Source organism: Clinocottus analis, unplaced genomic scaffold (assembly GCF_023055335.1).
Source record: "Clinocottus analis isolate CAN_PGR_092001 unplaced genomic scaffold, fCliAna1.0.p SCAF_19, whole genome shotgun sequence".
Taxonomy (NCBI): Eukaryota; Metazoa; Chordata; class Actinopteri; order Perciformes; family Cottidae; genus Clinocottus; species Clinocottus analis.
The window spans coordinates 2,012,864-2,084,952 of NW_027175920.1; the positions used below are offsets into that span (position 1 = coordinate 2,012,864).

At 46.3% G+C, this 72,089-nt stretch overlaps 1 protein-coding gene across 1 annotated transcript; it reads right to left on the reverse strand.

The window, feature by feature from the left end:
* Window positions 1-15,605: 15,605 nt before the first annotated feature.
* On the reverse strand, window positions 15,606-43,740 carry LOC137789572 (heparan sulfate glucosamine 3-O-sulfotransferase 3A1-like). Its single transcript, XM_068583284.1, has 2 exons — window positions 42,882-43,740; window positions 15,606-16,304 (listed from the first exon to the last, which is right to left on the reverse strand). Exons 1-2 carry the CDS (start codon window positions 43,445-43,447, stop codon window positions 15,683-15,685), a joined length of 1,188 nt encoding a protein of 395 aa, XP_068439385.1. The 5' UTR covers window positions 43,448-43,740; the 3' UTR covers window positions 15,606-15,682.
* Window positions 43,741-72,089: the final 28,349 nt, after the last annotated feature.

The following is a 72,089-nucleotide window of genomic DNA, read 5'->3' on the forward strand; positions in this document are numbered from 1 at the left end:
ATGTTTAGCATTTCTTTTGGCCGCTAGCTGAACGACACAAGAGGAGACTTGCTCTGAAATCGGTGAAAAAGTTCCAGCACAAATGATTTAAAATGCATTTTTAAGGATAGTACAGTACGACGCTTTTAAAAGAGCAAAGGTGGATGTTTAATTTTTCAAGATATATATGTATTATTTCAATTTGTGTGCAGGATTTACTGAGTAGACACATCTAAAAACAAGCAGGGGTTTATTCTCTGGTAGCGAGGATCAATATGTCAGTTCTCTCACCACAACTCTTTTCTCAAAACTGTTGGGATTTGTTAAAGAAATACATTTAATGACATGCTGTTTTGTGTCCAATCTGGTCCCTGACACACCTCGCAAACCCAAGCTGTCAGGAGTAAAAACCCAGGGAGGTTTGTCTCTTTCTACCTTCCAGAGTCTGCGCTGTGGCCCCCCGGCAGTCGTTTTTTGTCTTATCGCTTTTCCACACAGTCCCCCTTCTGCAGCTTTGACAATTTTGAAACGCTGCTTTTGTTTTTCGTGGTACTCGGCAAAAGAGAGAGAATGAGAGGAAACGAGGCCTCAGAGGATCGCAGTACCATCAGCGTTAATGCAGGCGCTCTCCATCTGCTGTGGGAAGCTGCGGCGCATGCCAAGGAGCAACGACGTCAACGTGTGGCCGTGTTCATGTGTGTGTGTGTGTGTGTGTGTGCACGCGTGTAGGTATTATTGATACGAGCCGAGTGGATTCATGTCCCAAAAAAATTGAATCAAGGGGTGGGGCGTCGACAGCTTAAACTACCAGTCGGCACTTCGGTTAAGTACGCATGAGGAGCTCTTCCCCCGGTGCTGGTTTTTCCGTAAAAAAAAAAAGGTAATCTCCTCTTTTCTACACGTTGGACCTGTCATCGAGCTTCACTGCTACCGCTTAACTGATGCCAGCTTTGCTCCTCTGGTGTTGAGATTAAAGGAGGAGTGAGAGGAGCTAGATTAATTTGTGGCTAGAGACTAGAGAGGGAGGAAGGAAGCAAAGGAATCTGGGAAGAGAGGAAATGTAGATGACGGAGAGACGGCGAGGAAAAGGAACGTGACTTTACTTTATTATATTACAACATACCTTATTTAGCATTTACAGCCCGTATATATATACACACACTAAATGTATTGTTTAAAAACACACTTAATTGTAATTGTAAGATATATAAATGTAAAAAAAAAAGTTTATGTATTTGTCAACAATCAAAACTTCTCTTATGAAGAAAAACAGTTCATGAACGAGTAAAACTGTATAACAGCTGCAATACTTACTCATAAGTGAATACACACATGAACAAATACACTGAAAATGTAATGAAAACATATGAAGAAGACATGGAGCTCGGCGGTGTCGTCTTCATCAGCAGATGCTGAAACTGAGGACAGATCAGTATTTATGAATAAATACATATATGTGATTTATAAATATAATAAATGCATATAGAAGAAACATATTTCATGTCTTTAAACTTCATAGACAACCTGTGATGACTCATATGACGAGAGAATACTGCTTATCCATCACTACGCTTTGAGCCTAATGTATTAAAATCCCTATAGGCAGAAACTGTTCACCAGCACGTAGCTTATAGTCGTCTTTCTAATCCGCTTCATGAGAATAGTTTGACTTCTGCCGCAGGAGAGAATGTTAATGAAGCAACACCACCAACATCGTGTCCAATAGAAAGCTGCACTCAGCAGAGTAAAGATCACCTTCACCGCTTGATTGCGTTGATTAAAATGAATCCGACCCGCGTCGAGACACCGACGGGCCGCAAGACGTCGTGCAGCGCTCTTCGTTGAAACTCTAAAAACAATCAGCGCCGTGCGGAGGCAACGGGCTCAAAGTCAAATCCAATCGTGCCAAAAACAAAATGAAACTCACCACGCTGTCTGCCAGCGTTAGCGGCGGTTGAGTTGCGGCGATGAACTCATCAGCGTGTGTGTGTGTGTGTGTGTGTACTGTTGGTTCCCGTTAGCGGTTAGCTGTTAGCCAAACACACGATTCCAAAACACTAAAAGTGAGCAAACTGTTTTCCCTACACTCGAGTCTGTGGGCTCGACGACGGCACCCTCAGCTGTGTTGGCACTTAAGGCTCCTATTCAGTGGTTAGCGACTGCGGTTAGCATGCCACTCTTTCAATCAGAGGATAGATGGTTCGATCCCCGGCTCCACTAGTCCGTGTCCTTGAGCAAGACACTTAACCCCTGATTGGTCCTAATGTACGTCGCTTTGGATAAAAGCGTCAGCTAAATGTCATGAGTAAACAAGCAGTCAATGGCAATGTGAAACGTGTGAGTCACTGCAACCACAGCAGCTTCCTGAGCATGCAACCCAAATATTATGCTTTTTTTTTCTGCAGCAGATTGTGAGATTAGCCGTGGACAGACACTGAGGTGCACACTCGCTAACAGCAGCACGCACATATGAGTAAAAGAAGAGGAAGAAGTGCACGATTCAGTGTGATTGCAGTAAAGTATGCTAATAAAAGTGCTGAGAGTAGCACAAGCTTAATGTTAAACACCACATTAGCTTTGGGGACCCAACATGTGCTATAAAACAAGAGGCAGTCGCGCACATTAATATTTATGAGTCGGCACTAACGGCTCTGCTCTTTATCTCTGAGTATTTACTAAGTTTTCTGCTATTGATCGCGAGGAGAGCGCTATCTGCAGAGGCCGGAGCCGAGGGGTCGCGGTGACGGGTTCAGACCTGAGAGGTCACCGGTGACAAATTAGTCTGTTGACGGGTCAGCGCGAAGGGGTCGCGAGCCCGAGGGAGGAGGTCAGGGGTCAAGTTTGTACAGATATTAACTCACCGGGTTTCCGGCTACTGTCGGACGTCTTACGCAACGGAGAATAAAGTTTGCAGCCTCATACTTCTATGGGTTTTCCTCCACAGCACGCTTTTAGATTAGCATGGACCGCAGAGCAGCGCTATCAACGTTTATGAATACTTATTTTTAGCCATGCCGGCATCCAAATTAAAACGTCTGTCGCTTAAAACCCGTCAGCCTCAGAGGTACTTTGAGTTACTTGCGATTCGCAAACATCAGCATGCTAACACGCTAGGTGGCGAACATGTACGTATGAGCCGTGCATGCAACTCGATGAAGATGTGCACCGTTAAATACTTTTTTTTGTAATTATCCACTATGTTTACTCTCTATTACATCTGCTTTTTCATCATCTTCTGGCTCAACTCTCGTGTTCCTGCAAAAACACACACACACACACAGTGTTGTAACTCTTTGCTTGTCTTATTTTGTGAGATTGTAGTACAGTGTGTAAATTGGCCGCATAAATGTACCGCGCGGGGCACGCCGTGTGCAGATACTTTCTATCGCTCCATTACCTCCCTATTGATTGAAGGGTTGGACTTGATGTGTTAATCCGCTCTCCCTGGTGAAAGATTCCTGTCTATGGAGACACTAAACACACACACACACACACACACACACTCACACACACTCCCTCTCTCTCATGTGCAGAAAAAAAAAGAAAGTAATCAACTGAGAGTTCTACAAGGCTCCTCATTCACCTCGCAGTCTCCTGAAAGCCTTTGATCAAGAAGTGCTTAGGTTTCACATAAACGGTTGGATACCTTTCAGAGACCATGCTAAGCACACAGCTACTCGGGGGGATTTAGCCTACTTTAATGCCTGTTTTCAGAGCTTCTCGCTGGTATTTGAGCCAACGCGTTAGCCGAGGTGCACGGCGAGTTATGAACCGCCACACAAGTCGATACCGCGGAGGCCAATGTCATGAAATATCAGCTAAACCGCCGAAAAGGCTCTTCTTTGTTGCTCGACGACAAAAGCAGCAGGGCCTCCGAGTACCTTTTGTCAGCTCTTCTTGATGTTTTGGCTCTTTGCATTCAACACAATATAATATTATCTGAAACTAAGCAGCTCGCGGTGAGGCTGCATTCACCAGAAAAAGGGGGAAATAACATCTGTAAAATAGTTTAAACTGAGAAATAAGTCAGATCTGCATTTTGTTTTTCTTGATGGATTAAATACCGACAAAAATCCTGTGACAAATTCTCATATTTTTGCAATAACTGCGTCCCGCCTCTGCGCCGTCTTTCTGACTGACGGCACATCTTTGTTTGGCGACGCTCCCGAGACGCCCTCGAGTGAAACGAACCATTTAGAAATCTTATCAAATAAACATGTGCGCGCGTTTGTCGCCGTGTGTTCGTCTCTTTGTTGGGACACGACAGACACAATCCCCTCTCCGACGTCTCGATTGTAGACCTTGTGTTGTTTCTCTCAGAAACTCTTTGTCCCCATTTACACACGGGTTCATGAACGCGTCGTAGTTTACTCCCCTTAAAACAAATGCAATTCACAGTGTTCATGTTGACTCTTTTGTCTCTAGTCGACACACACACACACACACGCACACACAGTAGGACTTCACTTCCTATTTCTGTTGTTGACTTTGCTTTCCTTGACTCCTTGCCCCCTCGTTTCCTTCAGATGAACCCCTTACAGAAAGACAGTGTCACACTAACCTCTTGGCACAAAATGCACCGCTTCAACGTTTTTTTTTTTCCGGCACTATTGACACAAAAAGAAGAAGAAAAAAAGGGAAAAACACTCACACAGCACCGGCGCTGCCATGAATCAAAGCGCAGAGCAGCGAAAGGTTAAAAGCTCCTGGGGCCTGCAGACACATTTTTCAGGGGGGCGGGTAATAGGATCAGGGCTTCCATAACTCCCCAGAACAGCCGATCCTCCCTCGTTTCTGCCCGTTTAGCCTTCAAAGAGAAAGTTTGTGTGTCTGTGACGGCCGGTCAGGGGGTTAAGAGGAAAGTGCATTTTTTCGGTCACAAACTCAATTTCCTTGGTGAGCTGAAGAGGCCATGCTTTTAAAAAAAACCCGGAGCATAAAGCCTGTTTAATTTGTCCCACATACAGTATCCTCCTCAACCTCTCACTCGGGGTGCAGAGCGACGGAGCCGATGAAGCGGCAGCAAGAAGAATCCGTCCTTAAGTCTTGACCCTTTGTCACTGTAATAATAACGGCCTCTGTATTCTGCCATCCGTCTGCGTCTTCATGTTGTTATCGTAATGTGGAAAATTTGTCAGCAAAGGAAATGAGGCCAAACAAATTAACCTTGTTCCTCATTATTAGCAAGCCCAATCTGTTATTTTTACATGAAGGCTTTTAAACGGTTCCCATCCATGCGGGGCTTTATCCTACTTGCCCTACGCTGTCATACGAGGTTGAGAGGGAACCGAGAAAAGAACAAAAGCACAAGCAATTCAGATTAAGTCACATTTTGAGGTCCACCAGCGCACTCACAATACAGCTGGGATATTTATTAGCACTCATGTCGGTCTTTAACGATGCTTAACGGACAGAGTGACGGTTCAAAATACAGAAAGCTATCACATTGACTTTGGTGCACCGACTGCTTTCATATAAACCTCCTCTGTCAGGGTATGAAGTGCTATGGCGGGGCTTGTGTCGTGTTTTTCTTGTTAGCTGAGGGGTTGTAAGGCGTTCTGTGGGGTCCTATTGTGTTTCTAAGGGGATTCTGAGTGGATTTTAAGTGGATTCTAAAAGGTTCTAAGGGGATTCTGACAGGTTCTAAGGGGATTCTGAGGTGTTCTAAGGGGTTTCTGAGGGGTTTTAAGGGGATTCTTAGAGGTTTTAAGGGGATTCGTAGAGGTTTTAAGGGGTTTCTGAGGGGTTTTAAGGGGATTCTTAGAGGTTTTAAGTGGATTCGTAGAGGTTCTAAGGGGATTCTGACAGGTTCTAATTGGCTTTTGAGGGGTTTCTGAGGGGTTCTAAGTGGTTTCTTAGAGGTTCTTAGTGATTTTTGAGGGGTTCTAAGTGGATTCTTAGAGGTTCTTAATTGATTGTATTAGTTGGCTCTTCATAGACATTATTTGTGTCTTTGCGGCGAAAGTCTTTTGTCTCACATCTCGTATCTCGGCGGAGGTTGTGTAGTGTGTGTAGTACTTCATTGTTGCATCACATGCCTCGTGATTCTTGGTGCAGCACTACTTCTTTTTTTTTTACATTGTAAGGTTGGATTTTTCCAAGGCCTCTGTCCACATCTGAGGACGCATTTCACCCGTCGTTATTCTAAATATGCCCGCCGCATTCGACACTGTGTGTAATCCCGGGCTAAAAGTAACACGACTCACCGCGGCCTTTTGTGTCGCGTACACGCCTCCACAATGTCATCAATTATCACCGTGCCTTTCTGAGGCTGTACGCGCCCGAGCGGCTGGACGGCTCGTCCCGTGACTGCGGGCGAATACATTTTAGCCGTCGTCACTTGAGCGAGGCGGACGCCGTCCCCGATAATTAAAAACAGCTCCATTGTCGTCCGCGGGGGCCGGCGCTGCTGTTCCCGAGCCCGGGGATCAGGTGACGATAACAGGCCGAGTGTGGAGCCGAGCCCGGCGGGAGGTGACGAGGGGGCAGGGTCCCCCGAGGGTGACCTTCGAGGGCCGGGCCTCGCTCACCAGCTGCTGCCGCCTGAAACGGGACACCCGAGCCCCCTCTGCTGCCATCCACCTGGATCGCTTACCTGACACGCATGTACAGTAGACTGGGCTGCACACACACACACACACACACACATACAGATGCCACTGGTATCCCTCTCTCACTCTGACGGTACTGTATAGTCATGCAAGCATCGCTCTCTGTCGGGGGAATGTACACTGAGTCAAGACTGGAGGCTTAGGCTGTCCTTTTTGTTTAGGGTCTCGCATTCTTTGGCCACTTTGGAAAGTCCATTTGTCTCGCAGATAACTCTGCTGTGGACGGCCATGTGCCATGTGATCCATGACACATGGCTTGGGTCTGATGATGAGCCTCACCAGGGTGGCGTGAGACATGGAAGTTCATGCATCTTCTGTTTTTAAGACACCTGTTTGGAAAGATTAGGGGCTAAAGAATCAGAATCTGCAACAAAAATCAAAATAAAACAAAGTCCTGGCCTGTTAGGAAGGAGTTTCAGTCAAAAAACTGTGTCGATTGGTTCAAAAATGGGAAAATATTACGTATTTTATGCCAAAAGATTGTCTGAATGGGGCATGCTGGGACTTAAAACGCGTACAGTTTCCAAAAGGTTAAAAGGCTTCGCAGCATGACACCATTAATTAATCCAGCAAGTTGACAGCTGTATAATATCATAACCTTTGGTTGCTGTTCCAGAACGGATCACCAGACTTTGAAGTGTTTCTCTTTATTCATCTGTTTCCTGTCTGCTGTCCAGCCGGCGATGAATTCAGGACTCTCAAGTCAAAATACTGGTTTCTTAATAATTTGTTTCTGCGGTTGCCAAATCCCCTCCAAAAAAACCCGAATCAGGTGGCAGCACCAAATAACTGTGTTGACACTGGCAACAATGGAGGAAGCTGCGGTGCCAACTGCCCGCCGACTAAAATAGTACATTTGCAGCGTCAAATCCCTCGATGGTTTCCGACCAGTAAACAAGGCCAAATGTGTGCTGGAATGCACGACCAAACCAGATGTACCACCACTGGTACTGGTGCCCAATGTCATTCATAAAACACATTCTTACTCCAGTAAATACAGACGCGTGGTCAGTGGTACTACCCTTCAAACTACGACGCCGAAGAAAGTCTTTCATGCATGCTGTCCTTTCAAAATAAACTTCCAGTGTTTTACTTGGTTAAATTAAGGCAACAAAAGTGCTTTTTTAAGCTGATAGGAAAACATTGTGTTTGCGTTACTATGTTTGTTATTTAAATGACGCAAATGGCCTTAGATTAGTATGTTACGTACCAAAAGTACGTCAAGATAAGTCAACGTTGAACAGCAGTCAGTCAACTGGGTGAGAGTCTTGTTGTATGTGTTTGTATCTCAGTGTTGTTGCGCAGCCAGGATACCCCTTAAAATCTCACTTTCTTTGTCAAATAAAGGTTAAATGCCGCGTACCAGCATGACCCCGAGGCCCGCTGCGGAAAAAAAGAGAGCGCCGCGTTAAGAAAATGTCCTCAAAGTTTACGAGTGTTTCTTAAAGGCCAGGCGGCATCGCGGGCAGCGATACATCACACTCCAACATACCTCGCAGCAGTCGAGCGAACGGCGAGAAACACTTGACAGCGCGTGTAAATGATCCTCCGGACAACCTCGCTGATTGCCGCGGCATCCCCAGAAACAAATCCATCACCTGATTACACCCACGCCTCTGTGGCAACACACACTCCTTTGGAAAGCCAGCGAGAGAAACAAACTGCCATACCTGTCATATTCACGAGTGCGAGAGGCCTCTGTTTGGAGCTGGGCGCTCGGGGCATGCTTAACACGATGACCCCTCCGGCGCTCTCGTTTGTCAGAGCGAGACAAACATTAACCAAAACCGTGGGAGTGGGAGTGGAGGAAACCCCCACAGCCCCTCCAAAGTTGGTTGGAGTGACAGAACAGGGAGTGACGCTGGATAAACACACACAGTGTTTGCGTGTCATAAGGTGCTTAGTATTAACAACCCCCCGGTCCCAAAGCAGGTTGAAAAGCAACAGACTAAATCAAACTTCAGTGTAACCAAAAGGGGCAAATGGGCCTTAATTCTCTGCAGCGAAGACCAACAGCTTCGCCGCCATATTACGCCGCCTGAGAGGAAATATTGAATCTGTCTGCAGCACCTCGTAAAAAGTCTCTCCTCGAGGCGACGTCGTTGTCGTCGTCGCGTTTGGCTCCCTCCAGTAACACTTTGCATCCACGGCCTCGGGTGATAAATAATTACTCGTCGGAGAGTCTTGACTTTTTTCTTCGGCGGTGTTTGCATGCTGTCCCCTCGCTCAGCGCTGTGGCACTCTGACAGCGTCAATTATTAACAAGCTGCTTTTCTGCCTCAGTGTGTTCTCTCTCTCTCTCTCGCTCTTTCTGTGTGTGTGTGTGTGTGTGTGGATTCTTGTGTTGTTTCTGTGCGAATAATACCACAGGGGAAAAAAATAAACTTTAGCTTGCCCGCATGAATGTGGGTTGACAGATGATTGCACGCAAATCACTTGTGTTTGTGTTTGAGTTCATATCTTTGGGTCCGACTGTCAGCTGGTGTTTCTGAAGGAAAAGAAAGGTGATCCAAAGTGCAATAATGCAGCCTGTGTGTGTGTGTGTGTGTGTGTGTGTGTTTTGTGTGTGTGTTTTGTGTGTGTGTGTGTGTGTGTAAGGGCCTCTGAGCATTATGGCCAAATGTCTATAATGAGTGGGAGGTAAACAGGGGCGCGTTCTCATTTATTCATAAGGCAAACAGACTGTGTGCAGTGAATGGGAATAAGTGTGTGATGATTTATTTAAAGCTATTTGTTTCAGGCCACGCAGGCTAATTTCCCCCCTGAAAACAAACAGAACTTTTTACCCCAACTCTGCCCCTCTTCTCCTGTTTGTATTGTCTCAAAATAACACCCATATTTTAACATTAATGTACACAGTATGAAGGAATAATTGCTGCAAAATGACCCAGAAAAGCAGATAATGCAATAGCTTTTTTTTGTGCCGGGGGGGATTAGATATGATAGATTTAAAACAAAACATAAATAATAAATATGTAAATGTCGGTATAAATGAGGTCCTACTCCTTTTCTATAATTTAGATACCGTAAATGAATGAATTCAATGTTTATCACATATACACCTAAATAATCATCTTAATGCATAAAACAAAACAAAAGTTACCAGATCGTTCATCTCCCTGAATACTTAAACATTAATCAGCTTTTCCGTGTGTGTTTCTGTCAACTCAAAGCATTTCTCCGGCTTCATTGAGCGCTCTCGGCTGGATTTGACTTAATCTGACCGCCGATCATGTTACTGTTGTTACTGCGCATGAAGTTATGTGCTATTTTGTGACAAACAACAGTTTATCCAGCTCCCTGAATGTTCATGTGCGGAGTCTCCGCTGGTTGCCTTTCAAACTCGCTGTGACAGCCAGACTCTGGGAAGCCATCGCGCCTGGCTAGCGTTAGCTAGGAAATAGTTGAAGCACGTAATTCCCCAAAATGACACAGACTTTGAATTTAGCATGTGTTATTGTGTGTGCGGATGGACTAAATTAACAACATACATCACACTTATTAGTGCGCTTTGGAGGTTTCGTGTAGATGGATTGTTCTTAGCTAAGCTAGCTTTCCCCTTCCACCTGCGCCAATTCTAACTCTTTATGCTACGCTAAAGCTAATTGCCTCCTGGCTCTGTTTCTCAGACTTGAAAGCGCTGAGATTGGGAGCATTTCAATCGCTCCTCAATGGCTGTAGTCGAGCCGGCGGCTTGAAGACAACGCCGCTGACAGCGCTAACGGTTCAAACAACAGAAGAAAAGTGCCGACAGGGCTAATGTGTTTTACCTGAGGGGGGAAACCCGGAGGGTGGATGCTAACCGCTTATGGAGTTGCAGCCGTGAGCTATCGTGATATGATACCGTTTTCACAAACTGTTAAAAGTTCCTCGTGGCAGCGTTCAGTCAACAAATCAGCTAACTCTACCGCAGTATTCTAGTTTGATTTTGAAGTAGCCGGAGGCATATTTGAGCTTCTGTGAGTGAGCAAGCGCTGAACACATGGAGACGACTCCCTTGTAGACCCATAGATTTAACCGAGAAGCTAAGCGTTCGTGCGTGATCTTGTGACTAAAAGGTTCCAGTGCCGAGCGCTACGCTAACAGGGCTAACTTCCCCTCCCTCGGGCGCGCTCGGGGGCTCTGCCCTCTCAGACGATCCGGCCGTCTGGTTTTCGAGTTCTGTCACCCTGCTTTCCATCCGGGAGGAAGGAAAATTTGAGCTTAACACGAACACACATTTAGTCATGTGTCAGGATCGATTATCGGCCTTTTTAAAGGAGCCGGCAGCTCTTTTGAAGAAGGTTCTCCTCGGGTAGGGATGCGTGAAAACCTCCAAGTCAAAACACACATGTCTGGAAAGAGTCCCGCGCCCAGAGAGATCTTAATTGCGCATTTTTTTGTACGTCGTCTGCTGTTCGCCGCGCACAGAAGTGACAGTTCAAAGAGCAGCCCCTCCTCCCCCTCGCCTTATTACTCAAGGATGACTTTAAAAAAACAACATTTTCGCCGCAGCATGTACATTGTTTGTCGGCCGCAATTTGAATGTTCTGTCACAGTGGGGGAAATCCACAGTGTGGTTCAAAACCAAACTATCGAAAAATGAAAATAACAAGAAAGTTCTGTCCCCACTCGATGCATGCGATACTTTATGTCGAATGTATGTTTACGGCGAATGTACACATGTCACTTGGTTACGTCTGGCCACGGCGCAACGTTCTTGCTTTGATGTATCTTCACGATAGAAAAAGCCAACTCCAAAATGTGAACGCGCGACGCGATCGCTCGCCCCTTTTTCGGCGGTTTTGATCAGGGTTGTGCGACGCGCCCGCCGGAGGTATTCACTGAGACTTGGCCGCGGATTAAAGGCCCGTGTCCGTGTCCCTGTGGGTGGGCCGCGGCGCTCGCGTGTGTGTGAGGCCACGTCTGCATGCATCTGCACAAGTGTGTGCACTTAAGGGAGAAGATGCACCGAGGACTCACACACGCCGTCAACGCTGCCTTCTTCTTCTTCTCCTTCAAAGCAATCTCCGATCCCCTCGCGCCATTTTACACGGCCTATATGATGCTCGTGCCACGCCACACGTGAGCACACACACATGCTCTGGATCTTGTTTTTACAAAGCGCCGGCGGGTTGTTATTGCACAGCCCACCCGTCCCCTCGCCACGCTCCTTCAACGTCCGCGTGTGCAAAAAAACAGGCTCATGAGTTGCGTGTTTGGAGACGAGGGTCTGGATGAATGGAGGTTTTTGGTGGCTTACTTTAGAGTTAAAGGAGGGGGGAAGGGGTGCAAGCTAATTGTGCACAGGTGACTCCACACAGGTGCTTTGGCGTCTCTGTGTTTGTGAGGGAAGAAGCATTAACGGAGGGAAAAAGAAAAGCACATCAAAGAGGTTTTTGAAGCTACCAGAAATTCCTGTCTTTCGGCAGCAGCTCAAACCCGCCCTCCCCCCCAAAAAAATTAAAAAAACCCTGCGACATGCGGTCAGCTGTTTTTTCAACGGGCAGACTTGAAGTTTCCTCCCAAACCCTTCTGATATGGAGCCCAACGCTCCCCCGACAGGGTCGATCCGGCAGATGTGGCCCGTCCATTTTTCTCTTTTCGTACTCAGCCGCCCCTTCAGGGGATCGAGCGGGGAGAGGATGGAGACTGTTTATTACGGCGAGGAGCCGTCTCTAAAGACGCCGCCCTCCCCCTCCCCCTCCTCCTCCTCCTCCTCCCATCCTCCGCTGACCCACTCAAGAAGAATACACAAGCACATTGAACAAGCCAACAAATGGACGTCTCGGCCCTCCCCGTTCCCTTCTGCTCCCACGACGGGATCAGGCGATCGGCGTGAATCCGCTTTGGAAATTCGTCGACTTTTCAACAGGTTTCCTCCCCCCCCCCCACACCCTCACCTCCTCCCGCTCTGCTCCCGCCTGTCAGTGCAATTCCTCCCAATCCGTCAGCAGAAGTCTGAGCGAGGAGAAGAAGGGCCTTTCAGCCAAGCGAAAAAACAAACAGGTGCAGCGGGAGGAGGAAAGAAAAAGATGGAGACCGCCGGGTGGGGGAGAGAGGAGGAATGGCAGCCGGTCCCTTCGGGGCGCGAGCTGTGATTGATACGCTGCATCAACGCAGCGTCACATTAAGACTACAGTTATTCTGCACAGTCACGGAGGTGTTTGCTGTTTCAAGCCCTCACTTTTACCGTCATGATGGAGGAGGTGGAGAGGCCCAAGCAGAGCCGGATCGCCAGATTAATCAACACACTAAATATACACACAGTCTATACACACACACACAGTCTGCTTGTGTAGCTGCGCAACCAGATGTGTAAGTGCAGACTGTTTAAATAAAAGGGAACTTCACTGGGAATAAGACCATGTTTTGAACCACATTGACCCGTCCATTTTCTGTTTCCTTCCTCGTAATTATCTTTTTTCAACATGGAGCAAACCTCCATATTGTTCCACTTTGTTTAAATAAAACTTTATTGTAGGAAACTTCGAGTTCGATCAAGCCCTTTGTGACCAAACTGCTGCTGGTTTTCATATTTCTAATAAATAACACTTGAATGTGCATCACACTTAGTTTATACACCAGATGTCGACTGAATTAAGTGGAATTATCTTTGTCTTAACCAACATTTTAACACTCCTGCCTGTTCTGTTTGTTACATCTTAATATTAAACTTAAAGATTTATGTCTCACATTGTCATTGACATCTTTTAAGACTGCTTTTAAAACGTTTTTTCTTCATTTAAAGTAAATTGAAGAGCAGGCAGACACAGTGGTGATAGGTGGGAACGCCAATAAATACGGTAATATTCAACATTACACTGTTATTTTAATAGAAAATAAGTTTTCTCCAGCTGATGGGGTGATTTTACTTGCTTGTAATTTTGTTGAAAACATATTTTTGAACCCTGATATTTTAATAGATTAACAGCAGTGTCTCCCCAGCTTAAGTATGACAACATCTGCTTTGTTTGTTTCCCTTTCCTTGTCCTCTTTTACATGAAATGACACACACAAGCTGGAGGGAAGAGCTGCCTTTCTAGCCCAGAGGGAGAGCGCCACTCCAACTTTTGACATTGTCCCCCCTCCTCTTCCCGCTGCCAGGAAAGCTGGAAAAAGGCTTCCAGCTCGCGAGCATCTTTTCAAGTCCTCTGACACCGCGGACCCCCGCGGGCCGGACCGAGATAAGCAGAGACAATGTGTGAAGGTGTAACAGTGGAGATAGGGAAGGCAGCGAGGCAGCGAGGCTGCGAGGCAGCAGGAAGTCGAGCTTGTTAGCTGCGTGAGCGGCACTGTAATGAGTCCCTCATGCTGCCGATACGGTCTGTTATTACACTGTACGCACGCTTTGCAGCCATTTCCATGAAGAATATACATTTCAAGGCCAGTATGAAGAAAATATTTACGTATGGCTTTTTTTTTTTTATTCAAGAAGTGCCTTAAAAATTCCAACATCTTAAGAAAACAACAGTCAGAACAGCACAATTAGATTGGTAATATAACCCCCGCCGACCCAAAAGGAAATCTATATTAGCTTCTTCTCGGACGCTCACACCAAAACACAACATGGTTTGGAGTCTTTTGAGGCACATCTGCTTCCAGAAAAGTGGCTCACAATACAAAGTAGACAGAAATTAGGAACACAACTCGGCCATTGTTCTCAGGCTCCCCGGGTTTAAACACACTTCCACTCACACACACACACACTCACACACACACACACTCGCCCCGAGCCGAGGAAGGCCGGCGACATCAAGTGTATTCGATTCACGAGGAGGCATGTTGAGGAAATCTGAGTCACAGTTTGGGGGAAAAGGAGCCGCTGCTGCTTGAATAACAGCGAGCGCCGTCTTCAGCCCGTAAGGCGGGCGACCCTTTCAGGAAAAACTAACTCGCGGCTCCGGCACTAAAAGCCGAGCGGAGACGAGCGTTTTCCAAAAAAAACGGAGAGCAAATCAACAAAACGAATGAAAACGAAATTAAAATCGAGGATAACGTTGTTTTTAGTACGAAACAAAAACAGTAAAAGAAGAAAAATTAGAGCGCAAATAATCTCTGAGGAGTTATCCAACATACATACGTACTGCTTGTGTACTTCTCCAATAAATACATTTCAAAAATACATATATTTTTAATATTCTTTCTTTTTTTTTGCTAGAAAAAAATTTCAAATTTGAAAGCAGCTGTGTATGTTTAAAATATGGCATTAAAATGCTGCTTTTTTTATTATCAAAAGCCCCACAATGTGATTTCACCCATCTTCATAGAGAAGCACTGCATACAATGTTGGACAAAGTAAAAACTTTAGTGCGGGGAGACGTGACGCAGATCCTTCAACAACTCAACGTGTTTTTAGAAGGAAAATAGCTCCATGAAACATCTCCATGAAACATCTCCATGAAACATCTCCATGAAACATCTCCATGAAACATCTCCATGACTGAGGATGAGAGGCTCTGAGGAGGGAACGGGAACGGAGAAATATTGCATATGTGGGATCTCGTCCTCTCTTGTATTGCTTAAAGTTAGAGCTGAGGACGGAGTACCAGGAACACTGCTGAGGGGTTTAAAGTCATATTATTTTGAGGAAAATAGTTGTAATATTTCAAGAATTAAATCCCATATTTTGAGAAAATGGCAGATATTTTGGCAAATATATTTTAGGAATACTTCCTGTAACATTTTGGTTATGTTCTCGAATATATAATTATATATTATGTGAACTATGCTGTGAATTTAAAACTAAACCCTATTAAATATATTTTTAATCTTATATTTGACTAGAATAAAGTCATATTACAAGTATGAGGTAAGAATATTACTAATAAAAGAGAATAAGTTAGAACTTTTACACTAAAATGTTATGATTTCAAGAACAAAAATAACTACATATGCTTGATACAATTAGCATGTTTTAGCATGACTCCATAAATACTATAAATATTTTTGCTTGCCAAAACACGATTTTCACAAAATACTCTCCTTATTCCTCATACATGTTACCGCTGTAATATTAGCCATGTTTCTTGTAAGATGACTTTTTTAGGGGACCCCCCCCCTCCAGCGCTCCTAATACTCCGCTCCAGTATTTCTGACAGTGAAAAACACATTCAGTCGTCCCAGCCGAAGAAGCGTCCCGTCATCTGGTAGAACTTCATGTTGAAGGGCCTGTAGAAGTCCCGTAGCCGCTGCACCACCTCGGGGTGGATGTTGGGATGGGTCCGCCCTTTGGTTTTGCCCAGGCAGTGGGGCTTGCTGCTGCCCTCGGCCTTCTTGAGGCACGGGAAGCCCTTGGTCTGGTTGAAGTAAAAGTGTTTGTCCGTGATGATCCTCTTGAGCCCCAGGAAGTCCTGCACGCGGCCCAGCTCTCCGGCCGGGTCGCTGATCAGCCGCTCGCCGCTCACGAACAGGATCTGCTCGGCGGGGAAGTGCTGCAGCCAGTTGTCCAGGTGCTTGGCGTAGATGCCGATCTGGACGGCGCTCCACGAGGTGTCGATGAGCCCCGTAGTCCTGTTTTTGAAGGTCAGGCTCTCGAAAGAGGGAATGTCGGGCTTCTTGGACAGCGTCTGCGTGTAGTCCGAGATGGCCCTGGTGACGGGGTCCCGCACCACCACGATCAGCTTGGTGGCCCGCGACATGGCGGCGATCCGGGCCGGAGCCTCTCGGGTCACAAAGTAGCTGGGGGTTTTCTCCATGGTGATCTGGCCCTCCAGAGTCTTGGGCATCAGCTCCCTGAGAGGAGAGAGGAGGAAAAAAGGAAGTGAGACGTTTGTTTGACCTGCACTGAACTGTAGCAGTCGTTCCTGCCGCTCTTACTACAATAAACATCACGACCGGACAGCTACGTTTGAGTCCAATCAATCCAGAATAACACTGGGAACCGTGTGTTTGCAGTGGGGGTATTTATTTGATCTCCATCAGGTGTCTTTGAGCTCAATTGGCTGCCAAGAGGTGTGACCAAATGTTGATTTTGCAGTTTTTGGCATCCTTGTGGTGATGGCGTGCAGATGCTACATCAAGTGCTCCTTCACGGAGCCCGAGGGCTTGTGAAATCAAAGAGGACTCCCATGGGTCCATTTTGGAAAAAGGGCGTATTCTTCACCCTGGAAAAAGAAGACCGTCAGTCTCTGTACCGGCACGATGGCAGCGCCGCTCATAAAATATTGATATTTGAGCCGAAAGGCGCTCCCAGCATCATTTATCTCCTTCACTTGTTGCGACAAATGGTGCAGGGAGCATCAGGAAGGTGCTCCAGCGACGCCATCCCGCCTCTGGCGGAGAGGGAGAAATGTTCTTTGCGGTTTAACATTGTCCTCATTTGCAACACGATTTGCTGTTTGGAGATGTAATAAAAAGCTGCACACACACACACACACACACACACACACACACTCGCGCAGGTCATATATCGGTATTTTAAATGAGGTCACATCCTGATTTTTATATTTTATACTGCTGTGAAAACCTATCCTGTATTATCAGTCACATGTTTCATATTTTATGGCGCTTGAAAGCATCATAATATTACTCAATGGAACCTCCGTTAGCGTTAGCTCGTTTATTTAGCCAACGGCTAACGTTATCTGGCTCTCCCGTCGACCGTTTTTTGAGCATCATCAGCGGTAAAAATTAAAGTGATTAACCGAAGATGTGAAGCGCTGGTTTGAACACGCGCAGGAGACTCTTTTTTAAAAATAAAAACTGGATATCTGCCCGGCGCGTCCTCCTCGCTTCCTCCTTTGCTTCTGACCCAGCCGCCTTTCAGGACTGCGACCTTAAGCAAAGCGGGTAAAAGCAGCCCATGAATGATTAACGCGCCCTCCCTCCGCCATTTAGAGCCTCTGCAGAAAACAGCTTTAAAATTCACCAAAGTACAGAATGCAGGCGTTAATTATTCATCCGCTTGGCTGCTGCTGCTGCTTAAAGGCAAAAGGAGGGCTGGCTGGCGCTGACAAAGTGGCCCATGCTGCTCCCAGGGTGGACGCCGTTTGCCACCCGTGACAGAACTACTGAGGTCCCTCTTGAAAAAAAACACACAACAACACTTCAGTTTGTCGGTTCGCATGCAAGCACGAGGACGCGCTATCAAAGTACGGACGCTTCTTTCCTTTTACCGCCGAGCGTCTCTCTCTCTCTCTCTCTGATGTGACGGGCATCTTTTATTTTCCTGCCTTTGCAGAAGGAAGCTGGTAAACAATCATGCTCCGTTTAACATACACGGAGGGAGATGAGACAGAGGGCACGGAGATCTTTTTGCAAGAGGAAGAGCTTGAGACAAACGGATGAAAGACACCGGCTGTCAGGATGGACGTCCTCCAAAGTAAACCACAAAGTACAAGCTTTTAAATTGCCCTTGAGCATTTATTGGGGGGGTCTGACGCAGAGCAATTGTTGTCTTAAAACAAACAAACATCGACAAAATGAGAAGCAACCAATCATCCCTAAAACATCAGTGTTTTGTTGAGCCATCCAATCACCGTGTTGCTCTACACGGCGCTCATTATTCCTTTCTGACTCGCTAAAGATCTCTGTCACTTGACTAGAAGCGTTTGCTGGAACAAGACGTTGTCTTTTCCTCCTTCAAAACCCGGCGGCGACCTCCGGTTCGCGTTTTAAAATGTGCATTCTCTCAACTGACCAGCAGGGGGCGACTCGGTCGGCGAAAGAAGTCCGATTGTGTCGACGTCTATGAGAAAATGACTCTACTTCTCTCTTCATTTATTCCCTCTGCAAACATTGTGAACACGGGTTCATCGTCTCGATCGCTAGTTTCATGTCTTCTCAACACAACGATGATGTTCATTTTGTAAATTATGGTCCCTTTTTAAAGTAAAAGCACCGTATTCCAACATCCAAAACCCCAACGTTTCACTTCATTTGCTCTTCTTCAGGAGACGGTTATGACGGTGAAACCGCTGCTGCCGGCCGAGCTCCTCGTACGAAGTGAAACGGATCTAAAAGCCAGAAGTCGATACCTTCAGGGCAATGTCAGAACACATCCACGCTGCGCGTGGCTGAGTGGAGACGGATCACAGGGTCAGCACAAGGAGGATGAGGAGGGGGAGGAAGGACCGCAGGAAGCGGTCGATAAGTGCAAGAGCCGCAAACACAGGTGCACCGACGTCTCGCCATCCGCCGCAACGTTGACCATCGCCCGACCTCCAGAGTCCTCTCGGTGTCTGCGACCTCTCCTGCAGCCGTGTAAAGAGCGACGTGGACAAGGCTCCTTTCCTCTCGCATTAGCGCTGCCCCATCGCCCCCAGAGAGAGCCGGTATGATGCCGCTGTAAAACAAACCCAACGCCACCGGAGACTGTAGACGGCTGCTGAGCTGACGCGTCGATAACACTAAAAAAACATAGAGACCGATTATTGACAAAAGGGGGACGAGGGGGCCGGGGGTCTTCCCCGACGAGGTCAACGAGACGCTGATCTGGGATCCGCTCGGCTTGAGAGAGGAGTCGCTGCTTCGCGGTGCAAAAGAGAGCATTATTGTTTCATGACAGAGAAACGAGCCGGCGCTACAGGAAGCATCCATATTTGATGGCGTGCGTCGAGCTTGTTCTGCGGTCGATGCACTCACGCCAGCGGCGTGGAGGTGCCAGGGCGACTCAGGGGGGACTTTGGGGGGCGGTACAAAGACGATGGACACTTTTTTGGAAGTTCGAGCATGAAGAGCCTCGTGTATCCAGGCTGATGAACATTTTTATAGGATTTGGGAGAATTGTTTCAGTTCATCTGTGGAGACGGACGCTGATTAAATGAAATTTAGTTTGGTTTATGAGGCGAAATCAATCGAAACATTGATACATGCTGGCAAAAAGATGCAGCAAAGCGATCGACTCGTTCTTATTCTTCTTCTCCTCCAGAGTTTTGGTCAGCAGCTAATGTAGCCGCTAGCCTTTAACCCCTTCATCCCTTTTCAACGCTTCTCAGTGTCGGTACTTTAAATTCTGCAATAATACGCCTAAAAACCTGTAAACACACTTTGACGTGTGAGTGAGTGTCAAAACAATGTGTGTAAACAACAAGTCGACGTCGTCAAATTGTTCTTTTTATCCAACTGAAAGTCCAAAGTAAAGAAAATAAGCGATGTTTTCAGAGAAGTCCGCGTGGTTCCCGGTGTGTGTGACCCGAGTCCGTCCAATCAGGAGGTGTGTGTGTCGCGTTCGGGGGCCGCCACGTTCCCGTTTTCGTTGCAATTATCTTCTGGACCTCTGGATCAGGTCTCATTGTTCATAAATCAACTCACGCGTGTGGATTTTTTTTCGGTAGAAGCGGCTTGTTTTGGATCGGCTCCAACATTTAGAAAAGGGCCTCCCGAAAAAAAGAAAGAAGCTAAATCGAGGAATTCTAGTCAATTTGGGGCATTTCTTTCCAAACAAATCACATTGTTGATTCATTTTTTCCGTGACCACGACCGCACCAAAAGTTACTTGTGAACTTTCTAGGCTTTTCAGCTCGACAAAGAGAACAAGAAACTCTTTTTTTTTTTTTTTTTTAACAGATCGACAAGTGAGTGAACCCCACTGGGGGTTTTCTTTTCCATGCTGCAGGAGACGCATGCGGCGCGCTCTAATGAAACTTTATTGGCAGGGAAGGTGATGTAACAGATGACAAACTGTCCAAGCGCTTGATATTTACTGCAGCTCCAGATCCCCACCGCTTTGATGTCTTCATCGCGCCGCTAAAATACGACTCCCTGAGCACGCCGAGGCATGAAACGCAGGGCAGCGGGATCCACTCATGAAACAAGACACAGACCCCGAAAAAAAGACCCCGAAAAATAAGAAACACGGCACATGAACCGCCTTTAAATCAAAAAAACTTTGGCAGGCATTTAAAGTACTGCAGAGTGAGAATATATTTAGGGTGACGAAGAAGTTTAGAACATAACAAACAGTTTGTGTACATGACAGAACATAACACATGCTGTAATTGTACGTCATTCCTCTCATATGGAACTAACTAGCTGCAGGAAGGTGCCAGGTCTCATTCAGGCGGCTCCATTAAAACATAGAAGAAAAAAAATCCAATGTACACAGTAATGCGCAGTACATCACTCAATGTGTCCTTTGTGGGCTCGTCTATAAAGCGACCGCTTTGGAATAAAGCGGCCTGACGCATCGCTGCTTTCGTTTCCCCCTCGCTGAACCGACATTTTTTTTTTTTTTACTCCACTCTTGCCCTCGTGACTCATGTCTGCCGGCTGCCGCTCGGGCCAAGAAGTCTGAACGCGCCACAGAGTCGTATTTACTGTACGCATAATAGGACAACATGACATTTGAATTAGGGAGATGTAAAAAAATAAAATAAAAAAAAAAGTGAACGAGGGCCATTTCCTGGTTGTTCTTTTCGGAAAAAGCAGCTTGGATCCGAGCCAATGTCTGTCAATTGACGGGGGGGAATTGTAAAGACATGGAGGCAAGTGGGCATGAGTGCCGTCCACTTCTCCTCCCCCACAAGCCTTTGATTCATCCCTCCCTCCCTCCCCCTCTCCTCCCTGCCCTGGCAGGCATAACTACACTCCCCACAGTGTTCCCCTGCCACCACCACCAGATAATAATCTTGTAATTGGCTCAATATTTCTGCTGTTAGCAGGCGAAAAAAGGCGCCGCTCTCGGTGGCTCGGACTCACCCGATATTTTCCGGGTCGGCGGATGCTAGCGGAGGTCAAAGGGAGACGAGGAGGAAGAGGAGGAGGAGGAGGAGGAAGGGGGTTGATTTAGAGTGATGGCTGCCGCGCGGTGAGGCTTTTACTGCTTTACTGTGCAGCAACACCTGCCCGGCAGGCCGCAATCGCAGACCGCCGCTGCGCTAACAGCGCGCGACAGCAAACGACTCCGTGGAAAACACTAACGAGGGTAAAAAGGGTGAAATGTGGCTTCCATCCCTCATCTGAGATCCTATTCATAGCGCTGGGGCGACAGGTGTGCTCCCCCCTGGTCCCCCCCTCCGGATAATCGTCTCGTTTTATGACCCAGACGGTCTCTCAAGTCCTGCAGGATTAGCCAACCTGACCGTTTCTTTCCTCTCCACTGGATCCTCGTGTCCTCGCGGTGTCACTTTTGCCCGCTCACCTGCACTTTACGGCTCTAAACTCCATCTCCTGCAGAGTTAAGTACTCCTCCCACTCGTCTACACAGGATTACTGCACCGCTGCAGTAGGAGAGTATCTGGAGTTTCAGTCTTCGGGGGCAGATGGCGCAGGACTTTGTTGCTGCAGAACGAGACGAGTTGGGATTTCCGCTCCCTGGTTCAAATCATTGAAATTGAAATCAACTTGTTGTTGCCTTTGATTGAAATGAAAGTTTGCACGCTCTCAGCAGCGCTCGGTACGTGAGCAGAGGCCATTGTCTGAGAGGAAAACTCATGGGATTTCTCATGGGAGCCTCATTAGTTTTCATCATACTGATCAATTCTGACCAAGTTCTGACTTTTTCTTTACACAAAAGCGACGTATTAGGGCATAAGAGGGACGTTTCACATCAGATGTGGTGCAAATTGGTGCAACAACATAAAAAATGAACATAAAAGCATTGTCAAGGCAATATCTAACAAACCCAATCGTGTATTTTCCCCATACTTTCCTCCCAGCTTGTCTGTAGCTTTGTAGAGAAGCAATGGATACCATATTGTCCGACAACTAATTGGAGTGTTGCTTTGGAAAAAGGTTGACTCAATCTGTATTCGCTCAGCGTGAACACGAGCTCAGTCAACGTCATGCTGCTGAATTTTGGATTTTTGGTGTTCGACACGTACTCCCGAGCTAAAACGTCTCGTTTTAGTAATGGAGTCTGGTGCCTTCAGTTGCTCATCGAAAAAGTCTGTCTGACGGCAAGATAAAAGTATGTTTATCCGTCTAAAAAAAAAGGTATTCTATATCAGTATAAGTGTACGCTATATTTAGAATATTTTCATAGCTTTGTCTCGCGATCAGACAGCCGGCTTTGATCACTTTGTTATGCTCACTTCAGAGCAACCAGGCTCCATTGACAAAAACAGTCCTTTTACCTGGCAGGACACTGGAGATGCTGCATTGGTTAGTGAGGTGGAGTTTTTGGGGTTTGAATACAGGAAGCTAAATAAAAAAAGACAATGGACTTAATGGACACATTTCTGGATTCAAGAAACTAGTTTATTTTATCAGCAATTTGCACTTTGCGTTAAGTAGAAAATGTAAGCACGGTGCGCCACCGGAATAAAGAGCGAAATCAGAGTGGTGCATGGGAACTGTAGGGGGTAGGAAGCAATTTTGAGAGTCATATAATTACCAGATAAGAGAGTTATCTATTCCTGGAGAAAAAAAACAACAAGGGAGGACAGGGACGAGTGTTTTCCCCTGGGAAACGTGGTTTTGATAAAGGCTGAGCAGGAAAGGAAAAAGAAACCCCCGGACGACGCTGCGGACACTGCGAGATAACCGTGTCAAAAAACGTTGAAAATGTCAGCTTTTTTTAATAACAGGAAATTCGTTGTCAGATTGATGACTGGGTGTCCAATAAGATGAAATAGGGACGTGAACGGTTTCCAAAAAAAGCTCGCCTGGGCAAAGAGAGCAGGAAATTAGACCTGGAAACTTGTGGAACGCTAAACCTCAGCGTCGTTAATAAAACAACTTTGTTAAAAACTTCCCCCGTGGTAGTAAAAGACAAGTGGAGAACGCCCGCCGTCCTCCCTCAAACCGAGACGGAGGGGAATAAAATGACAGAGTAGTTTTGAGGGGGAAAAGTCACCGTTTCTCACTTAATCTTAAGATTTGGTCGCGGTGGCTTTTGAGCTGATAAAAGCGTTGGAACATAATGTTTATAAAATAGTGCTAGCTCGCCGCCGTCGTCGCTCATCACGGTCTGGAACATTTCTGTTTTTTCGTTCTCCCACAAACACTCAGATACCAGAGTCCTCATAAATAATGTGTGGAAAAATAAACAATCAGACCTGCATGCCATTTGTGTCTGAGTGCACTTGATTATAAACGGAGTACAATCATAATAGTGCATCGCACGCTGTAGTAAAATGTTCTTTTCTTTTCATTGTGCAAATAAATCTCCCTGATGGACACACTGAGCATCGAGTTTTCCCTCCTTTTATCCTCCTTTTCCATGCACCGGCGATCCGATTGAGTAAAACATTTATGGAGTTATCTTTGCAGCGTGTCCTTCTAAATGTATCAGCGGTATTTTTAACACAAGTTTTCCCCCCTTTTGGTTTTTGAGTGGACGACCCCGGTTCATTGCATTAGGGTGGGAAGAAAAAATAAGCTTTATCTTTACGGCAACTTGTGAATTATTCACCCTCTCTAAACCGTGGCGGGGGAGGGGGGGAAGAAAGGAGGGAGGGAAGGAGGGAGGGAAGGAGGGAAGGAGGCTTCAGGAAGCATCCAAGACGTCTGACGGCCTTTGCAGATCCAGACTTCATACCAGCAGAGAGGAACAAGAGGGGGAGATGGGCGAGAGCGAAAGAAAGACCGAAAATAGAAGAATAATATTCATAACAAGTGTATAGTCTTCCTCCTCTTCGCCACACTGCAGCTTTTAAAGCATATTTGTGTTTGATTAGCGCTGATCTTTGTGCATAGACAAAAAAATAATGAACTCTTTTAAGATCTGGTGGCGGCGTGAGATGATAAGTTAAGGAATCACCGACGCTATTGCAATTCATCCAGAGTCCAGATGCACTAATACAGATGCTAATATTGGATACAGGTCAGTGAAAAAGCCCACGTGGTGCATCCCTACCGTCGCTTCCTCTTAGGTTGCGCTATATTTAAAATGCCAGACAGATCTAACCGCCATGTGTCGTAGGTAAAACTCTCCTGTACGTACGCGCACTTTCATGCATTTACTCTCTGCGGTTGAGTCTATTTAGGTCTCCTGGAGCCTGAAGATGTTTATTTTTTCCTCTCAGTTTTTCAGCTCAGATCAAGTCACAACGTAGCGCTAATCACCTGTGAGCATCGTCGGGCGATACAGTGATTTTTAGTGCATTTTTTGCACGTGTGGCCCAGAGAAACTGTTCTATTTCACACCTCCTCAGGTGCTTCGAGCAATTGAATTTTAATCTGCTCCTACGGTGCTTTTAACACCTGGATTTCCACGCCGATCGGCGCCATTACATGCACGTGTGAGCGCTCGAGATGCAGCAGGTGTAAATTCTGCATTTTCACGTGACAATTATCAAAACCGCTAAATTCGTCCCATCGCAGCAGCGTCTGCGTTGCTTCTGACGTCCCTGCGTGGGGGTGTTTGTATCTTTGAGAGGATTCTCACACATTACTTTTTCATATTCCTCTGACCCACTTGTTCAGAGTTACATGGCGTTTGAGGCACAGCGTGCGGAGACGACACCTCGGCGGGAATCGGCTTTGGCAGCGGCTCAACGCTGTTTTTTTTTTTCTTTTCCGCCAAGTCAGTTTTTCAGGGTCTCAACAGCTCTTTGTGGAGATAAGACACCTTAACTTTGGGTTTAATACCGAAGCTCATTTTCAAGGTATTGTGATTCCTGAATGTGCTGGAGGTGGCTTCATTAGGGGAACTCAAAGTGGTCTTTCTGTCGCGCTCCTTATCCGCTCTCTATAGTTTCTAGAAATACATCTGGAGGAGAAGAACGAGCCACTCGCCTCAAACGGAAACCATTTCAGTGGGTATTTAAATTCTACATTCAAGCCTGATTTGAATACAGTTTTTTTTTTAAAAGCACTGTCAAATGGCACGCGAGCAAAAATGAAATGTGAAATTGTTCAGAGCCAAATGGGAGGCTTTGAGGGCGACCGCTCTGCGATAATTACCCATGACAAAAGGCGAGGGCTTTTGTCTTTGGGACCATTACCATGCTGATTTTCAAGCCGCCGAAACATTCAATATAAACATTTCAGCCCGCCGAAAACGCCGTCGCTGAACAGATATCGGTCATGAGCCACATTTCTGCTGGCACAGATGGAGCTATGGAGTATTAGAGCTCAGGGAGGGAGGCGGGGAAAGACATAAAAGCTTGTGATTTAAAAAAATGTGAAGGCTGAAGTCTGATAACTAAAGCCCAGTTTCACATCCTGCTACGAACATGAAGTGATGGGCTGGCAAAAAGACAATCCTTCCCCCCGTCTCTCGTCGACTGAGAGACACTGGCGCCAGCTTTCTCGGACATTAAACCATTTAACATTTCCTCTTTTTATAGGGGGGATATTCTGTACTGTCTTTCTCCTTATAGATATTTTTTTTTGGGGGGGGGGGGGGTCTTTTTTTTTAATCCGCTTCTCCGCGTCCATCAGCTCTTCCTCTTCGATCTAACGTGTCGTCCGATACGCTGCTTATTAAACAGTCTTGTTGAAGGTTTCATTACATTTATCGGCGCAGCTCGTCTCACTGACTCGGGTGAAGGCACTCGGTCGTTAAACTCCTGGGAACGCTTTAAAAAAAAAAATCGCAGTTGAAAAGTGCGGCCACGCCTCCAAAGCGTGCGGATCCAACGCGGCGTTTAAAAACCTGTATAATTATTTCTGTCAGCGACGCGTGTGTCCTTATCAGACGTCGCTCCATTAACCAATCCTGCTATAAACACCATGAAACAGGGTGAGGGAGAGGTGTGAGGGGGGGTGCAGCGATGAATCACAGCTTACTTAAAATTCGGAGTTGCTTTTAACCCTCGGTGGTTTTTGCGCTGCATCTGTTTTCCATTACACTGTAGGAGCGGCGCGGCGGCAGGACTCGCTGAGGCTTGTGTTTCACCACAACGCTGGACGAGCATCCAGCGGGGGAGCTCCTGGAAACATGTCGGGGTCGGGGTTACCTAAAGGGAGCGTTTGGGACGTCTTCCCCAGTCGGTCGCAGTGAGCACGAGGCGGCAAAATGTGCAACGAATCCCACGAAAAGCAGAAAATGTTAGTTTGTCTCTGTGGCGTTTTGTTCCAAGCCGATTGGTTTCTTTCAAAGACGTGAAACTGAAGAAAAGTGTGCATTTTGTTGGGCTGTGTATGGAGGAGTGACTCATCGATCAGGTTGTTATCACACACAGGTTGTCACCTGTACGCCAACGAAACGTAACACACCGAATATATTCTGCAAAGTCAATTATCTCATAATGGAAACGGTGAACCAGGAAGTATGAAGATGGGCGCGTCAACGTAACGACAATCGCTGTTATTTAAAAATCAAACTACAATCTTTTCCTAAAATCTAAATAAGAGGTTTCCTGTGCCAACAGGGAATTTTATTTTGAAAGGACCTCATCGTAACGAAGGGAAATTGACAAGTGTTGCGCACATCAAGTCACGAGAGTCGTGCGTGAGGATACGTCATATATTAGTATATATCTATGTGTGTGTGTGTGTTCAATAGGTTTTGAGCAACAATGACGCTGACTAGTAAGTTGAAATGACTTTTGATTTTATGAGAATAAGACAACTGCCAGCCATATTTCCTAACTCGTGGTCAATCTTTTGGTTTTAGTTTGAAAAGGGAGGATTTAAAGAAGACTGAGGAAGAGCTGGATGTGGCATGACTGTGTGTGTGAGAGTTTTACTGTGTGTGTGTGCTGCTACATTATACATGAGTCTGTCCACATTTCCACTAGACTGAAATCTTGTCGAGAAGATCTCGAACCCTGAATCTGAATATCTGCTTCAATCTCACAGCAATACCTCCGTCTCAGAGCAGCCGCACAGGGAAGCATATGAAATGCCCTCGTAGTCACACAGCAAAGCCAAAAAAAAATCATAGCGTACTGTACCGCGCCATAAAAGTAAGAGCTTGACAGGTTGAAAGCCTTCTCGCTGGCGTACTTCTGAGAGCTCTGACTGTAAACCGCCTGGGATTTTTCTAAAATAGAACGACTTCTGAAAGGGAGCCATTGTCCCCGTTCAAACATAAAGGCGCACATCGAAGAAGAAGAAGAAAAAAAAGCCAAAATTAGTCAGGTAGCATCTCAGCCAGCAGACGGGGCTTGGCACATCTCCTGCCCGTGAACTCAGAACATCTTTGTGTTTTCCCCCTCGCAGACGCCGCGGACGGCGGCGAGCGAGCCGGTGTCGGTTACAGCTGCCGTCACGTTGAATTGCATTACCGTCATATTTTTCTTACAGTACTTTGCGTCTCGGGCAGGAGGGCCGTTAAACATCGTTTCCACGTGAAATCCGATCGCGGCGACGTGAAGAAAGCCAAATATTTGACAGTTAACCGGTTTTAAGGGGCATGAGAAGTCTAAACATGGGGGGAGGGGGGGGGTCAAAGTTAACGAGATAGCATATTCAATACGCGCAAACAGATCCTGGGAGCTCAAGTTTCCGCTACGAGAAAGCGGAGAGAGGCTAGCGCCGAGCGTCAGGCGGGACGGCAGCACCAGAGGAGTGTAAAAGTGATTACACCGTCTCCATGCTCTCCACCGCGCCTTACCCCACCATTAAATCCCCCTCGCCCTCCTCCCCTCCATCCTTTTACTCCCGGGCTCAGAGTACAAAGCGGTTGGCACCGTCGGCGCCGCGCTCCCCGTCGGCGAGCCAAGCCACGGCCACACCGACCGGCGAGCTCGCGGCCCTCTGTGAAGGTAGGTTTGTGTCTTTTTTACCCGAGCAAATTTCTAGTTTGTAAGTAAATTATCTCCCCAAAAAAAATTCAGAAAATACTTTCAAAATCAAAATTTGCTCTCCGAAAAAAAATTTTTTGCTCTCAATTAAAAAATCTTTGCTCTCCAAAAAAATTTTTTTTTGGACAGCAAATTTTTTTTTTGGAGAACAATTTTTTTTTTAGACATTATTTTGGAGACCACTTTTTTTTTTTCAGCAAATTTTTTTTTTGAGAGCAAATTTTTTTTTGTAGCAATTTTTTTTGAGAACACTTCTTTTTTTGAGAGCATTTTTTTTTAGACATTTTTTTGGAGAGCACTTTTTTTTTTAGACATTTTTTTTTGGAGAGCAAATTTAGTTTTTGAGAGCAAATTTTTTTTTTGGAGCAATTTTTTTGAAAACATTTCTTTTTTTGAGGGCATTTTTTTTTTTTTGAGAGCACATTTTTTAATTGAGAGCAAAGATTTGGAGATAATTTACTTACAAACTAGAAATTTGCTCGGGTAAAAAAGACACAAATCTACCTTCATACCGCTCTGCCACCACAGGGGAGGCTGGAGCGATTAGCATGAATGAAAGCTAACCTCTTGTCGCTCCTTCTGACGTATACAAACGCGCTCAATCTTCCTTTTCTTTTCTTCTTGCAAGATCGTGGTGCCAAGCGAGACACAAAGATTATGCTGTAGGAGCTTTATATATATATATATATATTTGTGTGTGTTGTACATGATGGAGAATTAATACAAGTTGCCGAAACCATTTAACGAATGCAGTTGGAGGAAGCCGTGGCCGTGGCCGGAAGCGTGATTTCCATTTTTATCCATTAAATTTTAAAAAGCCTTCGGGGGGGAAATGGAACTTCGCGGCGCTCGTTTGCGTCGAGGCGGCAGTGCCGTGCATGAGGGAAACGTGATGCCGAGGGTGCTGCTATCAGCACCGGTCGCTCAAAGAGTGATTGAAAGCGGCGCCGGCGAGAGGCAGAGCAGGTTTGCCGGCGAAAAAAAAATCACCCACAGTGTCTAAAACGTCACCGAATGGCTGAAGCGGAGCCAGCGGTTGCCCGGGGCCGGGCTGTGACCCAGAATTCAACAGACCCCCAAGTGAGGAAGCCAGGAGGCCCCGTGACGGCTGAGCTAAACTGCCCTCCCTCCCTCTTCCTCGCACAACAGGGGAAAAACACCTCCTCTTCCTCCCCGGGCTGCCGAGAGGTAACTCCATCTGGGAAGCCGGAGCGAGATAATATGAAGTGTAGCGGAGAGCACGCGGCGCTCTGAGGAGCCGCTGACAACGTGCTAATGTTTTAGCCTGTCAGCTCTCCGCGAGCAAAGACGGATGGTTTTGGAAATAGAAGGTAATTACAGGGCAGAGCCTCATTGTCGGGGTTAGGACAATGCGGATAGTGTAGTGGTGGAGCGTTTTCTTTTTTTCTTTCTTCTTCTTCTCCTCCTTCTCGCTGCCAGAAGCAAAAAAAAAAAGCCGTCCCGCCGTAGCTGGAAAGTGAGTTTGAGACCGACCGCAAACGCAAATGATGTGTCTTCTTAACATAATATGAAACATCAGATTTATCAGGAGGGTTTGCGCTGCGTGTGACCTGGAAGAAGTGCTGATGCAGCAACAAGGTGAATCCACACCCCGTAAACTAGCACCAGTCTTCTTCTTTTTTAATACACATAACGGGCTGTTTAACTGCGCAATAATTCAATGTTATTGCGTGTCAACTTTGGAGGAAAAATAGTGGAAAATAGCTCTTTAGAAGCTAAAACAAGAGTTTGGTATTAAAGGGACAGTGTGTAACATTTGGGGAATATAATATTATCAAGTATTTAGTAGGTTTTTCTCGCCTGAATATTTATCCGACGATAAGAATTGCCGCGTCTTCGTTACCTGATACCGAGCCGTTTGCATTTCCTCTTTAAAAGAGTTCGCAGTGTTTCTACAGAAGCCCGGAACGGACAAACCAAGCTACTTTGCCTTCCGGGAAACCCCGCGGCGGACATCTTTGTTTTTTTGGTTAACAAGACAGCGTCGGTCTCGGCATTTATTTCTGCATCAACTGCAACGTCCGCTGTGCAAACACACTGGACCTCTAAGTGATTGAACTGTTGCAGATGCAACTAATCAGCTCGTCAACTTTCATTAAGCCACATTTACCCAAATGCACACGAGATCCAGATGAGCTGTTGAAGCGGTAACGCCTTGGAGCTGAGCTGGAGGACTGACGAAGGCTCTTGCTCTTCATCAGCTGTAAACTAACAGCGATCTCCACGAGGGAAGCTGCACTTCAGTCTTTTTACGAGCATATTTACGTCCCAGAGGAACGACCCGTGCCGCCGTTTGCTCGCATCGGGCCAATAGCGGATGCTCTAATTCCCGCCCATCCGATTATTAAACCGGCACCAGAACCCGATTGAACGCGAGCACCTTGATGGCGGTTCGCCCGGCTTTTGCCACGGAGATGGTAAATGAGGCGTTCAGAGGGGGGAGGAGGGGGCTTGATGATTCATGTCATCAAGAGGGGTTATTTTTCAATAACGCACATTGATTTAATCGTCCTAAAAAACACATTAACATTGAGGGAGCGCTCCGCCGAGAGATAGCGGCTGGATGTGGAGTCAAAGCTCTGCCGGGCTCGGATGACGGATGTGCCTCCCGTGCAGATAAGAGGCCGCGGCGTGAATAAATGCGGCCGCTAAATTCGCAATTAAAAAACAAATAAGTTGAGTGTAAAGACAATGACGGGGAGGGAGGGGCGCCATCGTTCAAGGCGACGGAAAAAGAAGCAAACCAAAACGAAATGCATATTAGTGCCATTCATATTCATGACAGTTGAATGGAGGCCATTATGAACCACTTTCAATCACATTTGCATTTACATTACGCGCCCGTAACGCGACTGGAAGAAAAAAAATGGCGGCGGAGCAACAGTTAAAAACATGCTCTCGCTCCAGTAGAGAGAAAAGAAAAAAATGCATCGAATACATTTTCAGCGAGCGCTTGTTGCTCTGCCAAAGTGTGCGATACGTTGAGTGCAAACACGAGTGTGTCGGTCTGCGTGTGCGTGTTTGTGCGTTCACCTAGAGACTCAAAAGAGCTCCTCGAAAGAGACCTTTTTTTTTTCTATAATGTGCATCCAAGAGTTCATCGGGGAGAGCTGGAGACGCTCACTGGCACTCTGTTGCAAAGTAGAAAGCTTTGTGGGTAAGCGGGGGTGTGTGTCTGTGTGTGTGTGGGGGGGGGGGCTGGATTTACGCCTTGCCACGGCCGACCTGGTTTAAAAGCCAAGTTGGATAAAAGAAAGAGCAAAAAACAGGGCGGTAAAAGAGAATATTCACTGCTGCTGCTGCTGCTGGCCTGAGCGGAAAATATTATGATGTAATAAATGGTATGTCAGAAACAGACCTGCCCACGACAGCCACTGAGTCTGAGCACGCATATGTGTGTGTGTGTGTGTGTGTTGAGGCCTCTCCATTAGCACTCACATAACAGTTAGAGAGCGCAAAACAAAGCACAGAATCGTCAGTGAGCAGCACTGCAACCCCTCGACGATATGAGCCTAATTACACGCCGCTCCCTCGCCAGAGAGGGGTGATAAATCAATGCCGGGCGTTTGGATCTCCAACACGAGCAAAATCAATACGGTTTGCGTCTCAATGGCCGTGATGAGACTCGGGTCGAGGGCGGCGAGGACTTTAAATCAGCGGCGTGTTGTCTCATTCCAGCGAGGTGTGAAGCGCATGTTGGATTGCAGCACGGTGATTATGAAGCGGGCGCTCCGACGCTACGAATGTTAGCAGAGGTTTTGGTTTTTTTGCAAGCGCGGCGAATAATGAACGGTCATAATTAATACATGCTACTGTCTTTTGTGACGGGGGAATGTAGGAACAACATGTTAGGGGGGGGGAGGGGGCTGAACTCTCATTTGTGTTCATCAAACTTCTCTAAATTGTTTGTGTAATGACATTACGGCCGACAGGGAGGCCTGGGGGATATTTATTATGCAGATGAGCACATGAAAATGAATATGTTTGATCAAATGTGCATGTTAAACAAACAAAAACAGGGAGAGATTTTGAGATTTGAGGCTCTATAAATCGCAGTGACGAGCAATCAGGTTCAGAGCTTCAGTGTTTCTTGTCGTTGACTAGCAGAGATATATCTATATATATAGATATATAGATATATATCTATTATCTATATATAGAGAGAGATTTGTTACAGACAGCAGAAAGATTACAGCAACTGCAACAAAAAGGCACTCAATCCAGCGACGCTGCAGTTCACGCTCAGTTTTTAACCTTTTAAAGTGTTTTTTCTTCTCACGTTACGTTTCATTTCGCTTTCGTCTCACTTCGTTGTCTGAAGAAGTGCTGGAAACACGATTCGGTGGTGAAATCTTCAAAGCACACTGTACTGCGGGTGCTGTGGGCTCACGATGACGCGATGCAGGGCCGTTAATGGATGTGATCGCAGCTTCCTGGTGAATAATGCAGACCTGCTAATTGGCTGGATTAATAATTGATGCGTGTGAGGAGGAGGAGGAGGAGGAGGAGGAGGAGGGAGCGGCAGTTGGATCAAGAACGTGCACCCGTCCCTGTTGGAGAGGACTTTGAGCGCTATATATGTGTTGCAAATCGGTCTCCGAATGACCCGCTTCCTCCTCCTGTCGATGATGGTGATGATGATGATGATGATGGGACTGCAGGGGGAAAGGACGCGGGCGCGTGAGACCGAAATGTCAGAATAAACAATCGCCCTGACAGCATAATGACATAATGAGCCTCGGCCTCCACCACATGTTTGACGGTTAAAATGACTCGGGTTCATGTCAAGTCCCCACAGGCTCCTCCCCCCCCCCCCCCCCACACACACACACACAAGTGTTGCTACACCCTCAGTCACAAACTGACCCACAACTCTGCAGCTGCGCGAGACAAAAGAACGAGACGGTTCAGGTTGTTTTGCTCGAACTCACGGACGAGAAGTGATGGGGAAAGACGTCGAGGTGGATGAATGATGGGTCATGGGAGGGCGAGAAAAATCGATTTTACCGTAAACGTGATTTAGCCGGTGTCGAGTTTCCAGAGGATGCATAAAACCTGGCCGTAAAGACGTCCCCGCCTCTTCGGGTTAACGCCTTCAAACCAGCGTTGTTGCTCTTACGGGAAACAATGGGATCAACATCTCGTGGGCGTGTCCAAAAAGTTTCTGACAACCCCCCACCCCAAAAAAAAGCTCAATGGACACAAAAACTGAACAAACAAATGACCTGTAACGATGAAGACCTCACCTGTGTTGGTTTGATGACGCTTTCGCCTCCGGTTCGAGCATCTGAGCGCCCAACATGTAGCTTCCTAATAGTTCTGCACGCGTTTGCTGTCATTGACGATCGATCCCACTTTCAACGCCGTGCATTGAAAGCTACTTTAGGTTACTTTAACACAAATAACTTTGTGTCATAGTTTGCTCAAAGTGTCTCTATATCCTCACAGTGCCGAATAAAACTAAATCCAGTCACCAAACCTTGAAGAAAAACTAACAATCGGAGCCGAGGAGTCTCTTCACGCAGCTGTGAGACTCTAGAAGAACCTGATATTCTGCCAGATTATCCGTCTCGTGCACTACACTCACAATATAATGACAAGTTTATGACAGACAAATGTGGCAAAAGGTTTTTCCTTCATTTAAGTGTACCGTAGCTTTGAGCATTAAAGCTACAAACAGTAGACAGTTATCTTAGCTTAGCATTGAGACTGGAAATATTGATTTACACGTTACATCTTGCTTCTTTCATCCATACAAAAACTAAAGAGTAAGAAGAAGTAGTCAAGCACATCATCTTCAGTAAAAAAACTACATTTGTATATTTGTATGAACAACACATACATTAAAGCATGAGTCCACATGCTAACGTGGCTAATTCCTGCACTAACTGTACAGTAGCTCTTTATAAACAGATCTATTTATGCATCTTCTATATTTTTCCTCTTCTCCATTGTAATGTTGCCTATCTTGGATTTTGCCCCGTATTTATCGTCACGCACCAAAAGCACCGAGCCAAATTCTTTGTCTGCGCAAACCTACTTGGCAACAAAACCTGTTTCTGATTTCTGATTCTGCGTCCTCCATCTTTTCAGATAAGCTGCTGGCTGCAACTTCAAATGTAAGAGACGAAGCACGAGGGTGGGCATGTATCTATCTCATCTCATTCTTGGCAAGAAAAAGGGGGAATATTTCTACGACTGTGACATTTGCTCCACAGATGATTACAGAATTTTATATTTTGCGAGAATGCGTCGTCTTCTTTTTTCTTATTAGGGCAGTGCGAAGCTTCTCCGGGGGATTTTGCATCCATAATTTCCACTCTGTGATTCATCCCTCACTTCTCTGTTGCCGGTCCATAACTGAGGAAAATCTGTTCCCCTGCTCCCTCTCATTAACATGCAAATCCTCATCTTTAGGAAAAAAGAAAGAAAGAAAGGAAGGAGAAGCCCTTTTGTGCAACTCCAGAGCACCGAGGATGTTCCTTCCTGCTTCTATTAGCCGGACATGCTCCTCTGACAGCAATCTCCCTCCTGTCTAATGTACAGTCAGACCTAGTTACAGTAGCAATTACCAGCGTTCAGGTTAAGATTAATTGAATTACCGGGTGGCTTCGCTGCACTCCTCGGCGGGCATATCAATCACGAGGGCCCCGTGCGCTACACCAGACCCTTTATCACCCTCCTCCATCTTTATGGGAGAAGACGCGGGCCGTGCTGTTGCACTCCCATCTATCAATAAGCTGGTCCGGCGTGGCAAACTCATTTTCTAACACATTCCCTCTCTTTAATCAAGCAGCCTGGCATTTTCCGAGGTAGTTAGTCCAAAAAAAAGAAAGCTGTCCGCCATCTTTTTTTCCGCGAGAATCGCGACAGACCTCGCTTGACTTCTGAGAAATCGGCCTCGCACTCTTGTTTGAGTTGTGATACATTTTTTTTTCATCGTTTGTGAAGAGAAATCCTCCCCCAGAGTCCTCTGAATGGCTCTTTTGTGCCGTGCAACCTTTTCAAACCCTAAAGTACAATAGATTGTATGTAAAGCATCTTGTTTGAACAGCTGGATCTGCACTTGAGGAACCAGGTAGCTTTTCAGAAACCGCACACGCAGTGGATCCGCTGTGCTTCTGTTTGAATAAAAAATAAAAAAAACACCCCTCAAGGCAGATTAAATGCCACTCTGTCATTCCCTCTTCCATTCACCACCTCCATTATTAGCTATTTAAAAATGTTCAAGTCCCGCTCTAAAGCGCTGCCAACCCGCCTAATCTTCAGCATGTTTTATTTCCCTCATCTTTGTTCGTCGTCTCGCGGAGGAATACGCAGAATACGCTGGATGTGCAAGTGCTGAAAGCTGGAAAATAACATCTGAAGGAAATAATGTGTTGGCCCTCTTTGTCGGGCCGCGCCAAACAAATGCCAATCCCTCATTTTCAGACGAAGTCCAAGCAAACGCACGCAAACGCAGGCCTCGGGGGCTGCAGTGCAAACTCTGGGGGTTTTTTTCTGCATGGAGACAGAGGTTGGGCAGTCAAACAGAGGTTGTGCCGGAGGTGCCGTCTGGCCGAGCCCCGGCACCACGTCTGCAGGGCGGACGCTGCCAAGCCGACTGGCACATGCTCGTGCCACCCGGATGGAACAAGAAAAAAAAAGAAGGGATGTTCGGTGCCATCCTATCGCCACACAGGCAGCTGCAGATAGCACACATGGCAGAGTGTGTCAGAGTCCGTGCCTTTAAGCACAGCAGCAGAGGGAAACAATCCAGTGTTTGTCCAGTAAGCCTTGGAAAGAAGAGAAAAAACCCTTGAAGAGAGAGAGAGAGAGAGAGAGAGAGAGCGACTGTCCTGCTGAGATGAACCTCCAACTTCCTTGAGTAGTAAACACTTGAATGTTTTTTTTCTTACAGGGAATTGAAATGCAGGACGTGTGAGACGTGCGCCAGACATTTTTTTTTCTTCAAATATGCGGCAAAAGTATTTTAAAGAAAACATTGCAGTCGGAACGGAAAAAAAAATGGAGCACCCGAGAGGAGAGAGAGGGCTTCCTTCTGTTTTATTGGTTCCCAGGCTTTCCATAGCTCTGGTTCTCCCTCTCTTTCTCTTTCTCTCTCTCTCTCTCTCTCTCTCTCTCTCTGGTGGAAAGTACGTAGGACTCCCTGTCCTGTGATAAAGCTGTTGCCCGCGAGATCGGGAAGAGAGATCCATCACGCCGAGGCGTTGGTTCACGTCCATGCATCGTTTACCTTCGGTGCCCAAATAGCATGGGTTTGGGTTCCTCTGCACAACCTCTGAGGGGGTTTTGTTTTGTGGGTTCGCTTCTGCAACCGTCTCGTCCGAAGCCCCCTTGACTCTCCAAACGCGCCAAATGATAGGGTTACAGTCTCTCTCTGTGTTTGTGGAGGGATAACACTTAACTTCCATCAACCTTGGACCGCCAAGAAGGAGAAAAAACTCAAACACGGAGGAGAAAGATAAATACAGCACGGGGAGAAAAATTGCAAACACGATTCTTTCTGTTTTCATTTTTGGACGCAGTGCTCGTAAAAGCGGCGCTGTGATGTTAGAAAACATTAGCTGGAGGGTTTCCATCGCTGACATTCATGGACATTGCTTTAAAAAAAACACTTAACTGGTAAAAAAGGGTGCAGGTATATCAGGAAAAAAAAGCTGCAGAGCCCAAAGCGAATGTCTTGAGAAAAAATAAAGGCCAAACGTCTCAACTCCGGAGACGACGAGACGATTGAAACGATTGCGGAGCGGTTTCTGTTTAAGGGCGATAAAAAAGTGACCTCAAATACACCTTTTGAAATCCCAGAATAAATGCTACATAGCGTATGGGCTAATACCTCATAAAAATGTTTAAAAAAAGGGGCCAACAGCTGCTAAAGCCACGACGGGGGGGTCAAACAGGTTGCTCACTAGTGTACACACAAACCCAAAAGTGAATAAACAACTGAATCCTAGAAACAATGTAACCCGATGCTAAAGTTACAGAACCATCTGCTGGCACCGTGAACTCTGAGGGTGGCACATTCTCCCTCCGGGTGACCCTCCTGTGATCAATCACACTCCCCTTTCTGCACATGTTCATCAAAAGCTGAGCCGGGGTGGCGGGTGGAGGGTGGAGGGTGGAGGGTGGGGGGGTGGAGGGGTTTCCTGATCCCTGAGGCAACAAATATGTGCGTGAAAGTAAACCGGCTACCTTCTTAGTTTTGGTGCGTCAGGTGAAAACGTCAGGTGTGAGCGTCTGGTGGTGGTGGTGGTGGTGGTGGTGATGGGTGGGGGGATCCAGGTGGTGTCTGCGGAGCACCCTGCACCTGCTGCCTGTCCTCACTCACCCATCGGTGGTGGTGGTGGGAGGCAGATTCCCAGCATGCCAGAGGGCAGCTGCTGACAGGCACTACTTTGGACAGTCCCCTCCGCTGCTATCTGCCTCCGAGGGTCAGCTGCTAAGGGCATGCAAAGACGTCGGTGGTGGTGGTGGTGGAGGGTGGCGGAGGTCAAGGAGTTGGCAGGGTGGGTTGCATACCTTCAGCAGCAGGTGAGCGTCACCGGTTTTTACAATTAGACTCCACCCGATAATCACTTTCACAATCCGAAAGGAAGCTCGGGCCTCACGCTCAGGAGGTCTCCGCCGATCACGTTACGACCGCTGCCCCCCCTCCCCCGACCTCTCCACCTCTTTGCTCCACCTGCCGCGTCCGCAAACCTGCCCCCATGTTAGCCGACGCAGGGGAAAACATGAGCCACCCAACGCTTGTTTTCTTTATGTGTATTTATGTGACAAAGTGTATGATTTCACACAAAAAAAGGCTTTTTGGTTCACTTTTACGTTGAAATTCCACACGCATAGGCAGTTTTTTTAGGTAGTTGATTTTGGAACGGACTTTATTTAAAACTTGAAGGTAGACCTGCATGTTTTTATGTACTGGGTAGTGTATAAAAACTCTCCCTTTTTCATGAAATAAGCCCTGTTTCCACATCCTGAAGCAGCTCTAACTACATTAGAAAATTACCTTGCAAAAAATCCATTCCTCTGGACCGTCAGGAGTACGTCATGGGGCCGCTCGGTGTTTTCCAATATGTCAAAACAGGTCGAGCCAATCAGGGGAAACGGGGTTTTTAGTGTCCTGGAGAATAAACTAAAACAAAGCCTCAATGCCGAGTCCACGGAGACACATATTGAAGGGTTTTGCACACTCAAGACACACAAAACCAGCGAGATGAAGAAGAAAAAAATCATATTTTTGGGTGATATAGTTTTATAAACCCAGACTTATCCTTCGAGTGTGGTGCGAAAGGGGAGCGGAGGGTGGTGGAAACTATTTTCAACTCTATATATCGCCGTATTTAAATGGCCGTGGAACATGTCATTCCTGGACTCCGGCAGAGGCCGGGTTACATCCAAGGGCGAGCGCCAAAAAAAAAAAAAGAGTTTGCATGCTCGCATGAATGTGGACACGTTGTATACGCTCGGTTAAATCTGGCCTCTCCTTCCAGCTGGTGTGCGGGGTTTATTTTGTCATGACAACCTGATGCGATACACAATGTGCAGGACGCTTGTTACGACTTGTTGTGTGTGCCGTAGCTTAACAGGTCGCGATTATACAGGAGGAACGAGGCGGGTTGAGGGACTTCAACGCCACAGAAGTTAAGTCATTTCTTCACGAATAACATCGAGTTGTGGGGTTTTTTTTGGGAGTCGTGTCCGCCAGACTTCTCTCCACACTCTGAACGACAAGTGAAACGTCAGGCGGCGGCGAACAAGGCCAGAGTTTAAACCGTGCCACCCAATTAACCGACACACACACTTTAAACACGGCCAAAAAAACAACGCATGAGAAACTTGGACGTCGGCCTCGTTTGAAACGCCGGGAGAATCCAGCGGCTTTTTCACCGTCAGCGCTCGACAAATGCGTCTTTATTTTCTTTAAAAAAAAAAAAAGTTGAGTCAACAAACCCGACCGGGTCTCCTAATGCAGGGGAAAATGCAAAAACACTAATGAAGAAGAAGAAAAGATTAATTTATGGTATTCAAACACAGATGGAGGTTTGTGTTATTATTATTATTCCACGTATTTACATCTGGATTTGGATTGGCGCAAGAAAAAAAAAGGAAAAAACTTTGATTTTGTTCTGCCGACATAAACACAAATCAAATCGTCACCGCCGCTTTCTAACACAAATCCCCGCTGGGTCACTGCTTTTATGATCGTCCTATTTTTTTTATTACCATTACACAACGTCCTTTCAAATGAAGCCAGCTCCACAAAGAGGGAAAGCCCTAATTTAATGTGCTTTATTTTGTGTATTTTTTAAGCCGAGAAAACTTGTTTCTTTAGCTTTATCGCGGCTTTAACATTTTAGGAGGAGCTGAAAAGGATCCACAAACTCTTCCTCACGCAAACGACTTTCCGACACATTTATTTCCTGTGTTTTTATTTGTTGTCGCGCCACACACACAGCCCGTTTGAGTCGTGTTCCTGCGCTGCGTTTGTTTGCCTCTGGATTAATACGTGTGTGGCGGCGTCGGTGGCGCGTTGCCCTCGTGTTTAACGGGTCACACGTGTTTTTATGAAGGATAATTAACCCATTAAGGGATCTGGTGAGGGCTAATCCAACCGGTCCGCAGACATCAAACGCACAACCGCGGGCCGGGTCTAGACAGGTGAAAGCTCGGGCGTTGTGTAACCCGAGCGGACCCGACAAACACAATACGGACTACTCTGCTGCACGGACCTCTGCTTTAGTTCACAGTGTTTGCGCTTGACCTCCTTGTTCGCTGCGAGTGTCCATTTCCACAACAAAAGCCTAACAGGTTGTACGTGATTATACGGATACACCGCCGAGAAATGTGCAGTGAAATGTAACACTGGCGGCCGGGTGTTGGTTTCCTGTTTGACACACACAAAAAAAGCCCCGAATCCACTGAAAGTCTCCAGGACGGAGGGCGGCGTTTTAATTCAGAGCGCTGAAATTATCTTTTTTTTTTTTTAAAGGAAAAAGAGTAAGAAATTAATATATAAAGTTGTGACCAAGATTTAAAACAAATGCAGATGGTGGAACAGAGTTTTCACCCAACTATTTGGAGACTTAGTGCACATAAAAGTGGAGCTAAAAGTTTAAAGCTACCAATGTTTCATGCTCTGGCAACCGCGCTGTCAGAAAAACGGGACATTTTATCCTCCTCGATAAATCACAGATTCTTCTGCATCATGTTTTTTTGGGTGTGCGGCGGACTTCAGTTGATGGAAAGTCCCGTCACAAGTCAGACGAGCAGAACTCTGAGAAAGCTGGAAAAAGTAAAAGAAAGAGAAAAGTAGGCTGGAGATGCGTCACGTCGAGAGAGCTTTAAGGACGCGTCGCCGTACGCTGCTGCGCGTTCCCGTCGGGACGCGGAGACGATGACGGAGTATCGGCCTCGACAGTAAAAACAAAGAGTCTCCCGAGACGGAAGCTGCTCCGTTTTAAAGTATTCGCGAATGAAAGGAATCGCATAATTAAAGCAAATTGGACACGGCGATTAGTCACAGGAAATCTGGCCTTGTTTCAAAATACCAACAGATTTTAATTGGTATTTTTTTTAAAAAAAGGACGGTTTTACCAAGTATTCAGCGTGTACTGGACTTTTTTCATCTTTGCCACTTGTCAGATGAGTAAAAAACATCTTAAACGCGTCGCCCCCGAGGCCCCTCCCCCTCCCATCCGAGATTGAGCCAGGAGAAAAGTTTAGCGGATGCCGTCGGACTGATATCCTGGGTTTAGATGAGCACTTTTCGGGAGAGGGGGGGGGCGGCATCGGGCCAACGGCTCCAAGCGAAAGCGACTCAATCAAAATCATCCGACGGGGGGAAGACTGTCAGACGACGACGTCGAAGAAGAGCCGACAAGATGGACTCCTGCGGGGAGAGGGCCGCGCTGTTGCAACAGTTATTTATTCCTCTTCTCAATTCAAAGGGTGTGTTTTTTTTAAAAAAATGGGACAGCTTTAAGGGTGGAGGGGAGCGAGTGGAGGAGGGGAAACCGGCACTAAGGTCCGTCCTCGGAGGCACGGTCCAAATTCCAGGAGAATCTTGGCAACTCCTCGGGATAGATGGGACCCTCATGGATATAAAACACCCACAATGGATGAATAGGTAAACAGAAGGGTGTGAAAGAGTGATGGCGAAAAGAGAATGTTCACTCTCAGAGAGGCACAAAGAGGGAGGTGTGTGAGTGGGAGATGGGAGAGAGCCAGAGCGTTTTGGGGGGGAGGAGGAGAAGGGGCGAGCGAGGAGGCGAGGGAGGGGGTTGTCAGTGAGGGAGAGTAAAAGTTTTGTTTCCAGGCTTTTTTTAGAGGGTGCTCTGTTTGGTGTTAACTCAATCAAAAGGTGAATTATACCTCCCGAGACACTCAGGTAACCTTTCATTATGGCCCTAATCCCTCTTAATAACAGAGCTGCGATGTCGGCAATGCCCCATTAGACGAGGGGAACCGCCGAGGGAAGAGAGAGCCATTATTCCCCACAGGCCGGGTAGGAAATGTGAACACACAACGCTCACTCACACACACTCGCAGCGACAGATGAAATCAATCACAACTTCAGCTTGAGCGAGGTGAACGCGGCGTACTCCTCCATGCGGAGGTGGAGACGTCGGAGGGGAGTAAATGTGTGTTTATGGTCTAAAGTGTGCACTTTTGCACACAGAAAAAGAAGAAATTAAGAGTGAAAGCTCGTTGGATTGATAGCAATGCACACTTTTGCTTTTGACCTTCAATGTTTGTTTTGTGAATGCAATGTAAAAACAGTTTCATGCACTAAATAGATCTGCTCATGGTGCATTAAAACATTGTCAAAACTTTTGTTCTGTTGCAATTTATCTGCAGTAAAATATCCTCATTCTAAGTTTTGTTAATTCATTTTGCACTTTCTTTAATGGTCGGCACATCACAGCATTAAGTCCGGCTTTTAAGAAAAGAAAAAACTGCTTTAACATTTAGATTAGAAGCTCCAGGAAGAGTTTAGCTTACTTGCAAATGGAAATGGACATAAAAAATATAAAGAAATGTAATATTAATTAGGACGATTGAAGTCTACTTTTTAGTGGGTTTCAAGAAAAAAGCTAAACATTTTTTGAAGAAAGTACGTAGAAAAGTGAGCAAATACTTTTCACAGACATTACAGTGTTAATATTAAGTTAAATAAAATAAAAAGCGTTATAACAAATTGTGCAAAAACTTGTTTGAAGTTTCACACGCAGACGTAGTTATTATGAAAGACATTAATGCTTCATCAGAGAGAGAGAGAAAAAAGTAAATTGCCACTTTAATTTAATTGGAAATACTTATCATTCGTCCTTGTCTTATTTCCCAGACTAATCGAGCAACTTGAAGGCAGTCAACCCGAAAATGTGCAACAAAATGAGCAACCTGATAACATCTAATGAAAGCAGGCTTAATGCAGCGTCATAAATCAACAGGCAGCGATACTTCTACAAGTTGAGACGATAAATAAAGACTTAATCCTTATCAGCGATGAAGTAGGAAAAATAAAAAATAAAAGTTGCATCAACACAATCTATCATCGTGGCAATTTAATGACTTCTAAAAATACACAGAAGTTCATCCTGATAAGAGGGATATTAATTCACGTAATCTCCACAGTTTCATTGTTTCATATTATCAATCAACGCTAAATATGCATATATTCCGTTTAAAGTGTGTGCACGTCCACATTCACCTGTACCACTCCAGCCCGTTGTCGTAGTTGCGGTCGAAGAAGTGCGGCTCCGCTCCCACGGCTCTGATGTCCGGGTGCACCCGCAGGAACTCCAGCAGAGCCCGGGTCCCTCCCTTCTTCACCCCGATGATGAGAGCCTGCGGGAGCTTCTTGCTGCCCTCCCCGAGCGGACTGAGTTTACCTGCGAACCTCGGCGACGCTCTCCTGCTGGAGGAGGCGACGAGATCCGGGGGCGGCAAGATGAAAGACTCCCCGGGCGGCTCGGAGACCCGCCGCGCGCGCTCGTCCGCGAGGACCCGCGAGGGTCGCCGGGCGGCCCCGTAGCCCGTCAGCTCGGACCCGGCGCCGGCGGTCCAGTCGTGCGTCGTCGGTCTTTTAGTCCTCGGCGAGTCCTCGAGGAGCCCCGCGGCGCGGCGGGAGGACGCCCGGACCGGCGAGGGGCTGCAGCGGTCGGCGAGGCAGTGCAGGAGGAAGAGGGAGGTGAGGAGGGAGCACAGCATGACCGCCGCTTTCCTGAAGATGCCTCGGGACGGGGGGTCCAGCTTACCGACGCGGCTAAAAGCCATACCGGTCCCTGGGTGGTCGGTGCAGGAGCCACAGCCATGCTAGGCGCACACTATTGAGTCTCTTTGCCATGAAGAAACCGGGGAGTGAGTCTTCATCCACAGTGCGCTGCGGATAACACCTTGTCTCCTCCGCTACCCTCCTTCCCCTCTCCAAATGAAGATACCTGCTGCACACAGGTGAGAAAGAAAACGCCCTAAAACCTGCAGGGAAAGAAAATGACGGCACGCAGGTGCGCGGACACCGATTTACGCACTCAGGTAGTGAACTCTCTGCTCTTCCTCCCTCCGCTGTGTGCAGGATGCCACCACGAGCCCTGATGTGCCACCCGCACGTGTATAGAGTTGTAAACTTGTCTCGCATGTCAGGATGCTTGACGGACATCTTCTTCTGGCCAATGAGAGGAGGAGAAGAGGCGGACGGGAGCCAATGATATTCCAGGAGGTGGGCGGGTACTACTGATGCACAGGACAGCTCAAGGCAAATTAGAGAGGACTCTTCATGCACAAAATAAAGTTGTAACGCTGCATAGACACAAACTAAAATACACACTACCATAATTAACGAAGAGACGTGACACACACACGTGTGCACACGTAAACAAATGCAGATACATATTCAGCACATTTATTTCATTTATTTAATACTTTAAATGGGATCAACGTCTCTTTTTTTAATCGAGAGGTCTTCACAAACGCATATAAGCGTATAAACACACTGAAATTTCACACAATCCAATACAAAAATACATATTTTTTAGACGCAGCAGCTTGTTTTGAGACACTTTGTGGAGGCAAGGGGGGGGGGGGACAATTTCTCCCCCCCCAAAAAAATGCAGCTGAAGTCAGGCCACCAAAGAAGTCGCCCTCCACCACGAACTCTTGTTTTTACGACACGCAGCGGAAACAAAAAAAAAAGTGAAATAATGATAACGGGGGGCACATTATTTCTTTACAAGTGAACAAGAACAGAACCAAATGTTTCACATCTGCTCCTGTCTTTCGGGGCATTAGCATGAGAATGTGCAGGCAGTGCTTCAATGCTGCACAGCTCACTGCTCCAGAAAGAGGATGGAGACCTCGACACTGGGCCGCATTGCCGGTGCCAGATGTCCCCCCGTGTTGTCGCAACAATACGAGGGGGTGTCCCCGCATTTAACAAATCACACCCCGTGTCTTTTCTCTGTCCCGCTTGACACTGGAAGGAGACGCTCGACCCCCATCGAACGCCACCGTGATGACACACAAGCATGCATTCCCTCACAGAGGTCAAAATGGCTCCACACGCCTTCTTACCCCGGAGACAAATCAAGCTAAAGTAACGCCGCTTAAAAGACGTCTTTCCTTTTCAATTCGTGACAAATTAAATGCGGAGAGCCGCCGCGAAACGCTCGCACGCTTTATTCATTTATTTATGTATTTAAACAGTTATGAAGTGTGCTGACCTCTACAGAGGTCACAGGATATATCTGATGGGTCAGACATGATTAACGTGAAAGGGCAGAATCCAAAATGAATGTCTTGCACACATAATAGTGTTTTTTTTTTACTTTTTTTTTACAGTGGATAGTTTGGTGGGACAAATACTTGCACCTATAAGTAAAAGTTGTAATACTGCATGTTAAAAATATGAAGTTAGAAGTAAAAGTTCTGCATTCAAAAAGTTCTTTTAATGAAAAATGGACACTTTCCGAGTGTTATTTAATTATATATTCATATTGTGAATGTTTTCTTTATACACTATGATCCAAAACAGTATTTATAACTAATCCCAAAGTAAAAGTAAACACATTTCAATATGAAACTGCATTAAAAAGTATTATTAAATAAATAAAAATGCCCCCCGTGTTCTGGTATATTACTTATATTCATGCATTAATGTGTAAGCAGGATAGGAATGTTGCAGTTAGTCGATGTGAGGCTACTTTTTAATATAATATACAATGTTTAATAGAATATAAAATTCAGCCATCTTGCCTCAATTGATAACAAACAGGATTTTATATAATAATCTTTAAGGAATGTGTCATTTTTCATAAATTGATCTTTTGCTTTGAAAGCTAAGACTTTTTTTACAAAGTAAGTCTAGTTTTAAATTAAATATAGTGGAATAAAAAGTATATTTCACTACTTTAAAAGTCTTTTGACCACTGATTGCTCCCCTTGAGACGCCGATAAAGATCATCGATTAGTCCAACAGCAGATCTGTGAGCGACTAACCCGTTTGCAGCCGGGTTTAGTGTCTGTGCAGCGACACGTATACTTCCTCAGAGAGAGAAAAAAAAAACAGCATTTAGTGTGTAATTACACACCCAGACATTTGTGCCTTGCGAAGAAAAAAAGAAATGTGCAAGCAGTCTGGAAGGCATGTAAAAACGTAATTCTGCTTTCATCTCTCGCCGTTTATCCAAATTGCAGCACTACGGTTACACTGACGCAGCCTTTTGGGAATCCTGGACGCAGAGTTGGGGTTTAAAGTTTAAAGGGAGCACACAAACACACACTGTTTATGATCCCTTTTCGAATATAATCTGGAGTTTGCATATTGAATATATTCTCGGGGCCATGGGAACGCAAACATGCTGCCAAAACCCAAAAAAAGGGAGCGGCCGAATTGTCCGAATGTGATTGTTGTTTTTTCGTGGAAATGTAGAAACCATACCTCGACATTCATTCTCTCGAACGCAACGTCGCAGTCGTGCAGAAACTGTTTCCACGGCGGAGCCGGCCAAGTAGTTTAGACGGCGCGTCTCAGCCGTGCACATCATTTCTAGACAGGTTTATGAACTGAGCTTTTTAAGAGCTGTCAGTTTGGAGGAGACATCTTTACTGCCCGTTGCGTCGCTCGACTATAATATTTGTATTTTCGGTGCAATATTGAACAATAGAATAAAAAAAGGCACAATGCTCCATGTGGCAACAGATGCAGCTCGTAAAAAACAAGATTTACACGTGGAAATTGTGTAATTTACGACATTTCCACACAAGCCGGGCAGCTCCTTGGCTCCACACGTTCAATCCCCCTAAAAAAAAACAACTCATTTTGAGTCCAAAATTGAAAAGGCGTCGCCCACTTCAGAGCTCAATTAGGTATGTTAGTCAGAAACTTAAGAAAACTACAACATATACAGTACAACACCACCCAGATGGCAATAAAACACAAGAGGTTCTTGGCACACGACCTGCTAATGACATTAGAGAACACATGCAAATGTGTGTTTGCACATACGTGCACGGCGCCTGAGCGGTGACTCAATGTTTTACTGAAACAGGGTGTTGTTTCCTCACTGCAAGTGGGAAATGTACTTGTTCTACACACACAGCTGTCGGCCGTTCGGCGAGGTCGGGTTCTTCTGCTTCGTTGGCAGGCCGCGCAGCAGGAAAGGGTTTCTCCATTGAGCGCGGAGAAAACCCAAATAAATGGAGCTCTTAATCAGATTAATGCTCATCGGAAGAGGGCCCGTTTCTCTAAATAGTCTCCAAAAACGCCAATTTGTATGACGCACACACACAATTACGCTCCATTCATCCACGCTTTGTCTGGAGATTTGTGTTTGCAGATGTCTGCCGGAAGCAGAGGAGGAGGAGATGGCACGAAATGATGAGCTTCGAGTCTTTTTTTTTTAATTGGTATGGCGCTGTAATTTAGTTTATAATTGATACATGTTATAATATTTTCAAGGGTAAGTAATTCCATTGAAAAGATCGTTTTATAAGACGTTTAAAAACCTGATTACAGAGGCGACGCTTCAAAGCAACGCGGCGATTAATTCACGCGCACATCGAGGTGAAAACATTCCAGATTAAACGGCCTTCTTACGCAGTGTGTGTGTGTGTGTGTGTGTGTGTGTGTGTGTGTGTGTGTGTGGCGAGTTCACGCCTCGTGTCGCATTCCTTCCTCCGAGAGGCAGCAGGATGCAGCTGATAGCGAGAGAGAGGCCGGCGAGGCCGGAGAGGGAGGCGCTGTTCCAGTTTGGAAAGGTTGTGTGGATGGTTGTGTGTCCATCTCCACGGGCCGGGAAGTTTAAAGACAAGAGCGAGTGTGGAAAAAAAGGTCAATGGCACCCAAAACCAGAAGGCCAATCGTCCAAATTAATCTCTAAACACACTGTCAAGGTGTCTTTTAGTCACTGAAGTATGACGCAGCCTTTAAATGCTCCACATGGAGCCGCAAAGGAGATGAACGTTTAATGTTTGTTCCTCCTGAAAAGTTGGTTTCCTCCCTCGGCGTCATGGTGTGGGTGTGGCCTCGCGACAAAGCACACGACCCCCAACAGCTGTCATCAGATGCTGATTTCGAAATATTGCAAACTTCCTGATTGGTACACAGAAGTATACAGAATATACGAGAATATCTCATGTACTAATAACACAAATGGAGGTACTAGTACAACTAGGGGTACTTTTAGGTTGTCTGACTGCCACGCCCAACTTAGCATTCGGTTATTCGATGCACATGTGAAGCTCTGCCTGCTGATGATGTGCTTTTTCTATCGGGCATGTAATGGTCTGTGTCACCGTTACGATTTGGGCTTCTGGACTGGTTTTAAATTGGGATTGGACTGGAAACTGTGAATCTTTGTGTTGCCTTGAAGCTGTGAAATCAACATGATCACACTGTCCTTTTGTCAGGGGCTGCAGGATGAGATAACCGATCAATTGCACGACCGCGTTGACCTTTTTTGACCCGATGGGACGAGGCCAAAACCGCGGAAATGGCTCGTCGGGGTGACGTGGGATTGATACTGGCGTCCGAGACGCCGCCAGCGCAGATGACGACGTCTCGTGCGAGCCCATTAGAGCCCCGCTGGTGCACGTGTTCATTAAAAAGCAATATGTGGAAGTCCGATCTGCAGCTGCGCATCTGCTCGTACGTCCAGAGGAAGACAAGCGAGGCTGGCGGGTGGTTTTTTTTAGCAAAAATCTTAGCGCAGATCCTCCGACTGTGAGTTCAAATTATCCGTGTTGCAAACAGAGCCTGAAATTGTGTGGGATTAAGGGGTTAGGGGGGGGGGGGGAGCTGTAATCTAGCCAGGACATCTTCACGCTGTTTGCTGCTGTAACGCAATGATGGAGCCCAAGCAGAATCGATTAAAACACTCATTTGTTGAATCAGATGTGTTTTTTTTTCTCCGCCCGACCGCAACAACCGTACGACGTCTCAGGACACGCACTTCTTTATTTTGGCAGTCGACCACGTTTCATGTCACAAAGCTGACACAATAATTCAGTATCGCCGGCCATGTGGACATTATATCAGCTCTGATTGGTGTGGTTTCAAGGCACGTTGCGCAACCGCAACTGAGGCTCGAATAACATCGTTTTTGACGATATCGTAGCAATCGGACCCTTTGGAAGTAAGAGCAGCAATATCGCGTCGTCCCCCCTCACCTGTTTTCTTTGGAAGCGATAACAAGCCCGGGCAATGACACCTCGGAAAACCTCCGTCCGTAAACGAGCTCTGTGTGGTCGGCCCCGCCGGCTTCTACACACTGACGGACGAGCGAGAGTCGGCGCCTCGTCCAAGACAAACAAGACCCTCGGTTTGTGTGATTATTGCGCAGAGTTTAGAATAATTCTCGGTGAAAGCGAAGCAGGAGGGTGACGGAGGAGAGGACGGAGAGGTGGGGGCTGCTGTCAGAGTCGGGTAACGTGACGGTGTGCAGCATGATGTATGGAGGAAGGCTTGTTTGGAGATCATAGCACACACTTTTCCCCCATTAATGAACTCTCTAAACGGGGTATGAGAGCAGAGATGCAGCGACAGACAAGGCTGTGGCGCTGGATGTGGCGGATGTTGCCTTACCCCTCGAAGAGGGCTCCATTGCTAATGGCAAATGGACGGTTGAAGCGACGTTTTTTATACCCCACAGACACTCCATCTTTTCCTGGATCCTCCACGATGGGTGGGCCGAGTCCATCCTTTTGCACGGCTGTCCCATTTGTTCCCAAGTGCGCGCTCTGCAAAACACCTGAGGTCGATCTCTACCCCCGTCAAAGACTTCATGGGAACTGGGACGACTGGGAAACGAGACGTCCTGAGAGGCACGAGGGCGACTTGCTAGCGGCGGCGATAGCCGCAAGCAACAGGCAACGAAGTGACGGGGTCCAGAAGTGATTAACACAAGGACTCGAAGGCAACTGTTTGATCATCATGCCACAGTAAATGTGATTACACACGTTTAGGGAGGTAAGTAAATACTTCATGCAACTCCCGTTTTACATCACATCACTGAGCAGAGCTGATGAGCAGGAAAACGACGCTGTGGGGGCGATTCCTCTTTGTCATTTGGACAATGGAACGGGTCGTCTCTCGCTGCCGATAAGGCGGCTTTCTTCATCCTGCATGCGTAGGTGAGGCGCTAACCTCTCCGCCTCCCCCACGGAGATATTTACATCTGATCTCGCCCTGCGTGGTCACGTGGAAAATATGTAATGAAGACTATTTGTTAACGTCAGCGTCTGGCCTCTTTAAATAGTCTGAGCCCTCGGCCATTTAACGACTTCTTCCTCAGACGCGTCAGAAGTCTAATTAAATTCCTGCCTTGGGTGACTCGTTAATAAGAAACGCAGCGTGGATGATACCTCGCTCGCCGCGGTGCGTAATCCAAAAAAAAGCAGTGACGAGGTTGTGTTTGCGAGCGGCTGTCTTTTTCTAACCTCTTCCTCAAAATGATTGTTTTGGCCCTGAAACACAGAGCAATTGTTGTTTGAGTATTACAGCTTAAAATACCTTTCTAACATATCAGACCTTCCGCTATGGTGGGTATGAAAACCCTGTAATTTGATCCTTTTTGATTAGATGTAATTTCACCATGCATCTGGGCTGCTGATTCACCTCAAAGGGTTTTAAGTTTGGTGCCAATTACCTCAGACTTCAGTCGCGTGTTGGGACAGCCTCTTGTCATTTACATTCCTGCAGACCTGCAGGATCAACGTTCACACATAATTATGAATTTGCATGCATTATATACAACTAACTTGACCCCAAAAAGTCACATCATTCAACCTGGAGGTCTCCTACATTAGAGATCTAGTGCTGATATGAGTTATCTGTTGAATCCTGATTTAAGTTTTTTTGTCAACCATATGTTACAGTCTTTTAAATCTTCAGTGTTTAATAATTAATTGACAAACTGTGTCATGTTGCAGTTTACACCCACCTCTGTCTAAAATGTCATCACTTTATCTCGTGAAATTGTCATATTCAGCAAATGGATTTTAAACTTTGACCAAAATGAGTGGTGTTCCTGAGACATTGCATTCACAAGAAAGGGACGTTGACCTTTGACCTCCAAATGGACATTTATGCATTTTTCATATTTTTTATTCTGAAATTTTCCTTCCCATACATAAAGACAAATATATGGAAGCCCATTTCTGACACACAAAAAAAGAAAAAGTCCTAATTATGACAACGAAAAAAAAAAATCATAATTTTGACCCCCCCCGCCCCTCAAAAAAAAGTGACGGAAATGGGCTTCCATACTTTTCCACTATGGTTGGTGCAGAAAAACTCTTTTTCAATGCAAAATTTTTTTTTAAAATCCTTCAGACTTTGTGTTGGAAGAGTTGACCAATAAAATCCAACAATTCACCCCATTTAAGGGAACAACAGCAGCCTGAAACAGGTGAGCGATGCCAACGTGTCCTTATTGCTGCTAATTCCAACTTCAAAGAGTCGTATATTCAGTCTGCGTTTTAACCTCTTTTCCAGCTCAGCCTTCATCTGCGGGACGTGGTCTTAAACGTCTATCTTTACAACAAAGTCACTTAAAGTTAATCACTGCGGAGTCAGTCGAGCCATCAAAAGCCATAAACGTTGCTCAACTGTCGGACTCGTAACCAGCCGGACTCAGGTGGAGCCTCCGCCGCTCATGCTTTTAACAGATGAGAGAGTCACTGTGCTGCAGAACATTAACCCACATCCATCAGCACCAGCGAGGACGCAGACAGATAGTGTACACACAGGAGAACGCATATACACTGGGGGTCACGCGCAGACACACACACACACACACAGAGGGCACCCACACACATCGCAGAGCCCATAGATGTGACTGCGTGACAACATCTGGGCTAACGGTTGTGTTTAAAGATGTCTCCCAGGAGCGCTTCTTCCTCTTTTCCCTGAAAGGCATCGCTCTCTCCAGCCACGCAGGAGAAAGATGCAGCGCCTATTGTGTCGGTCTGTCCAGACACACACCTTCACCACAAAAAAAACAACAAAAGAAAACAGAAGGGATCCCTCCTCGCGCCGATGAGCTGCCAGAAGGAATAAAACATGGCGTCAACCTTGCATATCACTTTTACCACTCGGAGGATGACAGAGTGATAAAATGGAAGTCTGGCCAAGTTCTGCGTCAACACCCCATCATATGTAATGAGGACGAGGGGAAAGGAGGCGCTTTATGCTGCAGCTTCGAGAATGCTGAGGATGATTCAGAGACGTAGCGGTCAGAAACAAGGAGTGAAGGATGTTTGAGGTGTTTATTTTGCATCGTTCGTTCATTCAAAAACCTTTTCCGCTCTCTTTTTTTTCTGATTGATACCCTCAAACTGTGGAATGGAGAGTGAAAAAGCTATCATTTAATAGGTGAAAACAAAATCCAGGGATGCTGCTTTGACCGCCCTGAACATCGCCACACACACACACACACACACCACCTCAATGTCAGCACAACCTCATTTTCGATGTGCAGATAAGAGAGATAGGGGCCAGCACTTCTGCCGCCACAATTTGACACAACTAATTTAGAACGGCTCTGGAATATATTACCTCGCCAGAAAACATAATAATAATGGAGAAGCATCAATCAAGCGGGACCCCGCGCATACATTGTGTAATAAAGCTTATCTCCGGGTGACACAGTCCGTCTGACTCAGCCTGCCAGCCGGAACGAAAAAAAAAGAAAAAGACCTCCACGCAAAAGGAAGCCCTGCCATCAGGCGCCGGTTAACGCCGCATAAATATGCAGTTTAAGAGTCAATGACATTTTAATAAGGCAAAGCTGACGGCTTACTGCTCGCACACAAACACACGGGTTGTTTTCTCGAGCCCCAGAATAAAAAAAAAAATAGACCAGCTAGGAGCGCCCATGTCTACACGGACTGTGAGAAAGAATGTTGTTTCTTTGAATATGTATACCCCCCTCAGCTGTCATCACACACACACACACACACACACACACACACACCTACAAATTGTCAGACATTGGTGTGTGTGTGTGTGTGTGTGTGTGTGTCCCCCTCCCTTCAAATGTTTCTATAATTTTTTCCAGGCGTTAACTGGATTCAGCTGCCTGTGAACTGCTTTGGCTCTCATCTCCACTTTCCATATTATTTAGACGGGGCCTTCTTGTTGATGTTCGGTCACTAGCTTGTTTTGCGGACTGTTCTCACCGCCCGCCGCTCACAAGTCCTCATTGTGTCCCCCCGGCGTGATGTCATGCCTCCCCAAAAAACACCTGGGAAACCCTGGAGTTTGTGTCGGAGTCTGTTCGGGACAGCTCGGCGTTTGTTAGCCGTGATTAATGGGGCGGGCGCGCGGATTTCAAAGCGAGACGAGGCTGTCAAGCTGTGTTTATTAATAACACCAAAGGTTGAGCTAATATACATTTTGCATTTACATAAACTGACTTATGTCACGGTGAAACCATCCACAAAACTACCCCTGAAAACACGTCTCGTGCACAGCCAATGTCTCCTTTTGAAGTGGGCGGCAAACTATTTATACATCCGTCGAGGACTTTTTGTTATTTCGTGCCGCGGCTTCCACTCCACCCCGTCACTCAAAAAGTAAAATGTCCGCTGTCATTGCGTCACGGTCGCCAGACAGCCGCCCCGTTTCACGACGGAGGTCACCAGACAGGACTCTAACGGCTCCAGATGGGCTTGAAAAACAGCCCATCGGCTCCACAAACAAACACACACACACACTTTTCCGCTCTTTAAGCAACGCCGATTAGGACTCGTCCCCCTTTAGGGCGTTTTTGAATCAACCGGGATCCCACCGCGGTCGGCGGTGTGTCTCTTTTAGCCCCCGCTGTCTTTGGAAAGAATGCCCTTTAATGTCGGTAATCCCAAAAACTGCAACACACACGCCGCTGCCTTTATTCTTTATTTGGATCCTCCCATTAGATCCTGTAGTAGAGGGCGCTAATAACATATTTTCGCCAGCCTTCCGTTCACCCCGCCGGCAACTAATGCATCACATTTAGCGTAGCCTAGCGCCCCCTTGACACCGCGGGCCTGGGGGAGGAATGTGGAGATGGATCCTGGCAGAGCGAGTGGGCTAATGGGGGATGATCCTCTGAACGTGGACTGTCGCTCATTGTCACTGTGGTTCGGGGCATTGTTGGCATTAAGGCGATCAGTGTGAGGACACGGCTCATTGGACTTCGCGGTCCCGGCCGAGCTCGGAGCATCGTCGACGTGATGGATCTCGGCTGCGTCTCGATGCAAGCAGTGGCAATGAAAGTGGTAAATATGAAGCAATTAAGGCGGCGGAGCACAAAATAACAACGCGGGTGTGTCCGTCGAGGTGTTTTGAGTCAACAGAGGAAACTGATCGTCCCGTAAATGCAGTTTCCGAGAGACTTTGAACTCGTCTAGACAAAATAATTGGTTATGCACGTGTTTTTTCTGTCCACCAGGTTTTTGAAAATGCAGGGTTGCTGATATCTCATTAGGGGGCAGCCAGTCCGGTGATAAGCCGCAGTCAGACAGGATGAATCCCTGTCTGGGTCTGGAGGCCTCGAGACGCCACACCCAGCCCAGCATACGCCATCACACACCAGCAAATATGAACGTACGATGCACACACACACACACACAGATATATACAGACACACACACACCCGCGACATCCTCAGCTGTCACAGTCTTCACAGCTGATTTACCGTCTTGCCTTTGAAAATGTGCGCTCACGTACACTTAGAGAGCAGGGCAGAGGAAGGATAAGCCCTTCTTTTTCTTTATAGGATGGTCGTGTATCACCTCTGGTTGTAAAAATAACTTTTAACCGCGCGGGCGCTATGGCGTCTAATCGCTTCGCGCCGTATCCTCCAGCGAGAGTGGACCGTTTGTATTGTTTGCTGAGCTGCTGTTGAAGACGTTGTTTTATCGCAACACATCATTTTGACATATGAAGCCACGCTGATTAAATTCCGCTGTTTGAAATTGTGCCACTTAGGAGATGCTTTTAGCCGTGATTATAACTTGTCCTGACAACACAGACACTCAAGTAGCAACAGAGACAGACGCACGCACCGCTCTGTCTCGCATATAAAAGTTGTGGATTTGCTTTGTAATGTTAAACGGACTTTTCGGTCCAAAGTGGGATATTTATTTTTGTTGAATTAGTCTTTTTTTAGCGGTGCTATAATGCCGCGTCTTCATAGATTTGATTTCTCCAACAAATAGTTTGAATTATAATATCTTTGGTTATCAGCTGACTTCCTCCCAGTTGGTTTATGAGCCAATACTTTATGTTTTATGCTAGCATGCTAACACACTAAGCTAGGATGAACATGGCCACATTTCACCTGCTAACGTTGTCACAGTGAGCATGCTAGCATGCTAACACACTAAGCTAAATTAAGACCACGGTTGTGATAAATGGTAAAAATATATATATAATTAACACACTCGTCATTCTCATACAGTGTGTTTGGTTAAATAAATCACACCAGAGCATTGTAAGTACAAAGAACACAAACACAAAAGGGTTAATAGTAATATATTACATTTTCTAGCACTAGAGGGTAAACCAAGCATGTTGGTAGTTTTAGTGCACATTCATGTGTTATGATTGAGTTTTACTATGTGCACTATGGACATATCTTCTTGTTAGCTTGTGTTTACGTTGTGCCCTCAGGATATCACAGTTTATATTACACTTAAATCAATCTTTATTACTTGCGTGAGTGTGCCGTGTTGGAGGCAGATGGAACGTCTCCAAATGCTGCAAAATGGCAACTTCTTGAGATGTCACTTCTCCCTAAACAAACCTGAAGGCTTTCCACTCGGGCTGCCTCGTGTCCCACACAGCTCCAACTCCTCAACGTCAACCCAGCGCTTCTCCTCCTCTCTCCTCGCCTCTCTTTTCCTCCCTTCTCCTCCCCTCTCCTGCCCTCCCCTCCTCTCTTATCTTCTATTTTTTCCCTCCTTTCCTTTCCTTTTCTCTCATCTCCTTTCCTTCCCTGATCTCATCTCCTTTACTCCTATCTCCTCTCCTTTTCTTTTCTCTGTGCTCGTCTTTCTTCTCCTCTTTTATATTCACTTCTCTTCTCTATTTTCTTTAATTTTCTCTCCTCTTATCTTGTCTTCTTTCCTCTCATCCCCTGCTTTCTCATCCTTTACTCTCCTCCTTTTTCTCCTCTTCTCCTTTCTGCACTTCTCCTCTCTTATTTTATTGTACTCCTTTTTCTCTCCTTTCCTTTGCTCTCCTCTTGTCTTGTCTCATTTCCTCTCCTCCCCCTTCTTTCCCCTCCTTTCTCCTCATTTCGTCTCCTCTCCTTTCCTTGTTTTTCCCTCTCCTCTCCTGCCCTCAACTCCTTTCTTTCTCCTCCTCTCCTCCTCCTTTCTTTGCCTCTCCTCTCTTGTATTATATTATCTTCTTTTCTCTCCTTTCCTTTTCTCTCCTCTTCTCTCGTCTTGTTTCCTCTCCCTCCTCTCTCCTTATTTCTTCTCCTTTCCTTTCCTCTTCTCCTTTCTTTGCCTCTCCCTCCCCTCCTCCTCCTCCTCTCATCTCTCAAGAACCTAATTACAAGTCACATATTAGGACATAACTTTGATCCGGACACATATTCTGTGCCAAACGAGCGCATTGAGCCAGCTAATCCCTGTCATGCTAAATGAGTACCTGCTTTGCTAACCTTTGATCTGTCGGGTGAGGACGCGCCGGCCCAATTACATCCCAGCTTTTATGAGAGGGCAACAACGTGCTCTTTCAAAACCACCGGGATTGAGGCTTTTATTTTATTACAAAGTGAGACCTGTTTCTCAGACGGAACCCTAAAGTATTAGGGATTAGACGTAAGGGGAGAAAATTGAGTTGGCCGGTTTCTTTATTAATGTACAGCCACATTCTGGCTTGCTACATGGTTTTAATCCTAACCCCTGGCCCTCCAGGACCCTAAAAGCTCACCACAGTCACTGCTAGGATTTCAGCCGTGCTGTTTGAGGTTAATGACTTCTTGGCGAAGAGAGAGAGAGAGAACCGTTCTGACTGTGAAATTAAATTGTTAAACAGCCTGCATAATGGAATTATGCATTGTGTCGTACGGCGTAATTGAGATTACGCTTCGGTCAGTTTGAAAATCCTTTTGAGGTTCGGCCTTTTTTCGGCGATATGCACGGTGGAGCATTTAAAAAACATGTTTTTTGGCAATGTATGTCTTCTATATGTCGTCCTCCTGCAGAAGCGAGCGGCAACAGTTTCAGCCCTCTGGTGAGGAGCCCCATGGGAACACTGAGCTGAGACGGACAGGAAGCTGATGACTCCATCTCCTGACAGCCCAGTGTTCAGGCTCATGTCGGGGAAAGCTTTGGGAGGGGTGTGTGTGTGTGTGTGTGTGTGTGTGTGTGCAAGTGCACGGGTGAACTGCTCACTATGGGGCCTGTAATGGTCGGACTGGGAATTCTAATAAGAAACCTCTCCGTCCTCTCTGCTCACCAATACAAGCCACCCACTGCTTAACCGGTCACACGGGCAGATATTTCCAAAAAAAAAGAAAAGAAAAGAGGGCTGAGAAGATCCAAAGGACCAATTTCATTTCAAAACTCAATCCGCCAGTGCATGGGATTTGCATTGCTAATGAGGGGCTGCCTTGCCCTTTTTTCTTCTCCCCCTCCTGTCTCCCTCTCCTCCTCCTCTTCCTCCTCCTCCTCCTCTGAGCTCGGCTTTGTACTGACAGCAAAGGGAGGCTGAGCCCCACGCAAAGACCTCTGAACCGAGCTTATCTTGCTAAATGAAACACCATGTTTCTAATGTAAACTATTCTGTAGCACATCAGCGCGCCTCGGTGTCAGCTCAGGCCCCTCCCTTCCCCATTAGGGCTCACGGCTGGCCTACTTTTACTTTATTTTAACAGCAAAGGGAGGTTGTTGTCCTTTCCCGCTTTATTTAGCTTGTGTCCTGCTATTCTGTCGAATAATGGAAGGATTTGTGGTGTACAGTAGATAACAGTATTTTTTTTTTTTGGGCGATTAGCAGATGTTGTAAATCCGACTTTCAGTTGAATTCAACACATCGGAGACTCGCTCTCATCCTCAGAGAGACGTGCTTTCTTTTTCTAACTTGCCACCATCATTTTTCTCGCTGTTCTCCTCTTTGTCTCTTGCTCTGTCTCCGTCTCCATCAGTCTTCCTCCTCCTCTCATCTCTCAGAGCCTGCATACGTCGGGAGAGGTTGCATTAAAACCCAAGGAGCCACTGGAGGCAGGTCAAAATCAGCATGCGCAATGAAATGCATTGTTTTTCCTCAATGATTCGAGTAATAACGAGAGGGGGGGCAACAGAGAAATCCAGGAGAAAATAAATGTAATATGCAACCCCATGTAATAGCAATCGAAATCAAATGGCTATTGCTGCATATGATGCATTTATTTCTGCAAAGCTTTACACCTAATTACCCCTATAAGTGCTCTTCAGGACGGATGTGAGGCAGGGGTCTCATAATCTTAATAGAAATAATAACAGTCTGATGCATATGTAAATGATCAGAAGAGAGGCGGCGATGTTTTGGATGGAGCGGTCGTGGATAATGAGGGTTCAGGAGTTCAGCGGCGGCGTCATCGCATCAGAGCGTCCGTGTGCGATACGCCACTCCACATGAATGTGCCGGCTTATCTATCGATTCTCAAAAATGTGTTCTTTTCTAATGACATTTTAACGATCGCGGGATTAGACCGAGACGAATATTTACCTTAATCTATGTCCCGATGTCAACAGAAACCAGAACACAAATTCCTGGGACTCGTGAGTGTCTGCGTCGCGCTAATCACCCGCAATCAACGTTAGCAACGTTAGCTTGAAGGTACTTGGCTTCAAACCCTTCACAGTGAAGGATTGTTGACCCTCCACCTCCACACATTCTCCCATTAATTTCACCCTCCCTTCTGAATCCTTCGTGTCGCTGAGAGACTTTAGACTGTGTGTTTTCGTATTCAGGTGCAAATTAGCCCCTCGTCGCTGCGAAAATCCTCAAATCCCCGCGGCTCCCTTCGCCAGCCGCCTAGCCGCGAGCGGGGGGGGTTTTCTCTAAGCGAGCGCCTCTGGAAAGCCTCGGCCTCGCCGTCATCGTTTATTTTCGCTGTACGCGAGCGGAAAATATGCCCTGTTTGTGTTTGTGGATGTGTGAACGGCCCACAAGCTCGTGTGTGCTTGTCAACCCTCTTCGCTTTAAGGCTGTTAATTCCTAGCGCAACATCGGCTCTCGCGAAACTGTTTTGCTACATGTGTATGTTTTCCTGCAGCTGGGTTTGCACAGTGGGTACCAGTGTGTGTCTGTGTGTGCGTGTGTGTGTCTGTGTGTGTGTGTGCGGGCCCTCCCCGTCCCTCACACATCCTCTGATGTTTCATGGTGAGACAGATCGCTTGAAATAAATCACAGGCGGTTTTAATCAGAGTGAAGCAGGCCGAGCCGGGCTCATAAACGACGGGCCAAACTTAGTTCAACTTCCTCCCTTCCTCTCCGTCTGTCTCCATTTCTTCTGCCCTCTCACTCTCTTTTAACAAGGCCTTTATCGTCCCCTGCTTTCCCACCATCACTTGGCCTCCCTCCCTCCCTTCCCTCGCTATCTTACTTTCTCTCGCTCACTATCGCTCCGTGTCCTTGGCTGCCGGGCTCCTCCTGTAAACAAGCCGGGGGAATCGCATTTTGGCATTCCTGAAACAACCCTGGATTTGATTTTACAACCCAATTAAAGTCCAGTAGTAAATCAAGAGAGTCCAAGGAACCCTTCTTTATTATTCTTTAGTTGTTGTCCTATTTCTCTGTGGGCACCACCAACATTTAAGACTCTCTAGACCCACAAACCCCAAAAAACAACAACATGTGAACAGGTCCACTTTAATAGAAATAAGGCAGCGGGCAGGAGGCGTCGGATGAGCATGTTTACAGAGCAGAGACGCCGCTGTGGGTGTCCTATCAGTGTGAGGAATGCCAACACACACACACACACACACACACACACACACACACACACACACACACAAACACTCTCACACACTCACAAACTCAGTCATACAATCATTCATTCGCACTGTAGCTACCGTCTCTCTTCCTTTTATAAACATCGCTCTCTCTCTCTCTCTTTCTCTCTCTCTCTCTCTCTGTCTCTCTCACACACACACACACACACTCACACACACACACACACATACAGCCCAGCAGAGCCGACTAGATAAACGGGGAAACCTGTCACTAAAACGGAGGCATTTGATTCATCAAAAAAAAAAAAAAAAAAGTCAATAGTGGAATATTCTCCACTCGACCGGAGTCCCATTAATCTGCCAGTAGATTAAAATGTCACGGCGGCGGACGGGCCGCGGCTGCAGAGCTGTTTTTCATGCAGCTCTGCGGCCCAGACAGTAATTGCATACGCCGATCAATCAAAGGGGATGTGCCGGATTGTCGTTTTTCATTACAAAGACAACAGGTTACGACGGCCTGTCGACTTTACTGTAGAAAATGTGTGTTAATGACTTATCAATAACCGGCTGCCGGCCGCCGTGACGGCCGGCGATCGGGAATGAGCGATGATGTGAGCGCAGAGAGAGAGAAAAAGGGAGGAAAAAAAAGCATCTAAGGCCGATTTAGCTTTCGCTAAATATATATTCAGAAGGAAAGTAGACTGTAGTAGCCAGACGTCAGTCTCTCTTAGATTAAGTCGTCCTCCGGCTCATTGTTAAACATCTTCTGGCAAAGTGAGATACTTGCTAAACACATTCGTAAACTGTTTGCACCGAGGTCTGATTGGGAAAGCTCAGCAGACAAGTGAAGGAGGGGGGGTGGGAGCATCGGGGGATTTCTCAGTGTGGTTTTTAGATGAGCTGAATAAACGAATGTGATTCTGCTCATTACTTCGGTAGCTCTCCTTCTGAGGGGAAAGAAAACACAATCAAAGCCATGTTATAATACGCTCGTACCCCTGAAAACGCCCACGTGCAAAGCAGCATTTCTTTGGCGCTCTCGCGCTCCACTAAGTGATAAATGTGGCGAGCACCTTGCGAGGACTGGATGACAAAGTTAATTTGGCCCCCGGCAGACACGTCAGAGCGATGGAGTCGTGTATTAGCGGCGCCGCCTCACAAAGGCGCCATTATGCTGCGGCCGAGACGTCGTTCATCCACAGAGCCGCTGCACATGACGGCTCCCAGCTCCTTTATTAACTCCGCGCAACTCCTGCTGTAAAGTTGGAGGCGTTACAGAAAGAGGTATGAGACTAATCACACTCCAACTCCACTTCCCCTTTGCCAAACAACTGCCACGGCGCTTTTGACAAATACAGGACGCGGCCTTGAAAAAGTCGTATCTACGGCGTTGCTTTTGCTTTGGTTTTTTTTTGGGAGGGTGGGGGGGGGTCCGAACTCAGCGTCAATTAGCGGAAAAAAATATCGCATGAGCACATATGGTCTGCCATGCATCTTGGCTTTCTGGTAGTCCCGCTGAAAAGTACCTCAAATGCTAAATGATGTGGCTCGCTACGTAGCTTGCGCGTTGAGCAATGAGTTCCCAGCCAAGGTCAGTTTTACGCGGCCATCATGTCGTGCTTCTGCAGCAGCGTCTTTGCTCATTAGCCCAGCCTTTCAGTCCTCCTCAGGCCACGCTTTGGATAAGAAAGAGAGGGACTGCAGTGGATAATACAAGCGGGGTCAAAAGGCAAGAGGCACCAAAGACTCTCGTGATTGCGCAGGTATCTCAACAATGTGCCGCTTTGTCTCCGCTGAAGGAGACTGATATGAATGCAAGAAGTCAAAATAAGGTCATGACTTTAAATGATGGATGTCCGTCAAAAGGGGGGCTGGAGAAAACACACACAAAAAAATCCACACCGCTGAATAATTATAATAACCCAGTCAAAGGATATTTTGTATGCGTTGCGAATCCATTGCTGTCAAGACACCCAATGTCTCACGTCCGATGTGTTTTCTCAGCTGTGGCCTCCGGAATATTCCCACAAAGTAAACATTCGGCGGAGAGGAATCCCACCTGCGAGAGTGAGAGTGTCGCCATTAGCGTTGAAGGCTCGACTTTGAGAGCTTTTACACCCTGCGATTAAACTCCATCGCAGCTGCGAGCACATACAAACTGAAGATTTCTGAAGGTTGCATCACCGTTGCGGATTGTGATAACAACCGTTCCTGTTGTAAATATTGTATTTTATCCACACACATCCCTTTCCTGCTGCCTTTGATGAATAACTCACCGACTCACCCGTCTACTGGATGGCACTTTGAGCCGGACGTTTCTGAAAACGGCTTAAATAAATGTGGTGGAAAAGAGCGGATTATTGAGGCTGCAGTTAGCAGCCGTGGCTAAATACAGTCGTAGAGAGTTGTTTTTTTAATGTAAAAGGAGCTTAAAGGAAGTCTATTTAGCATCGTGCTCATTAATATAGCAGCAAACAACTCCAACTGTAAAGATATAATGTAGTAAATGCCGGCCTGAGCTCTCCCTCGGTGTGTGTTGTTATCCAAGCTTCTCCCAGCTTCATTGGTGGCGCTAGCTTCATGTGCTCGTTAGCGCACATGGCCGCCGCTCTGCATTGCTCATGCATTGCTCATGCATCGTCCTGACAGACAGCACCATCGCGGGAATGCTAGTACCCTTCCTCCGGTATCCCTCCCCACCCTTAGGTGAACACTGTTTAGCTCTGCCGGCACTTGCGCTGTAGTTAGCATAGTTAGCACCATTAGCTTTGAGCGGCCGGCTCGCCACCAACACATTACGGGGTCATTAAGAGACAACACGATGCTCCCAAAACTCGCATCTTTAACCACGTAGTTCCCATTTGGGGGACCTGTCCATTACAGCAACATAAAAAAGTTTCAACCGAAGCAAAATGAGTCAAACAGGCAAAGCAGTACTAAAAAAGGACAAGAGCTAATAAAGGACACCATTTACAGATGGAGTCATTCACCATAAAATGTATAATAGTCTCCAATTTGGCCCGAGTTGTACCGGTTTCCTCATTAACTCTCTGCAAAGAATTCCAAGTGGCTGGAGCAGAAAATATGAAGGCTTTATTTCCCCTTCTCTGTCTGAGCATTACAGGGACAGACAGTATGCGCCTTTGTGATTTGAAGCAATGACTGCAAAATTAACTCCGTCCAATGAGCTTTTAAAAGATGGAACTGCAAGTCCTCCCAGAACGGCCTCATAAATAACGATCTACCACTGACGGTGGACAGCCGAGCCCTGGAAACAGAAGAGCAATGAGGTTTTAATTCAGTAACAACCTGTAAGATGAGCGAGTATAGAGAGAACGAACAGCAGTAAATAACTCAAAGCACTGTGGTCTTGGCTCATAATAGGAACATATGGCTGTACTCATGTCCCCCACTGCGCCCTCTCTACCTGCCCAGACCTCCTGAGGTGTCAGAGGGTCTTTACAGGGTCTCCAAGGGACTTAATGTGCTGGAGAAAGGGGTGTATATGGAGCTCATCACACACTTGCTGCTAATGTGCTTCCAAAACCACTATATGTGTGTGTGTGTGTGTCCAAAAAAAGGCCGTATTAGAAAAAGATTTAAAAGTAGATACCGATCTAGCTGACATAATCTCCTGCAGAGCCAAAATGCTCATGGATTCTCCGTAAAGGGAATTCAGTGTCGAAGTGTGTTTTGTGAAAGGAAATGAAGAGGACCCTCGGGAGATGGCAAAATAAACGACGGATGGGAGGCATTTGAGTGTCAGTTGTACCCTGTATTACATTTAGCACCTAAACGGGGGGAGGGGCTAGTATCGAGTACACAACTTTAAAAACTCTAATCCCTGTATTAACAGCGTTTAATTCCCCCTCTTTCTCTAATCCTCGCGTGGTTTGTGCCTGTGGAGGTTTAGGAGAACAAGTTCTTTGTTGGTATAACATGGGATTAACGTGAGTGTGAAGCTGCTAAACCCATGGGATTATAAAGTTTACTCTGCCTTGATTCCTGGTGATAAGCAACACTGGACATCATTTTTGTGTGTGTAAAAAAAAAATCCACATATCCATTGTTTGATAAGTTAAAATAACCATAGCAGAGGGACTTTTTTATTATACTTTTTCTATTTTTGTCCAATTATTTTCTCTGACATTGGAGAGGTTTTTGTTTCAAAAGAAGGAGCTGCTTTTGATCTTCAATGATTTATTCCTCAGAAAATATATTCCTGTGATATCACTTCTTTTTTTTTTGACAGTCGTGCTGGACAGCAAACAGAGCTTTTTGAAAAATATAGAGCGCACAAAATACTGCAATTATTCCCCACTGGGAATTTTCTCTCTGTTCAAAGTCTTACAGCAAAGTCACTCCAATAGACAACAATGGAAGGAATGTGTAGAAATAGAAAGAAGAAGAAAAAACAGAATAACTCTCACTCGCCTGTTCAAATTGTCAACTCGAATACTACTTAGAGCAGTGGAACATGGGAAACCACAGTCTAAATATTATGCTACGGCATCTGCTGGCAATGCTGCATTGGCGTTCGATCAGGAATACCAGCGAAATGGTGTTATCAAAACAGTGCTCTCATGGGAATATGCCCAGTCATTACTAATCCTCCACAGACAGGAGAGAAGGAAAAAATGACATTTCCTCCTCCTCCCTTTTTATTGCACTGCAACACGCAAAACCTCAACACTCGGTTCTACGCCTCCAGTGTTCTGTCGGGCAGTTAGTGAACCACTTCGGTCCGTACCGAGAGATGCAAGTCACGAGTAGATGTTTTGCAGACACATTTGCGACAGATGTGCATGGTCCCCAGAGGATTTATCCCATTGACGTCGGCAATGCCTTCAGTCTTCCTATAGCACTGTCAGCAGGTCGACACTTTTGGCTTTTAGTGGAAAGTCTTGACAACCGTTCAATGGATTGCCATGAGATTTTGTACATATATTCATGGTCCTCAGAGGATGTATCCCTCTGACTTTGGTGATCCCTTCAGTCTTCCGATAGCACTGTCAGCAGGTCAACACATTTGGCTTGTAGTGGAATTTATTGACAACTGTTCAATGGATTGCCATGACATTTTTCTATATTCATGGTCCTCCGAGGATGAATCCCACTAACTTCATGGATCTCTTGACCTTTGTTGAACTAAGAAGGTGATCACGGTGTACTTACACGCTACCTTCAGTGTGTTAGCATTGTGGTCCAGAGCATGTTAGCATACCGATGTTAGCATTTAGCTCCAAAGCACAGCCGGGGCCTAAGCACAGCCTCACAGAGCTGTTAGCATGGCAGTAGTTAGCATGGCAGTAGTTAGCATGGCAGTACCCTTTTCGGTGCCTTGCAATCAGGAAACATTGACTGGCAGCTGTAGAAAAGGGGCGTTGAAGCGGTGGGAGGCGTCGATGGAGCTCTTTCAGTCGCCTCGCTCTTGCGTGCTCTCCGTCCTAAAACACACAGAGGGAAACGGGCACCGTTCCAACTCCCTCAGGCGTGATGCTCCTTGACCACAAAAAAAAACCACACACACACACTTAACACCTCACCCCAGCGGGCACACCCTCAACACACCCTCAACAAAGACAAAGAACAAGCGATCTGCCCCCCCCCCCTTTCTCTCGTATCTGCCATCTCCCTCCTCCTCACGTCAAAAAAAGAAAGAACAAACGATGATTAATGGCGATGTTAACGTCTGTACTTGTATTAATTCACAGCTGTAGATTGGAGAGAACAGACTTGTCCTTCTCCAAAGGGATTTGGAGGATAGGTAGCGTGTGTGTGCATGTGTGTGTGTGTGCATGTGTGTGTGTGTGGATGCTGAGGGGGATTTTGGTGTAGCCGTGTGAGGCAGACAGGTGGTGCTGATGGGGCTACGTGATTCACTTTGCTCCTTATTTGCATACATATGACAACCATCTGTGCTAATAGGCCTCTGCGATGTCTCTATTAGGCTCGGTGCCACTCTGTTTCGCCTGAGGACCGCGCCGCCGCCGCACCGCCGTCGCGCTCCGTGTCTGTCGGCTTTATGCAACGCGGACCAGCTGATGCCGCCTAGTGCGTGGAGACAGGACACGATGCTCTGGTTTTGGTGGGATACAAGTGCAGCGGGAAACCATACGGGCTCCAAACTGCGGTAAAGAACTTCTTGTCGCACCAGATAAGTGGAAACTACAGGAAACTACAATAACTGGGAAAACGAAGGTTCGTCTGGATGCAAAAAATTGACCTCCGTGATGATTCATACAGAAAGCATTCCTCGCTGTTCGCGAAGACGTAGCACACGAAGCGTGAGAGCCTTTTTCCAGTTTATTTCAGCTGCGTCAGCTGAGAAACATGCGGCGCTGTGCATCGCTGCCTCACAAACACTTTAATTTAGCAGGAAAATACAAGAATCCACAGTGAAAGTAGGAATAAACAATGGCGGTTTGCTCCACACAACACCATGAAATGATGCATTACTCTCCAGAAATTGAAGTGGAATTGTCCACGGCGGCGTTTTAGCAACTCCGGGGTTCTCGAGTGTGACAGTTCAGCTGAATGTGTTTTCTCAGAAAGCACACAACATCTCTTTTGACTGGGTTATAGCAGTGTCGGATTTATTTTGTTTGGACCCCTCTGATGGACATCCGTCATTTAAAGTCATGCCAAAATAATTATAAAAATCGGCTGTTTGTTAGTTAACACAACTACAGTATTGTTTGCCGTTATCGTCAGTTACCCTCATCAGGCATTCTGGACACTACGGTGTTGCCTGTTTTTTAATTGACAGGAATTCACCACATTTAGTTTTGTGTTGTATTTCAGTGAGAAATAAGACGATTAAAGGGACCCTGTGGAGTTTTATACACGTTAGTGATGCCATGGAGCAGCGTTTTGGTGAGTTGGCCCCTTGTTAGCTTGTATTTTGTAATGTGTCGTGCATGCAAGCTGTAACACAACTATGGTGCAAACCCGTCTCCTGGAAATTATAATGTGCTTTGCGATATGTTTCGTATAATTGGTGCCAGGATTTTTTTTGGTTTATTTATTTATTTTGAAGGGAACCACAATATGTTTGCACTTAGGATTGAAAGGGGAGGACCGACTGGCTAAATGAAGTAAAATTCAATTATATATATGCAGTAAATTATGGAAGCCCATTTCCGAAACAAAAAAAAGTCATAATTGTGACACACCAAAAAAAATCATAATCATGATCAAAAAAAAGTATGACAAAAAAAAGTATGACGGAAAAAAATGACAAAATGTAGTAATTAATAAAATATTATGAGTAAAACTCATAATTTTTGGTTGTTGTCATAATTATGATTTTTTTTTTTTTTTTTGGTCATCATTTTTTTGGTCGACTTTTTTGTTGTCATAACTATGACTTTTTTGGGGTCAAAATTATGTTTTTTTTTCTTGTCATAATTATGACTTTTTTGTGGTGGAAATGGGCTTTCATAGTAAGTAAATGAAATGAAATAAATAAGTAAAATAAAAGACACCAAAATCAAACCGAAGCAGGATTTAAATCCATTCTTTTTAAATTTTCCCCTAAATGTTTGCAAAAACACCTTTTAAACTAAACAATATTCGACGCGTGGACACACGTGGAGTTAGTCCTGTTGATGCCCACAGGTGAGGAAACGCACGGCGCTGCTCACCTCTGAACGCTCAGTTCCACTGAGAGAACAATGTTCCCAGAGCGAGCAGACAGTGAACATATTAGGCAGTGAACAAGATTGGTAGAGAAAGGGAAACAGCAGACAGAGAGGGAGAAAAAGAGAGACAGAGTACCCCCATAAGGGAAGACTGCCAACATCAGCACTCCAGTTTATTGTAGAATCCAAGCAATTTTTTTCTTAGATTTCCTTCCAGCTTGTATTGAGGAAACAACTCAGAACTGTATGTCTTGGAGATACATAAAAGTGCTGAACTTGTTGAGTTGCTGTGGCGCCTAAAGAGGAGGCGCTGCACTTTGAACAACTCCATAAATTCCCTTCATAAGAGAAGAGAAAGCAGAAGAGGCAACTGAAACCGAGCTTGTTTGCTGCCACGACTGCTTCCAGCAGAGGGAATTGATACCAGCAGATTTGTAAAACTCTGATATTCGAGCCATCTTGCACATCTGCAACATGACTTTTCACACGCTGCTTGGAATTACTGTCGAAACATGTTCTTTGAGTGCATAACTTTACCAAAATGTCATGTAAATCACGTCATATGTCTTTATTAACGTTCATTACTTCCTCTTGGTGCCAGACAGACCTGCTGTAATTCAGACTAGGCAAAAAACTCCGGGTCCAAAAAAGTTCAAGTCAATGCTTAAATGACTTAAACGTGCAGTCTCTGTCATGACCATCAGGGGGCGACACCTCTGGTGGCAAAAAGTTTGATTGTAGAGAAGTCTCTGAGAAAATGAGCCTTCTTCTCACTTGATTCCCTCAGTAAACATTGTAAACATGAGTTTTTCTAATCTTAATCTCTAGTCTAGCTGGGTATTCTTATGACTTTAACCCTTTGTGTTTTCAGTTCATTGTAACAGTTTGATCATCAAAAACGTTCTTAATCCATGTGTGCGTGGCTGTCCTTAGCTCCACCCCCTCAAGCCGCTTAGTGGTTGCAAAAAAAAACAAAAACAAGATGGCAGCCGCGAAAAGGCCAAACTGGAGGCTTCAAAACGGCAGTCCACAAACCAACGGGTGGCGACACGGTGACAGTTCAGACAGGACGAGAGGGGGAAGATGTCGATCGCAGGGTTTTGGTTTTCATCCCTGCTCGTGGTTTTATCAGCAGACTAGATATTTATTCGCGATGGAGTGTCCATAGAGGCCAGGAATAATGGACTAAACACAAAAACACTCCTCTCTCCTCTCCCACTCAGACCATTTAGCTCTTCCTCTTGTTGATGACTAGAGCTTGTGTAGGTGTGATGAGTTCAAACACAATGGAGGCCTCCCCTAATGTAATTTCCTCCTCTACCTCTCCCTCCTCTATTTTCTCCTCCGTTTTGACTCTTTAATTTCACCTTCCTCCTCCCTGTCCTCCTCCTCCCGTTAGCGCCGACAGCTTCTGTAGGTGTGATGAGTCGGGAAATCTTGCCAAACCTCGTCTACGTGATGTCGTTTCTCTTTTCGCGCCTCGCCCTCTTCTTTTCCTCACATTTTTCTTTTTTTCGTTCTTCGCCTCCTCTTTCCTCCTCCTCCTCCTTCCTCCTCCTCCTCCTCCTCCTCCCGCTGATAAGTGACAGCTTGCAGAGGTGGGATGAGTTCTGTCTGCAGCTGCTCCGTTTGGCGTCCTCCATCAGTGGTTTGGTCCAGACAGCAGACTCCCAGGGCGGTAATGACCAGCGAACAGATGATGATAATAGCAGCCAGACTAAAGACACCTCGTAGCTCATCCCCTTCTCATCCTTTCCTTTCCTTGCCTCTTTCCTTTCTCCTAACATATCTCTGAAGCATCGGCAGCAAACACGACTCGGCCCGGCAGGTTGTAGCCTCGAAAAAATTGAGCACGGTAGTTGAAGAAGCTTCCAGAAAAGGTGAAGCCGATAAACCACCTGTCACTTTGTTCTGATGCTCGTTAAACCACCGAGCCGTACGAAGCTGGAAAAATGAAATGTAAAAAAAAAAAGGCGCAATATTATTAACGAAGCGAGCCAAAATAAAAGCTCCACTCTGCAGAAGGAGCTTTAATTGGAGGTCGCCCCACCTACAACCGCAAGCGCCCCGGGCCTCTCGTTGGCCCGTAATCCCGTTGCGTAATGTTTTCTCCGCGTCGCGCCTGGCTGAAAATCAATTAGCGCGCGCCGCAATCGCAGAGTGCAGGAAGACTCCTGGACGCCGTCCAAGCCACTTAATTTGTTCCTGAATGGACAGAAAATTCAACGAGTAGTCCAGTTTTTCTTTCTCTTTTTTCACCGTGTGTCGTGTTGAATACACACACAGGTTTCAGGGTAAACCATAAAAAAGCTTCTCCCAAAATGCTCATTTTCCCCTTACAAGCTCTTGACATCTTCAATCCCTCTCTTCTGTCATCGCCCGCCTCCAATCTGCTCCTCTTCGGTCTCGCTTTTGCTTCCAACTGGAGAACACGACGCAGAACCGAGGGACTAAAGGGCGTTCTGTGGAAAAAGCCATGCTAAAAGGCTCCGTCGTTGTCTCTCTGTGACTGTCGAGTGAAGAGCCGGAGATAAATCACATCACCCGACGGATTAACATGGGTCCATCTAGATGAGAGCAACAGACAAGGACGAGCACATTCCTTTGGATCTGCTCATGGTGGGAACTCTGTTGGGAAAAGCTTGTGTTTTCTCATTTTAATGGAAATATGACAAACGGGCGTATGCTGTTTGCAAATTGGGGGGAATTAAATAAGCGGAGTGGTGCGTAATGCATGTCAATACAGGACGTCCCGACACTTAACGGGACTGAAACACACACACACACACACACAGAGTCGTGCAGAGCCGCCCAGTGCCGCTGATGAGTCGAATGACCTCGCCGCCACGAGGGATGCTTATCTTGGAAGTGTCACTTTTATGAGCGAGGGGGACGGCGGCCATTAATAAAAGCGAGTGCCAGCGTCTCATTAGTCTCACAGTCGCCGTCGCCAGCTCGGCAGAGAGCGAGGGCAGCCATGCAGAGCCGCGAGCTAACAGGCTCATCAAACTGAGGAGGGGGGGAGACACTCAAACCCGACGACGAAGACGAGCTCACGCCCGCAAAAACGTCTGCGCTCAGGAAGGAGGCCCAGCTGGCCCGCTCGCAGCTGTCCCCTCGGTGCAATCTCCTCAGCGACAACGCTTTGTTTTTGATGACAGTTTGAGTGAATAAACATGAAACTTTAAAGTGCACCGCGGAAGTTTCAGACTCCAAAATGTTTGGCTCCCTGGAGACAGTTTGGAATAGTTGTGACAGAAAATGAGAGACAGCTTTGGGACCTTTTTCTTTTTGTGACTGAGGATTAAAGGTAATAAAAATGTTTTTTTGTGGTATATTCCAGTTGGTGTCTGGTTGAAGCGGCATCATTGAGAGGAAGGACAATTATAATTCATTGCAATTTGGGCTTAATGTTTTTAGCTTTGCCCATGTTTTCTATCTTTTACAAAAACATTTTACTCACAAAGACAAACACATGAATATTCAGACAATCCTTAGTTCTAAAGTCAACAGTTTGCCAAAAGAATATACATATATAATATATACAAAAACTGAATTTAGCATATTCTTACCTCGCCTTAAGTTTAGCTAGTCTACCGCTGACCTATTTCTGTTTGAACAGGAGGCCGAGTCCTGCAAGTTGCACCTCCAAAACATCAACACTTCTTCTTCCTCGTCATCATAACTTTAAAAAACGTGGCACTCCAGAAGAGCGCTGCAGCGTGGATCCATTACACGGCTGCTCTCTGTTTGACAGCCAGAGAGTCTGATGCATCTGGAAAGCCCCCGCTTGGCTAATGTTTGGATTAATTAGTGAATCTCACCCTCCGACGTCCTCTAGGAGGACACACTTTATCAGCCCAGCCTGTGTCTGTTTACTGAAGGAGGCTAAGCAATCCAAGCTGACAAAATGTCCTCTCCCTTCTCTCCTTGCTTAGCTTTTCACTGGAGTAATTGAGCAATTAAGCGTGATTGATTGATTGGGTGGAGTGAGAGGAGGGGAAATCTGCCCGGGGACATCGAAAAAGGAATCCGTACAGTAGCTTTAAATTAGTGAGAGAAATGGCGAGCCAGACATCTGACTGCTGTGTGGCTGGGGAGATGCAGCGGCCTCAGAAGACGGATACGAGGAACAAGACGAGGATGTGTGTGTGTGTGTGTGTGTGTGTGTGCATATAACTGCCCATGAGAGTGGAGACGGATGTGTGGCTTGGAAAAGAGGAAGGAGGAGGGCTGGCAGGGGGATCGAAAGTGTAATTAGTCTCTGATTGATAGCAAAGTGGCGTCCGCCCCCCATCGTGTTTTCCCAGGAATATTGGGGATACAGTGTTTATTTCAGGGAGATACCACTAATCCACCGTTTCATGTTGCATTCAAGTGATATCAGATCAAGAAGACGACGGCGGGGAGGCTGTTTCCCGCCTGCGCGGTCGACCTCGGGCGGCCGTCCGGACTCCAGCGGACTCTTTGAGGTCACGCAGTAACTGATAAATAGCTACGGAAGATTTATAGTTCCATTTGTTTTTTATTTCACACTTTTATATTATTTTTTTCCCCTCCCCCGTATCTGTGTCACCGACTCGAGTCTACGCGTGTCAGATAGCGTGGCGTTTCATTTCAACGAACGCCGCGAGGATATGGAAAAGTAGCATATCCATTTAATGCAATCTGTTCTTCAATATAATTCCCATTATTTTTAATCTTGGCTATTTGCCTGTGAGGTGGAAGGTCAAACAGACATTAGCAGTCTCATTGACCTCACGAGGAGCCGACCGGCTCCATGCGGTGCAGAGTAATGTCCCAAAGAGAGCCAACCGTCTGCTGGTAAATGGGTTTTAAATGTA

Bases quoted from the DNA above. Each gene is read 5' to 3' on its own strand.
- LOC137789572 (XM_068583284.1), bottom strand. From the start codon at position 43,447: ATGGCTTTTAGCCGCGTCGGTAAGCTGGACCCCCCGTCCCGAGGCATC. The intron at 16,305-42,881 runs GTGAATGTGGAC...CTCTCCTCTCAG, and splicing joins AACGGGCTGGAGTGGTACAG to GGAGCTGATGCCCAAGACTC.